We start from the raw sequence: 71,613 nt of genomic DNA, 5'->3' as shown, positions 1-71,613 counted from the left end.
TTATGACAAGGGACTGAAATCACTCCGGAGTAACAGTGAGCCTTTCAGGGAAGGGCAGCCCCCAGAGAAGGGGGTCAGATGGTGAAGCTGCACCAGGAAGCAGAGACAGCCATCTTACGGGAACCAGGGGCTCTAAAGGGACAATAGGGGCTACAACGTCCCTGAACCGCTTGGCAGAACCAGAACTGAGTTAATGATCAGCCAGACCACACTGGCTAGACCTCCCTTTTCCTCCTCATCTCTTTAACTGGCATACTAGGTCAAGTGGCTAAGCCTCGCTTGGTGGGAGTTCTGGAGCAAGGGCTTTTGTCCTAAAACTCCAGTAACAGTTTCGACAAAGACCTCAGTCCCATCACTGTGCTTGACACTGTCACTACCTCATCATGGTCTCGTTTCATTTTATGTGTGTGGGTGTTTTGCCTGCAGGTATGTCTACACCCCATGGGTCTACCTGGTGCCCACAGAGGCCTAGAGGGTGTCCAATGCCTGGGTTTAGAGCAACAGACATGTGGGTACTGGGAGTTGAAGTGGGCTCTCTGGAAAAGCGCCCGTGTTCTTAGCTGAGTCACCTCGCCAGCCCCAGGAATGAAGATGTCCCAAAGACTCACTTGTGTCCTTCCCGTTGGCTTTCCGAACACTGAGAGGATTCCTTACAAGAAGCTGGTATTGCCTCGGGCGCTTTATGTTGGGAGCAGAAAAAAGGCTGGAGCCCTAGGGCGAGCCTCAGGGGGAGCTTGTCTCCTGGAGAGAGACTTTTCTCGCAGCTCTGCCAGCTCGTGAGACTCCCTTGGTGGAGAGGCTGGAGCTGGGACAGTGATGGGGCCACTGAGGAGCCCTGAGCCTCCACCAGGGTGCTCAGTTATGCACATTTCCTGCCCTTTATTTAAACCTAAACTCCACATCAGCACCTGGAAGACAGACATGGCAGCCGTTAGACTTTCTTGTCCCTCAACGTGTCCAAATGGAATAAGTCTACTCTTCAGCTTTTCACTGCTTAGGCAGCATGGAAAGACAAGGGGAAAATCTGGGGACACGAGAAGGGGAAAAAGAGGCCCTCACTGGAAATACAAACGAAGCCTCTTGCCCCCAAAGCGGCAAGAACTGGGCCGGTGAGATGGCTGAGCGAGTAAGCGTACAGTGTTGCCAAGCTTACAAACTGGAGTTTGGTCCCCAGGACTCACATGGTGGAAGGCGAGAACCGGTTCCTGCCAACACAGAGCGGCACGCGTGCCAACACAGTACACATGCCGCACACAGTGGAAATCACACACACACACACACACACACACACACACACACAGAGAAGCAAGAATTTCAGCGTAAGTAACAATGAGGATAGGAGTCCAGGCGGCAGCGGAAGACGACCAGGCAATTTTAGAGGCAGAGCTCTTGAGAGCAAGCAAGTCTAACTTCTGTTCTTAGACAGAAGGCAGAAGTAGCCAGATTGACTCACCCATCTCCTAAATGACTTTAAGGTCTCAACTCTTGTGGCGGGTTGGCCCCCATAGACCCCTGTGTCTGAATGCTTGGGCCATAGGGAGTTGGCACTATTATGCTCTGTGGCCCTGTGGGAGGAAGTGTGTCACTGTTGGGGTGGAATGTCACATGCCTTCTGCTGCCCAAGGAGCAAGATGCAGACCTCTCAGCTCCTTCTCCAGCATCGTGTCTGCCTGCACGCGGCCATGCCTTCCGCCATGACGATGACGGACTAGACCTCTGCCACTGTGAGCCAGCCCCAGTGAAGTGTAGGAGTTGCTGTGACCAAATCTGGGACACCAGAGTTCCCGTCAGAGGCAGTCCCTGCCTGCCCCGCAAGCAAGGTGAATGATTGTCCATTGGCCAGATCTGAACGGGGGTGGGAGGGGGGGCTGGGGGGGAGGTGGGGGTGGGGTCTAGGTTTATTGTGTACATTGCCAGGGGAGGGGAATAGGGCAGAAGAGGGAGGGTGGGAACGGGAAGATACAAGCAAGGGGTTAACAATCAGGATGTAATCTGAATAAATTATAATAAATTAAAATTAAAACAATGAGTTGCTGTGGTTGTGATGTCTCTTCACAGCAATATAAACCCTAAGACAGGAATCTTACGGAGAAATAAGGGCTTGGTTGAGGCCCATTAAGGGCAAACCGCTTCCTTTAGGTCAAAAGATTGGGATCGACCTCAGGCCCAGGATGGAGACCCAGCATTCTGATCTGTTCTGGAGAAGAGAACATTTCATACTATTTTCTCCTCCTTTAAGAGTTAATCTGTCCTTTGACTTCCACAAGCACTCCCTACACATACACATTTATATCAATGACTGGATGCAACACACTCGGGAGGCAGAGGCAGGCGGATCTCTGTGAGTTTGAGGCCAGCCTTGTCTATAAACTGAGTCCAGGACGGCCAAGGCTGCACAGAGAAACCCTGTCTTGAAAAACAAAACAAAACAAACAAACAAATAAAGACTGCTATTTGCTGCCATTCTGTGTCCTGTGCTTGGATTTTTTTTTTTTAAATAAGAGTTGTCACTGTTGGAAATTCTTAAATAAAATTGATTTAAATAATATATGTCTATGTTTTGCAGCCCCAAATGCAAAGAATTCATAGCAGTTAATTCTCCCTTTTGAGATGAAACTTTCATAAAGTTTCTTGCCAGTAGTTTATTTTGCTTCAAATAAACTTATTTGAAAAGTTGTCTAAAAAAAAAAAAGGTGTTAATTTGGGACTAGTGAGGTGGCTCAGTGGGTAGAGCACTTGCCCCCCACAAACTTGACAACCTGAGTTGATCCCCACATAAAGGTGGAGGGAGAGAGAGAATTGACTCTACTGGATTTCCCTAGAACCAATTACAGGCGCTCTTTGCGCTCTCTCTCTCTCTCTCTCTCTCTCTCTCTCTCTCTCTCTCTCTCTCTCTCTCTGTGTGTGTGTGTGTCTCTCTCTCTCTCTCTCACACACACACACACTAACTAACTAACTAACTAACTAACTGAAGTTAATTCATCTGGGCCTGTCAATCATCCTGTCAGGAAACCATCCCTTAGGAAATCTGATGCTAAGGAGATGGGAGGCATATTTATTCCCTTAAAATGACGATGTACTTACTCTTCCCACAAGCCCCTGCGTGAACTCACAGAGCTTTCCCCATGCCTCACTGCGAAGCCTGTCCACTTTCCTGAGTTCTAACTCCAAAAAGCACACCTTTTCCTTCTTTCTCTTTCTCTTCCGGATTCTGGACGAAAGCTGGAGCATACTTTCCCCAAACTCCGGCTTTCTCGCTCTTCCTTTGAGAACTGCCCCTCCCTTCAGCCACGCAGCCCTGGCTGGCCAGCCTCTTGTGCAGAACATGCTGGCTTTTTCTCGGGCCCTAACTCAAAGGCACGGCTTGCTCGCTTTCTCCTGGAGGCTGCCAAGATTTACAGCTGCCCAGAACGCTAATCGGATGGTCTTTGCACTTCCTTTTGAATTTCTAAATTCTTTTAGTGCCACTAACAACCCCAAAGGAACCTTGACTTCCCCGACAACATTAACAGCCGTCACGCCCTTCTCCCTTACAGACTGTAAACCAGCAACTCTGTAGGAGTCTCACGGGAAACTCCGTTTACAGGCGAAGGACCCATCCAAACCCCTTGTGGAACCGTAGTGGCTTCGGGTTTCATTTTACCAGATTATAATTTCATCCCAGGCATCCCTAGGGCCCCTTTGATTATCCACTTAACGAGAGACTGAAAAAAAGGAGGGAAAAGCTTCCTCAGCAATCTTCCCAAACATAACTTGGGAGCCACCAAATCAGCTAACGCGCAGACAGTTAATTTTTAGTCTTTCTTGGAGAACCACACCGTGCTCTCAGGTCTATCTCCTTCCTTGAACCTTGAGTTTATGCCTGCAATAAAATAGTCTTAAACTACCAAACGCGGCTTAATTATACCAGCTACCCTTGAAGTTACTTTTAGTGTCGAAGCTGTGACAGTTGGCTTGGCTCCCCCAGCGGATAGGGGAACTCCTCAGCTTGCTGAGTCTTGCGGGCATTTCTCCTATTACAAAAATGCGGGAGGAGGACAAAACCCAGGAAACACAGAGCTATCTAAAGGGTCACGGGCTGCAGTCCTGTGACTGTAAACCCACCGGTGGGGAAGCACTCTGGCTGGTCCATCTTTTAGCCAATCAATAGCCGTTGATTCTCCCCTGGAGCCCATGATTTCCTTGGTCACAGATTTTTTATTATTTATTTATTTAGTCTAAGTTCTCAGGACAAGATGTGAATTTCTCCCCGTGGCCTTAAGTCCAATCAGAAAGCTGGTTCTATCCTCAATTGCTCGGACCACTGCTGCATTAGGTGGCACATCTTGCCTGGAACGTCCACCATGAAACACACAGGATCCATAGGCAGGAAGTGCTTTTGGGCTTAATTCTCCCCAGCGTCCTTAGTAGCGACTTCTGGCACCACAGGCGCTAGCTCAGAGGGAAGGGACACTTCGGGCCCATTCTTAGTGTTATTTCTCCAAGTCTGGCAGCTAACGCATGCAGGCTCTTCAGCAATAGGGTCTTACCATCAGATCTGGAATGCATACAACATGGCAATTCCATTATTTAGGGGCCCCTAAAGCCTCTGGAGCTAAAACTCCTAGGGAGATGTGGCATTTTTAGTAAGAACGACCCCCATAGGCTCATATGTTTGAATGTTTGTGCGTAGAAGGGTTAGGAGGCGTGGCCTTGTTGGAGGAGGTGTGGCCTTGTTGGAGGTGTCGCGTCACTGCGAGTGGGCTTTGAGGTTCCAGGCCCAGTCTTGCAGTACGGTAGCCCATGGATCTGGATGCAAGCTCTCAGCTACTGCTGTCGCACCATGCTCAGCTGTCATTCTCCACACCATGGTGGTCACAGGTTAATCCTCTGAGACTGTAATCAAGTCTCTAACTAAGTGCTTTCCTCTCTTAAGTTGCTTTGGTAACGGTGTTTCATCACAGCAGTAGAACAGTAGCTAAGACAGGATGGAAAGAAACGTTTTGTACGGAGGAGGGGAGGAGGCGCGGAACAGTGGCCAGGACGAAGCCAGGAAGGAGCCACCGTCTCAGAGTGAATACGGGGACTACAAAGACAATCCTGGTAAAACACTTGAAAGCTCATTGTCATCTGTTCCAAGCAAGGGTCTGGCGATCACACAACTTCACAACACAGGAGACACAAAGTCAAGCAGAAGTGAGGTCTAACACAACACGCAAAGCTTATGTCCGTTCCTGCCAGCTGTCCCCGCACAGGTCCATGGTGGATGGACAGGAGGCGTTAACCTAGTTAGCTCCCCACAGTGCTCAGTCACTGTCTCTGAGCCATTTCCCCTTCCATACCCCGAGCTTCTCCTTGGAGACTTCCTGCATTTTCCCCGCCCCTGGTGGTGCTGCTTCCCGAAGCTCAGCCCTGCCGGGGGCCAAGGCATGTCACTCTCCTCCGCTGCACCTACTGGCTCTCCGGGTCAGAGGGGCCCTGGGTTGGCACTGATGTCCTCTGGCACTGCCTCAGGCTGCACAGCTTGTGCCTCCAGGACTGCTGTGTGGTCACACCTCTTATCTGCTTCTGATCCCAGTGACCCCATATCCGCAGCCTCACGAGGAGCGTGTGGGAGATTCTCTCTTTGCTTATTTAAAACTTTTTCCTGGGGCTGGAGAGATGGCTCAGGGGTTAAGAGCACTGTCTGCTTTCCCAAAGGTGCTGAGTTCAATTCCCAGCAACCACATGGTGGCTCACAGCCATCTGAATTGAGATCTGGTGCCCTCTTCTGGCCTGCAGGTGTATGCGTAGGTGGAGCATGGTATGCATAATAGTAAATTAAACAAAATAAAACAAACAAACAAACAAAAACCCCAAAACAAACAAACCCAAAACTTTTTCCCTAATTGCAGCAATTCCAGTGTTGAATATTCCTTAGTTACCATGGTCTCTTGCACAGGACCACTGTGAAGATCCCCAGCTGCATGAAGGCTCATGGGTTTTCCCTTTCTTAGTATCAAAAGTCAGAATTCTTGGGTCTCTTTTGCTGCTTCTAGGTCACTCCCTTCCTCATCAACACCCAGCTTCTCTCATGGGTTGCAGGTTTCGGGAGTCTCAGGAGGGACTCTGGATTGCTGGTCTAATATGGGTCTTCTCCCACATTTGGCTTTGCCAAAACAATGGCAGCCCAATGCCTCCGTTTCTCCTCTTTAATCCCATTTACTGCTTGAGTTGGAGGCCAATATATTGAAGACACCGGCCTCATATCCCTTTTGTTGCAAATTCCTTCTTTACACCCTCCAGGCTGCTCCCCCCTGCCCCCCATCCCTCTGCCCCCCATGCCCCCTGGCCCCCATGCCCTTGCCCCCCATCCCCCTGCCCCCCATCCCCCTGCCCCCCATGCCCCTGCCCCCCATGCCCCTGCCCCCCATCCCCCTGCCCCCCATCCCCCTGCCCCCCATCCCCCTGCCCCCCATCCCCCTGCCCCCCATCCCCCTGCCCCCCATGCCCCTGCCCCCCATCCCCCTGCCCCCCATCCCCCTGCCCCCCATCCCCCTGCCCCCCATCCCCCTGCCCCCCATCCCCCTGCCCCCCATCCCTCTGCCCCCCATGCCCCTGCCCCCCATCCCCCTGCCCCCCATCCCCCTGCCCCCCATCCCCCTGCCCCCCATCCCCCTGCCCCCCATCCCTCTGCCCCCCATCCCCCTGCCCCCCATCCCCCTGCCCCCCATCCCCCTGCCCCCCATCCCCCTGCCCCCCATCCCCCTGGCCCCCATCCCCCTGCCCCCCATCCCCCTGCCCCCCATGCCCCTGCCCCCCATCCCCCTGCCCCCCATCCCCCTGCCCCCCATCCCCCTGCCCCCCATCCCCCTGCCCCCCATCCCTCTGCCCCCCATCCCCCTGCCCCCCATCCCCCTGCCCCCCATCCCCCTGCCCCCCATCCCCCTGCCCCCCATCCCCCTGCCCCCCATCCCCCTGCCCCCCATCCCCCTGCCCCCCATCCCCCTGCCCCCCATCCCCCTGCCCCCCATCCCCCTGCCCCCCATCCCCCTGCCCCCCATCCCCCTGCCCCCCATCCCCCTGCCCCCCATGCCCCCCAGCACAGATGTCTTCACACACATAGCAGTGGCCAGCTTGCTCTGCAGCTGCTCACTGACCCCTTCACCCATCTGCCATGCCGACGGCGCCTTGTAATGTCTGCTCTAGGCCTCCAGTGGTTCTCAAAGCGCCTCTACACACTAGGTGTCCCTCATCAAGCAGGCATGGAGGAAGACATGCCACCTGCAGGAAGACTGCCATGCCACCCCAAGGTGTCCCCCACAGACAGCCCCTGCCCAGGTGGCTTGACCTTAGTCTCATTGCTCTCTGTACTGTCCGCGTCTCTGCCAGTGCCCTCCCCCCCCCACAGGCTCCATAGGGACCGTCTGCCATGTCAAATTTCCTCCCTCCCCCTCCCCTCCCCCAGCATTGCTTCAGCTGTTTGTGTCACTCCTCACGTCAGAGACAGCACCATAGTTCTGTCGTGAGCAGAGAGTTCACACTCAGAATCCGGAACAGAGGAGGCAGGCCAAGAGCAAGTCGTACGTTTTAGCAAGAGAGGTTTATTAGCAATACAAAGGCAACTACAGCAAAAGGCAGCAGCTAAGGCTCCAAGGCCAAGCCACCAATACCATTCCATTATACTCTTAAAACTATCTTAATTCCAATAGGAGTAGCATTTAGCATCTTATAATATCAATGTTCTAGGAGCTTATGCCATTAGGGTATACGACCTGATATCGCGATGTTATGCCGAACAGGTTCGCTGCTGCGACTTGATTCAATTCTCGGGTTGTTATCTGACAGCATGTCTGTCTGCTCTGTCCGGGGAGAGCGCCCCGTCGGCTGGCAGCATTTCAGGTAGTCATGGTGACAGCGAGAGAGCTGGCTGCTTCTTCTCAGGGTTTTTATACTTAACTTAACCTTATACTCTCTAATTCACACATCTAGCTTTCTGCGTCACTCTTATCACCAACTTGCAGTCGTGGCTGCTCCTAGGTCAGAATTTACTACTAAGGTTTTATCTATCACTCACACATCTGGTCACACGTCAGCTTTTTGGACTGTCAGCTGCTTTCTACACTGGGCTTTGAAACAAGCCCTGACATGTTTATTACAAGTTCTCGCCAGAGATAGTCTTCTCAGCGTGAGATCACTGAGAGGGCTCCAGTTTCTTGGGGTGCATTGTTTCACAGAAAGGGGTGTCAACACAAACCCACAACTCTTTGGGTTTATTAAGACTATGTGTCTTAATTAAAAAAAAAATCCACTTCCTCTATACCTCTTCGTTACTTAAAACTGGTTACAAATGGTTGTATTGGGAGTAGGCCCCTGACATGTATCACTTAGCCACATATTATGGGATGTGATCAGACCAAGCGTGACAGATCTCAACCCGGGCAAATGGTTGTGATCAGACCGGTGGACGGTGAATCAGCGATGTCTTCAGAGACACAGGGTGGGGAGTTGTTCGAATCCAAATGACGTCATGCTGGGCGTGGCAATGCTTCTGTAGAGCGCTTGGAGGGCTGAGGCAGGAGGAGGACTGTGACTTTCAGGCCAGGCTGGGCTTCACAAGGGGTCCCTGTCTCAAGCCTGCACTGATGGAGTTGCTTGTGCCAGCCTTCTGCAGAGAGCAGCCTAGTCCTGCTTCCTGTGCTCCAGGTTACCCCACAGTGTACATGACTTGTTTTTACTGTTACTGCCCTGACAAACTCCATGTTACAAATGGCTTTTGACACCGTTTTTGAGGGTGGAGGATTATGCACTGCTGGGTAGACATATGAACATCGCCTTCTATCCAGCCCATTTCTGGTTGTGAAAAGGGGTACTAAGCTATAAGGTAGTCGTCAGGGTAGACATGTGGACACATTAGGATACTATCAGAGTAGCCAGGCTGTCTATTAGACAGGCCACCCTAGGGTGCAGATGCCATAAAGTGGTGAACACCTGCCTGTCCTCTGCAACGACAAGGCACCACAGAAACCTGTCACCTAATACGTGGTGTGTTCATTAAGGACAGACACATTAAGGACCGGTAGAGGCCTCCCGACTGTCCCTGGGACACCTTGGCTCAGTCCCCCACCACTGACATGGCCTACTGGACTGCTACGGCCCATCTACCTGTTTGGCCATCTGGACTTGGAGCCTCTGCTCCCTGCTCCAGCCGAGCTTGGTTCTCTCACTTGCCTACACCTTCACTCTCAACCCTGACTTCCCTGCAGCTGGGTCTCTGCGGGGCTTGTGGACAGCGCCTCTAGGGGAACTGGCACGGAGCTGCTGAGGCAGAGCAAGTTCAAACCCTGGATAGCTCACATTTGAGACTCAAAATCTCATCCTGAGAACAGAAGGTGTGGGACAAAGCTCTCTCACTATTTCCTGTGCCTGCCTCAGGAGCACGTGATACAGCCCCAAGGTTACAGGTGTTGACCACCCAAGGTTACAGGTGGCCCAGTCACATGAGCTTGTTTCCTGTTATCTTTCCCCACGCAAATACAGCACTGCCAGCATCGTTGTCCCAGCCAGTGACACATCTGCCCAAGGTTCCTAAGTGCCTGTTTCAAATAAAATAAAGGGGCCAACACCATCCACTTCTTCAATGGCACTAACTCCATTTTGTGCCTGGTCTCCACTATAGGATCAGGCCTGACCTAGACCTGACCAAGACAAGTCATCAGTTCCAGGAACACAGTGGCCACAGGTCCTAGATGACCTAAGTCTTGCTGGAATTCCCCTCTTTCCCCATAAAAAGGCCTGCAAGCCAGCACCCAGGGTCGCCATTTTGTAGAGCGGCTGACCCTTGCTGCAGGATTCTTCTTCTTGAAATAAAGACGCTTTTGCCGACTGCATGTGTGAGTGGTGGTCTCTGAGCCGCAATTTTGGACTTTATATTCTAGGGAAAGAAGGGCTCCCGTCCTCCCCAAGGAATTCACTAGACCCTCTGAAGCTTGCTCGACCACCGCGGGCTCAGTGCTCATCTGTAGGACAGTACTGGTAGCCGTGAGTTTCTGCCACTCACCACTGAGTCGTGGGCGGATGCTGCCATGTTTCACCGCTCTGCCCTACAGTGCCCATCTACGGGGCTGAGCTGCTGGCTGTTCGTGAAGCGGCTATCTCACTCTTCTGAGTCGGGCTGGGCTGTCAGTCCCACTCACCTGCTCTGACTGCTCATAATGGGGCTTTTCAAAAAGAGCTCTAACCTTTAATCCAAGCTCCCGGGAGGCAGAGGCAGGTGGAGCGCTGTGAGTCCGAGGCCAGTCTGATCTACAGACTGTGTGTGGGGGAAAGGAGTAATACTTGTGGAGAAAAGTCTTTTCTCCCACACTTCAGACTAAACAGGAAACTGTCACTGGTGGATCCAGTTCCGTGTGTTTCATCCATCCTTCCGCGTCATTCCTGGGAGAGGCAGAACCTCTGACTTCCGGCTTCACCCTTTTCCCGGGCAGGAGAAACGCAGGAGAAACGGGCCTCCATACCAACTGCTGTTTATCTGTGGCTGATTTCGGGTTCATCTGATCAATAAAGACTCACATTCCTGTCAGTCCGCTTCCAGAGCATGTTAAACTCTTTACCTTGCATTTGTTCTATAGATCACATGTGCATGCATAATGTACTTCCTGTGTGCTGTCATTGTGTGATACAGGAGTTAACAGCAGTTAAGGTTAGGATGAAAGAATTTACCTTGGCCAGGCTACCAAGGTAGGTGGTATTATCTGCCAAATTGCTGTCATTAGAACCACTATACCTTGTTAATTCATTGTTATTTAATAAGCCCTGACATTGTGGAAAACCACAAACACCTTCATCTATGTTTCTGGCACCTTCCAAAAGTGTGGAGAAATGGTTCTGACTAACTGATGGTCGCCCTAGCTCCTGCTTACATTGTGTTAAAGATACCCGTTTCAGACACAGACATACTATACCTTAAGAGTGAGGTGTAAAACAGAGTAGGGAAGATGTAATAAGTCTGTCAGGAATGAAGAGACACCACCTGAGGGGCTGAGAGTTGGCTCAGTGTGCGCACTGCTCCCCAAGAGGACCCTAGTTAGGTTGCCAGCAGCCACACTGGGCAAAGTCACAATGCTTCAGGGGACATAATGCCTGGCACTCAGGTGCGCACACACCCCGCCCTACACATACAGAATCAAGACCAACATAAATCGAGAGAGGGGACACTGAGTAGCTAAAGACACTAGGCCGGGAGAGGTGGCGCACACCTTTAATCCCAGCACTGGGGAGGCAGAAGCAGGTGGATCGCTGTGAGTTCGAAGACAGCTTAGTCTACATAGTGAGTCCTAGGATAGCCAGAGCTATGTAGTGAGACTTATCTAAAAAAACAAAAACAACAACAAAAAAATCAACCAAACAACAAAATGACACCCCGCTCTCACTAAAACAAGACACTCAAAATGAGTCACCATATATGGCTACATATTGGTTTCTTATTGTATCCTTCTGGCGCCAGGGGTCAGTATTTCTGGAGGTGCTGTCTCTGCTCTCACCCTATTTGCTTTGTAATGTGCTGAACTGAAAGGCATCCCTCTGCAGTGTCCATGCTGGCATCCCAGCAGCCTAGGCTTCCCTTATTTACGGCCCTCCAGTCAGGTACCACTGATTGTGGGTTTCTCTAGAGGAAGGAATTTCCGTCTGAGCCAGCTGGAGAACTGAAAGGAAATGGTTCTCTCCTTCCCCTGTGTGGGTTCTGGGGACTGAACTCCCATCTTTAGGCCCAACAACAAGAGTCTTTACGTGCTGAGTGATCTCACAGGCTCCAAAGCAGCTTCTAGCACACACGTAAGTGTGGTTTAATAGAAAGAGAGGCACTCAGAGGAACGTGGGGCAAACACCTAGGATTGTGGCCATGGGCTTTCTATAGCCATGTATAAGACTTTTATTGTGTTTTGAAATTATTCTCTTTGAAGAGCTGCTATAAAAATTAAATGAGATTGCAGGGCGGTTACTGTGTACGAACTTAGCTCATGAGCTTTTACCACAAGATGTTTTTACACTGGACGAGTTAGCAGGCACGTTCCTGAGATTTCCAGAAAGTATCTGGGAAAGGAGAAGACCATAGCCAAAGGTCAGATGGACCTCTGTCTTAAGGGGGAAGTCAGCTAGTTGGGCACCATTACACAAAGGGAACACACACTATCTCAAGAGGCAGGTGGACCTCGGTGAGTTCTGGGCCAGCTGGTCTACTTAGAAAGCTCCAGGCACCATCTCAGAAACAAACAAGCAAACAAAAGGTGACCAGAGAGATGGGTCAGCAGGTGAAGGTGCTTGCTCCTGACTCTGATGCCCTGAGTTCAATCTTTGGGACCCACACATGGAAGGGGAGAACCAACTTCCTCAAGCTGTCCTCTGACACGCACTGTCACGGCACTTACATGCTCCCTCCTACACATACACAAACAAAGGTCAGACCAAGAAGCAAATATGCTTTCTAGAACATTAACCTCCCAGTTTATTTTAGCACCTGAACACACACAGAGGGACAAATAAATAAACATTTACAAAGGAAAATTTGGATCCTGGACAACAAACAGAAGGTGACATAGAGATACAATGGGAAATCATGCAGTCTCTAAAAACCAAGGAAAGCGGGAGGCTTCCTGGTACAAGCCAGGAGAGACGGGAAAGTTCCCACCTAGACCCCGAGGAAGCAGCAAGGGTTTTGTTTCTTGTTTTTTGAGACAGGGTCTCTCTGTGTAGTCCTGGATGTTCTGGACTCACTCTGTAGACCAGGCTGGCCTTGAACTCACAGAGATCCACCTGCCTCTGCCTCGCTGAGTGCTGGGATTAAAGGTGTGCACTACCATATCTGGCTAAGAAGCAAGGTTTTGTTAATACTTTTAGGCTTCTGGCCTCTGGGCCTGTGACAGTGACGTTTTTGTTGGTTTAAACCACCTAGTTTGTAGTTATTCATTACAGTCCCAGAAAGCTAACAGCTTCCTCCAGTGACTGCAAATACAGTGTTGTAAGACACAATAGCACAGGCTGGAAAGACGAACGGTTTAATCTCTAGTACCCCAGACAGCAGATGTGTTCTCACAGGAATGAGCTGTGTTCCCTCATGCGGCCAGAGAGATGTTTGCTCAGGTACAGCAAACCCAGCTTTGTAACACAGCGCCTGCACTGCACACACTCCGCACACTTATCCCCGCCTGCCGATTTCTTGCATCTCCATGTTTGTAGTAAAAGTTTCAACAGTCCTTTCCCTGTTCACACACAGATGAGTGCCGAGACTCTCCGGGGAGTGCTTCTTTTATGACAAGGTCTGGAGGGTGGAGAGTGAGTCCCTGCAGCTGGATTTCGGAGGCTGTTCTGAAGGGGAAAGCAGGCTTTCCGCGGGGTAGTCAGCACTGTGACAGGCGTGGAGCGCAGTGCTGCTTCTGGAGGGCGGGGAGCCTCACGCGGAGCAGGCGGATCCCTCACAAGTTCTTTTATGTCAAACGCTTGTCGGGATCCAGCTTTATAAACAAGGCTGCGGAAAGGAAACACAGGCGACTGTGAGTCAGCGCTGTCTGTGTGACACGGGAGGACAGGGATTTCCTGTAGCGCGACCTTTCTATGCTCATTTCTCAGAAAACTGAAGGCTCAGCTTTTGGCTGTGAGTGGTGGCATATACGTTAATACCAGCACATGGGAGGCAGAGGCAGGGGGATCTCTGTGACTTCAAGGCCAGCCTGGTTTCTATAGTAAGTTCTAGGCCAGCCAGGGCTACATAGTGAGACCCTGTCTCAGATGACCTGCCCTTACCTCTACCAGTTCGGGATTCATCAATACTTCTATTAAGAGGCAGCCTCAGAAATGAGAAGTTTACAACAGAGCGAGCTGCTGCGGACAGGTTAGTCAGCGTCATGATAAGCGTTACCTGTTAACCTGTCAGCCTCGGCGCCTGAGGAGGGGCTTGCCTGTGTCAGATTGCTCTGTGAACATGTCTGTGGGAGCAGTCACCGCCATGCATGCTTTCTGCCCTCAGTTCTGCCTTCTCCTCACGGTGGACTGCTACTTGAGGTGTAAGCAGAAAGAAACCTTTTCTCTCAACTGAATTTAGTCTGGTGTTTGTCACAGCAACAGAAGCTGTACGCTGACTTGGGCTCAGGTCACTAATGCTCCCTTGTCCACCGTTCTTGTGAAATGCTCACACTTGGGGAAGTGAATCTCTTACACAGGGTATGAAAAGCATTACTCATATGATCTAATGTGACTGTATTACATTAACACTTCTGTTCATAAACTGATGCCATAAAGTAAGTAAAACCATCTTGCACACTGAAAGATGTATGTAGTTTCTACCTATCCAACATAGGCTTAACCTAAAATATCTATAAAGAATTCCTGTAAACTGGTGAAATGAGAAAAGAAAAAAGAAAAAGAAAAAAGAAAAAAAAGAAAGAAAGAAAGAAAAGATGAACCAACAGCAACGCCAGAGAACGGGAAACAAATACAATCTTTGAACAGATGAAGATATATTCAGCTCTACATGGTACCTAGGAAATGCAAAGCTACACGACATTAAGACTCCATTTTAGCCAGGTGTGGTGACACAGACCTTTAATCCCAGCATTTGGGAGGCAGAGGCAGGTGGATCTCTGCGGCTTGAGGCCAGCCTGGTCTGCATAGTGAGATCCTGTCTCAAAAAGAAAAAACAAACAAATCCATTTTATAGCCTTTTACTTGTGAAATTGAAGAATCTGACTGCCAGTTGCTGTGGAAGCCAGAGACAGGAGAAGGTCGTGCATTTGGGGGCAGCCTTGGAAACAAGGTGAGCTCTGTGCAGAGCTGAGCACTTACATGGCCTACACCCCGAAACTCTGCTTCCCAGCTGACGGCAAGCTCTTGCCATGCAGAGGACACGAACAAGGACACGCACAGCGGCAGGATCAGAGCCCTTAGAGCCCTCGGCAGACAAGGCCGCTGTGGCGCGGTGGCTCAGGCAGGGTGACTCAGCAGCCCAGTACTTGATGAATTTCAGCAACACACAGTTAAGTGAAAGCCAAACCAGAAAAGGCCACACAGCACAGCTTCTTCACAAAGTTAAAAAAATGAACAAGTGATGAATACACTCCTGAGATGCGTGCTCTGCCTTCTTCTCTTCTCTGAGGGGGAGTCTTACTGTACAGCGCATGCCGGCCGCACAGCCACCGTCCTCCTGCTGCAGCCTTCCAAATGCAGGGACATGGGTAGGAACCATTTTATTCAACCATTCCTCCCCCTCCTCTTTCTTTTTTGAGATTTATTTATTTTTATTTTATGTATATGATTGCTCTATCTGTATGTACACTCATGTGCCAAAAGAGGGCACCAGATCCCAGTATATAGATGGTTGTGATCCACCATGCGGGTGCTGGGAATTGAACTCGGGGCCTCTGGAAGCACACACAGTGCTCTTAACCTCTGAGCCATCCCTCCAGCCCCTCCTCCTCTTCTTCTTAAACAGGGACTCTCTTCACAGTGCTGGCTGTCCAAGTAGATTCACCCAGTAGATGAGGCTGGCCTCAAACTCACAGAGCCGCCTGCCTCTGTTGCCCAAGTGCTGGCATGGCACTCCCTCGTCTGGCATATTCCATCATTCTTAAGGAAAAATTAAAAACAAAAGCTAGAAGCTACAAAAAAATGCAAGCTACTAAATTCAAGGTCAGAGTTATCACTAACCAGGAAAAAAAATATGGGTTAGCAGTTATGTAGACATAAGAGTGTGATTAAGAGTCTGGCTCCTGTTTGATGGCAGGCCCTGGGGTATTAATTATTATTATATTAGTAGATGAATAAGTAAAAGATGAACTGATATATATATGTATATGTATGTATATACATATATATGTATGTGTATACACACACACAGTAAGGACCATGTTATAACTCAAAAAATAATGACTAATATAAACATGTATGTCTGAGGTGCACCAAAAAAAAGGAAAGTGTAATTAGTGCTGTGTAAGCTATCTGCTTGTCAAGCAGAGGCTTCCAGGACCTTGGCTTGCAAAGTCTCTGTCGGATGCATTGCTTAAAGTACAAGCAGGAGACAATTCCAGGTGAGAGCTCTGGCAAGCTGCCCACAGAGATGTCAGCAGGAGGGAGCCTGCATCTAAGTCAGGAGACTGACGCTGTTACTTCTTTCTCATTGTAATTAAGCTTTTGTGTTTATACCCAATATTGAATTCTATTTTTCTTAAATTGAACTTTTTGTTGCATATTTTCTCAGAGAACAACAGTGAGACTGGTACAGAGGCATCTCTCTCTAAACGACTAGAGAATAACTTAGCAAAGTGTGTATAAAACAATAACCCAAAAGTTACTGTGATACTATTTGAAAGGACAACAGATTGGGAAAACACACATGTCTAGTGTCTCTAGGTCCTGTGCAACTACAGGCTTAACCCTTACTTTTTCCATGCCTGTGACTGTGTGTCGGAGTGAGCCTGCTCCCATCACTGCTGCCGAGCCCAGGGACACCGTCCTTGGGCTTTGGCATCCTGTGGTGGGCTGCTCCCTTATGAATGCACCCTTCTCATCCTGCCCGGACTCTCACTGCTGGAACACTGCTGCTGCTCTTCCCTGGTGTGTGTGTGGTGTGTGTGCATGTGTTTGTGTGCATGTGCCTGTGTGTATGTGCATGTGCGTGTGTGTGTCTCCATGTCCCTGGGCTTACCTCATCTAAATCTACACAATGGCACTTCAAATTAAAAAAAAAAAAAAAAAAAAAAAAAGAAAAGGAAGGGAAGGGAAGGGGAGGAAAGGGAAGAAATTGTTTCTCTCTTTGCCTGTGGCACTAAGCAGTTGATGATACTTTTATGACATGCATTAGAGAAGACCTGTGTAGCTCCTTAGCCAGTGTTCTACTGGGGTGAGTCTATACTTTGCTCATTTGTTTTTTTCCAATTGAAAGTGAGGTTGGGAGGCACCAACTCTGTAACCATAGCAAGCGCCCATGTTTCCTATGAGATACAGTCCTGGAATTGGATCAAAGGTAACCTCATTTCCAATTTTGATGAATATTGGCAAATATGCCTTTCACTGGCAATCTGTAAGACTGCCTTTAGCCACAGGGCTGGGGTGTAGCTCAGGGGCGGAGTCTCATCTAGAGCCTAGCATGTACAAAGTCTTGGGGTTTGATCCAGCACAGAAACACATCCTACCCCCAAACCCAAACCCAACCCAACCAGCGTAGGCCAGGTGTGGCGGATGACTCGGGTATTCTGGAAGTAGAGGCCGGAGGCCCAGGAGTTCAGAGTTATCCTCTGATTCACAGCAATTCAAGGCCATCCCAGGCTACGGGAAACCTTGTCTCAAATAAACACTCAACTAAGCACCTGACATGCTTTGTGTGTGACATGAAATTCAAAATTTCTATGAGTTATAAAATGAAAACAAATATAACCCTAACCCAGCCCAACCTCCAAAAAAGACAATGGCAGCGTCTCACCTGTTGCCTCTGTGTATAAAGTCTTCTCATCAACACTTTGAATAGTACAGGAAACGTAAAGTTTCCTTCCTTCGATTTTTTGAAGTTGGCTGTTTAGTACCACAACAGAAGACAGGGGGATGGGTCTGCGGAAGGGAGAGTAAATCATTTAGTTAAGTTTGTAATAGTTTGTAATAGTGAGAGATCCTCAGGTGCACGGCAGGGGGGATATCCGCGCCCCAGGCCGGCGCCTGCTGACCACCTGAGCTGCAGCGGTCCCTAGGGGCTCTCACACCAGCAGTGTCTCCTGCTTCTTCTCTCCCGCACACTCCTGCCGGCAGCGAGGACTGACCATGCCATCCCTACAATCAGGAGGCAGGAGGATCTCTGTGAGTGCAAGGCCAGCCTGATCCACATACAGAATTCAGAATTCCAAGTCAGCCAGGGCTACACAGAGAGACCTTGTCTTAAAAACAACACAACCCTAATCACCCCCTCCCCCGTACTTCTGAATGTTTCCCATAGCCCTCAGTTTTTCATAGTAATTCAGTTTCATAAGCTGCCTTCAGCCTGAGGTACGTGAATGACCTCACTGGCTGCACCATAGTACTCTGCTTTCTGTTTTTTTTTTCTTTCTTTCTTGTTTTAAATTGAAAATTTCCTTTACTTACTTGCACTTTCTAGTGTTTCTGTATTAGTTGCCGCTCCTTGTAATCTCCTCCCTGAGGAAGGACACTGGACTTCTGTTTGCGTCTCCCCACTCTGCCTAAGTGTAGCAGTCTCTTGCTACCCTTCAGTATGCAGGCGTTAGCCCTGGGCCCGAGACCCAGGTTCTGCACATGCGCTGTGCTGCCGAGACCCAGGCTCTCCACACGCGCCATGTATTTTCTCACTGTCTTCTTCCCCCACTCTCTTCCTGCTCACTCTGACATTGCTTTCCTTCCTTCTGTGTGCTCCCGGGCGGTACCCTATCTTTCCATAATCTTTCTCAATTTTTGGCTCAATGGAAACAACCTGACGTTGCCCTCTGAACGTCAGTATGCTGGGAGCTCGGCTCCAGGCTGGGTGCACCGGAGACACCGCTGAGCCTCCCTCCCTCTGCTGTTGCTGTTGGGAGGTTTACTGCTAGGGGCAATGGTGTCTCTTGCTTCCAAGGCAGCTCTTACACCGGCCCTGGCTGGTGTTTGTAACAGCAGCTCTAGGTTAGCTGCGTAGGCCACTGCTCTTTACCCTGATTGGTACGCTGTACTTTCTGTGGATTTGTGTTGTTCCTTCACTCTAGACCAGAATATGTTCCTCCTCCCCCCGCCCCCCCCACAGGGTTTCTCTGTGTCGCCCTGTCTGTCTGGGAACTCACTCTGTAGACCAGACACACTGGCCTCAAGCTCAGAGAGCGGCCTGCCTCTGCCTCTGCCTCCTGAGTGCTGGGATCAAAGGCGTGCGCCACCACCTGGCTTGAATTTCCAGGCCGATTCAAAGGAAAGGTTTTGCGCTTCATGGTCATTGTGTCTGCAGGGGAATTTCTTTATTTCTACACTTCTTGTCACTTTCAGTGGCACTTACATAGCTCCTTTGTTTTTAAAATAATTACACCTTCACATCAAAATTCTATTAATTCCACAGTATATCTAATTAATAATCTTTAGTGTCTTTTTGCTTTTTTTGTGATTTTTTTCTTTTATTCATTTAAGCATCTTACATGGTAGTGAGTATATTATCCCATAAGGCTATGTATAATCTTTGAGGATCTAAATTTGTTATTTATTGTTTTTGCTGATACTCTTTAAAACTTTTAAAAATGTACTATTATCTTTTATTTCCTTGTATATGTCTATATAAGTGTATGCCATGTATGTAAGGGTGCCTGTGGAGGCCAAAAGAGGATGTCAGAGCCCCTAGAGATGAAGTTACTGGCAGTTGTGAGGCACCTCACACGGGGTGCATATAACAGCTGAGCTGGCTTCCCAGCGCAATACTCACTGTCTGTCTGTCTGTCTGTCTGTCTGTCTGCATATACTTGATGTAGGATCTGCTTGTTTTAAAGGAAGAATGCCCTTCAGTATTTTTAAAATTTTCCTCTTTTTAAAATTTTTATTTTTTTCTGAGACAGGGTTTCTCTGTGTAACAGTCCTGGAACTTGCTTTGTACACCAGGCTGGCCTCAAACTCACAGAGTCCACCTGCCTCCTCAGGGCTGGGATTAAAGCTGTGCACCACCACCTTCCAGCAAGTATTTCCTTTCTGCCACACAGAGTCAGGAAGTCCAATGGAGATCTTCTGGCCTGACATGCCATGAAGCAGTTGTAAGCTCAGATACTGCCCCTTTCAGCACTAGCTGTTTTGTCTATCTTAGTTTTTTGCTTGTTTGTTTTTTATTTTGGGTTTATTATGACAGTGTTCTGCCTGCATGTATACCTCTATGCCAGCAGAGGGCACCAGATCTCAACACAGACTCATCATGAGCCACCATGTGGTTGCTGGGAATTGAACTCAGGACCTCTGGAAGAACAAACAGTGCTCCTAATCTCTGAGCCATCTCTCCAGCCCTCATCTCAGTATATTTAAAGACAAGGAAATAGCTCAAATAGATTGGCTAGCTCGAAACTGAGATGGCTAAGGTGAAGTTTTTTTTCTTAAAAGTAAAAACGATGTAACCCTCATAAAATTTCAATGGCATTTAAAAAAAATTCTACAAATTAAAAAATTCAACTCTGTGTGTGTGTGTGTGTGTGTGTGTGTGTGTGAGAAAGAGAGAGAGAGAGAGAGAGAGAGAGAGAGAGAGAGAGAGAGAGAGAGATGTACAAGGCCAGAGAGACTAAAACATGGTACTGACATGAAAATGGACACACAAATCAATGGACCAGATCAAAGGGCTCAGAAACACACCAACACAGCCACAGTTCCTGTGTGGTGCACATGTCTGAGGGTCGGCATAGAGAGAATGGAGCTCCGTGTCCCGAGTCTTTCTTGGCCACTGTCTACTTTACTTTCTGAGCCAGGGCTTCCTATGAACCTAGAGCTCACTGACCTGACCTGCTTAGACTGAACGGTCAGCAAGCCCAGGCAGCCTCCCATCTCTGCCTCCCCAGCACTCGACTGCAGTCATGTGGCACCATGCCTAGCTTTCTGAAGTAGGTGCTGGGGTTCTGAACTCAGACCGTCACGCATGTATAGCTTGGACTTGACCACCTGAGCAATCTCCCAACCTCACAGTCAGCTGCTCCTTGTCAAGGTGTCAAGAATACGCAATGGGCAAGATACAGTCCATTGAACAAATGGAAAAGGTGGGTATTTCCATGCGAGAGAATGGATGTAGAGCCTCATCTGTGGAGCCTTAGCAGCTTAGGGCCCCTTCCTGATGGCTCTTAGATGGTACATTTCAATCCTGCATAAGTAGTTTTAATTTGAAGTCACCGTTACTGGCCACTAGAGAGGAAGAAGTTAAAACAGCATCACCCGCTTTTGTGTGAGGGGAGGTAAGGGGCAGAGGGAACTACGAAAGAAGGTGAGCGCTCTGCCCCTCTTCTAACTGGGCCTCTGGGTCTGGCAAACACAGCCTCTGGTTTTACAAATGAAGCTGTTCTGGAACACACTATCCGTAGCTGCGTCTGTGCTTCCACGGCCGATCTGAAAAGCGCTGTCACAGACCACATAGACCATAATTATAAAATGTTAACAGAAAAAGCTTCCTGGCCTGGGATACACTTTTCTATATGATGACCTTAATATACTACACCTAAGGATTAGCTACAGACAATGAACTTAAAATCTATGAAGCACGGCTTCCAAAACCCAGCACTCAAGGACTACAGCGCTGGTGACAGGTGGGCGGATGGGCAGTGGCTTCTGTGGTGGTGATGCCCCACAAGCCTCCCTTGGAGACGTCGCACCTCGAGGCCGTTGTTCTCACACGCTGCTCCGCCCTGCAGCTCATTCTCTAAGGCTGGAACCGTTCTGCTGTTTGGTGCAGGGCTGCAGCTGGGTGGTGAGGACCACGCTGCACTTTGCTTTTGATGGGTTTACACCTCTGATCTCTGCTTTATTCCTCTGTGTGAAGTTCTGAGAAATGGCTCTCTCTCTTAACATGGAGGCAATATCTGGGCTCTATCTGGATCTCAGATATGCTCAGCCAGTCGGGGTCCTGCTGCCGAGCCTGACGGGCTGTGTTTAATCTGTGAGATCAAATGGTCGTTGAGCTGACTTCCGTGCGCTGTCCTCTGACTTCTGTGTGTACAACATGGCATGTGCCCTTCAAGTTAGAGAAGAAGAAAAACTATTTCCCTAGGTGAGGCTTTACTCAAACACTGAGAGCAGGGCAGCGCTCGTCCTCCGCAGCACAGACTCCGGGCTGTCTGGAGGAAGGAGAGGTTCTGAAGCGCGAGCTTCTCCTCCCAGGATGTCTGCGTATGGTTTGGCCAAAGCTCCTCTCAACAGGAGTTTGAGAGCTCAGGCCTGGTGGCCTCCTCACTGTCTGCCCTGACTCGGGGTCTGCTGCTGCAGAATCTGACATAAGAACATAAGTTGTGTTGTCACAGACTTACTTTTTATAGTTGATGTTGAGGTTGGCAGTCATGGCAATCCCCTCAGAAATGGCACACGTGCCGGTAGTGACATCAACCATGGTTGCGATGGCACCTCCATGGACAAACCTAGTCATGACAGCAGAGGAGGAAATAGCCTCTCAAGACAGAAAGGACTCAAGTGTCTTTATACATTGACCCCCGTGTTTAGTATATTAATGTTAAATAATATCCGTAGCCTTAACTTTGTCCACATGGAAAGGACACTTGTAATAAAGTGGGGCTTAGTAGCAGTCATATCACAGCATCCAAGGGCGAAGTGAGAAACATTCTGCTTGTATACATGCATACTCCTTGCTTAAGTTTACAAAGTGGGCTGCGGCCATGGCTCAGCAGTAAAGAGCATGTACTCTTGCAGAGGACCCAAGTTCAGGTCTCAGCACTTTATGCACAACCACCTGCAACTAACTCCAGCTCCAGGAGGATCTGACGCCTCCAGATTCCTTGGGCACCTGCACTCACATGTGCACACACACAAAGTTTATAAAATAATAGTAAAAGAAATCTTTACAGCTCAGGAAGTGCAGATAAATGAAGGGAGGAAACCTTCAGGACCTTAGTATTACCATCAAGTCATGGCCAAAGCACCACAAACGTGTTCATCACACTCTGTTGCTCTATGTCCTGTAGTAATGTACCACACACACCATATGTCCTATAGTAATATACTATACATACCATAAGTCCTATAATAATATACTATATACACCATATGTCCTGTAGTAATATACTATACATACCATAAGTCCTATAATAATATACTATATACACCATATGTCCTGTAGTAATATACTATATATACCATAAGTCCTATAATAATATACTATATACACCATATGTCCTGTAGTAATATACTATACATACCATAAGTCCTATAATAATATACTATATACACCATGTCCTATAGTAATATACTATATATTATAAGTCCTATAATAATATACTATATACACCATATGTCCTATAGTAATATACTATATATACCATAAGTCCTATAATAATATACTATATACACCATATGTCCTGTAGTAATATACTACATGCATCATTTTATATTATGTTAACATTTTAAAATGTAACCATATAGCAATACATTTGTATCTACATTACTACTTGAATGCTGTCCTTAGCTATGTGAGCATAACCTTTAAGCCGCATGCTGCTGGGGCGTGGCTCTTACCCAGGCACTCCCTGCAGGTGAAGGCCTCCTTGGAAGATGCACACGATCCTCTTCTCAACGCTGTTATGGAACATGACATACTCAAAGCCCAGCCCTTCCTCCAAGCTTCTGGTGAACTGTTGGGCCTTCTTTAACTTAATTAACTGTTCTTCCTTCCTTAACCTGGGGTCTGCAAAGACACAGGGGTATGGGTACAAGAGGGAAAAAAACCCCAAAAAACAAAACACACACACACACACACAAACCAGACGTAAGAAAAATGCAGTGGTAGAACTAAGCACCTGTACCCTGACAAAATTATATGTGGGGGCTGGAGAGATGGCTGAGGTTAAGAGCACTGGCTGTTCTTCTAAAGGTCCCGAGTTTAATTCTCAGCAACCACATGGTGGCTTTCAACCAATTTTAATGAGATCTGGTGTCCTCTTCTACATGGGCAGAATACTGTATAAATAAATAAATCTTAAAAAAAAAAAAAAAGCAAAATTGTCACAACCCCTCCAGTGGAGTCTGTGTGACAAACATTACCACAGAACAGAGGTGACGACCCCTACCCAAGGGAGGGCTCCCTGCAGAGGGTCTGACATTCTTGCCAGGAGTGAACTAATCGCAGTTCTCTCTTCTCATTCACTGTTTGGGGACATCCTGACTGTCCTTCTGAATGTTTTCCTTTCCATCTTTGTTTTTATTTTCTTATCAGAGAAGTTTTCAGACATAACTGTTGCTAGGTGACCCTTTACTTGAAACTGCAGCCACGGGTCATTCAGTCAAGCCTACCGCCAAGTTCTGGTCCACTTGTTAATGAAAACATAGCTAAGAATTAATTACCAGTGAATAGTTCATATTATGACTTACAAATAAAGTTTTGAGTAAGACTCCAGATAGTGGCAGATGAGCTAAGAAAACAAACTGTCCTGACTCACAGATGTTTGGCATAATGAGAGAACATTGACCTTTGATAAAGAAAGCGCATGCACTGATACCAATCTAATGACTTATGAAAGATTGTCACTCTTGATTGATGACAACATCATTATACTACATCCTGTATTTTTGATTTTTATGGAAAAATAATGTAACCACATGTGTACACCCCCATTTTGAAATGTGTATATAAACCTGGCTTGTTTCTCTCCAAAATACACTCAGAATCAAACAGCATCTTTGCGTTTGTTGTGTCACTCGCCTGTCTTTGTCCACTGACACTTTGAGAACTCCTGACCCAAGGACCGATACCCGACTGAGATGGTCCGCGCACAAAATGTCGCAAATAAATAAATGATTTGACTTAAAAACAAAAGATTATATGTGGCTGGATAAGTGATTAACATGCCAAAGAGAGGAATGAGAAGGTGACAAGTAACAGTACAGTGGCTGCGGTGTAGCTTGCCTGGCGCGCACAAAGCTCTGGGTTCTCGAGCACCCAACGACATTGTGTGTGTCAGTGCACCTGGGAGGTAAAAACTGAAAGATCAGACATTCAAGGCCATCCTTGGCACCCTGCTGAGCTTGAGGCCAGTCTGAACTCTGTGAAACCCTGTCTCAAAGCAAAATAAAAACAACAGCAGCTGGTGGCACACACCTTTAATCCCAGCACTTGGGAGGCAGAGGCAGGTGGATCTCTGAGTTTGAGGCCAGCCTGGTCTACAGAGTGAATTCCAAGCAGCCATGGCTATAAGAGAAACCCTGTCTTGGAAACAAAACAGATCAAAACAAAACAAAAATCTCAATAACCTAGTAAAAACTGTTGTTTTAATTGAAAATCCCTGCTCTATTTTTACTAATAAAGACTCAGGAGCCAGATGCTGGGGTGAAAAATCTGCTAGCTCAGAGAGGTAGAGAAATCTCCCAGCTGGACTTCCTACTCAACTCACATCCCAGGGGAAAAGGCCCAGAACCCCAAGGACAAGGCTGCCAGCTCAAATCCCAAAAGCCAAGGAGCTGAGGAGCTCAAGAGCTAGAGAGCTAAGAGCCAAAGAGCTAAAGTCTCAAACACCCAAGAGCTGAAAATGCCAAAGACTAAAAGCCTCTTCTACTTCTCCACAGTGTCTTAAACATCCCTCAACTCAAAGTCCCCCCTACTCTTTAATCCCTGTCAGCTGGTTTCTTGCTCCGCCTCTTGACCTAGGGCTAACTTTAGTAAGTCCTGTGTACAGAGAGCTCTTGGATTAAAGGTGTGTGCTAGGGTTGAACCTCACCTTAATCACCTGTTTACAATAAACAGAACGTTCGTGCATTAAAGGTGTGTTAGGGTTCAACCACAATAAACAGGGATCTACAGTTCAATTTCAGGGATCACAATGGGATCAAAGACAGATTTTTACAGTTCACAATCTCATGGATCACAATGGGATCCTGTAACCAAGCCCCAACCAAGCAATAAACTAAACATAAACAAAACTTGAGGAGAATATAAGAGAACATAAGCTCTCTGGGGATAGCATAAAGATGTATTGAGTTAAAAAAAAACAGAGTACCTACACACACACACACACACACACACACACACACACACACACACACCACACACAGAGGAATTAGTGAATATGTATATAAATTCTAACAGTAACTGAGCAAAATAGTGAGGCACAAGCAGAAACTCTTCTTGGCGTAAGTCTAGTTTAAATGGATTTTAATGGGAATGAATAACTCAATACTAAGGAAATAGTTTTCCTGGCAGATGTAAATTCATCCTGCTGTCCTGAAGCAGAAACATATAAAATCACCACATTTGGGTTAGAACCATCGGGGCTCCTGAAATCAACTTAAGAGTGCAACATTTCTGGTCAGAGTATTAAATTGTGAGGAAACTCATAAAAATGAGAAAACCTAGTAAAACAAATTTGCTACAGAATTAGAGCTTCTGGCTCTACCCCTGGTTAACTGGGGCAGACACTGCTCTTTGACAAAATGTCCTGAGGTCTCACACTTGGACTAAAGCGCAAGACCTGTAATGCTGAAGGCAGTGGGGGGACAGCGGGGGGTTGGCACACGGAGGATAATGCTGAAGGCAGTGGGCGACAGCGGGGGTTGGCACACGGAGGATAATGCTGAAGGCAGTGGGGGGACAGCGGAGGTTGGCACACGGAGGATAATGCTGAAGGCAGTGGGGGGGACAGCGGGGGTTGGCACACGGAGGATAATGCTGAAGGCAGTGGGGGGACAGCGGGGGGTTGGCACACGGAGCACCTGGCTACTGGTGGAGGAGGGCTGGCGGAGGCACAAGGGCGAAGAGGGCCAGCTTTACACTATAAAATGAACAGTGGCCACCAAAACTGGCAGAGCAGTAATAGTTCCCATGCACAGACCATGTTGTAAGTTTGACCACGGAGACGCCAGGTTGCATCAGATTAAGGGCACTGAAAAAACAATAGCATTTTTATAGTGCCAGGGGTTAGGCCCAGGGCTCTGTGCACAAGAGCTAGCCTGGTGGCATGGGGTGGGGGCTGGTCTGTTGGGACAGGGTCCCACGGCGTAGCCCAGGATGGTCTCAGGCTCTCACTCTCCTGTCTGAGTCCCCGGAGTACTGAACCTTTAGGCATCCTTCACCATACTCAGCATTAAAATGTACTTTTAAGTAATTTAGCTGTTTGGGTGACTGTTCAGGAAGTAAACTGTCTCAGTCATTTTGTCATTTTGGAAGCTGCTAACCTGAACTCCGGGTTCACTCAAGTATTTAAGCTTTATCCCTTCTCAAGTTTCTGATGGGTTTGAAGACCAGATAGTTTAGTCTTTCAATTAAGATTAGTAGGTCAGGGGTTAAGATGTTTTTAGATCAAGATAGATGTTTTAATTAATAGAGATGAGATATGATAGATATTAATCTCCACTTAGAAATTTAGACCCAACAAGATAGGAAAGATGTTTACTTCAAGTTTGCCAAACAAACAGCCAAATCACTATGAATGTAACATTTATATAATTCCTGATTGTCTCATGGTTCTTCCTGCTGTATGTAGTTTATTTTACCCATGTGTAATAATATAAATGTATATATTAAAAAAGAAACATAATTTAAAAAAGTAATTTAACCATTAAAATTTAGTAATGTAAGTTACTTAAGAAAATTCTTTTTCCTTTGGTGAGATAGACTAACTCTCGGCTCTAAACAGAAACCTAAAAGTGACCAACTATTCCTGGTTAAAGCAATTTGACTTTTGTTTCATGTACTCCTGTAGTCATGAGGACACGGAGACTGACTTGTTTCATGTCCTCCTGTAGTCATGAGGACACGGAGACTGACTTGTTTCATGTCCTCCTGTAGTCATGAGGACACGGAGACTGACTTTTGTTTCATGTCCTCCTGTAGTCATGAGGACACGGAGACTGACTTGTTTCATGTCCTCCTGTAGTCATGAGGACACGGAGCCAGGGAAAGCTAAAGTACTGTGCCCAAACTCACACTTTGCTTTCTATGCTCTGTAGAACCATGGCCTCTGCATCAGCTCCTGCCTCCCGCTTCCTGCCCTGTTTGAGTCCCTGCTGCCCTTCACTGATGAAAGTCAGTATGTAAGTGTAAGCCAAATAAACTCTTGCCTCCCCACTTGCTTTTGGTCATGGTTTTTCCTCACTCCAACCAAGACCAGCGATTCAGTATTCTAATCATCTCAGGGAGACGGAGCCAGACTCTGAGATAAAGAGAAGAGAACTTGGTGATGCCAGCTTCAAGAGGCAAGGTAGGAATTGTGAGTGCTGCAGTTACGAAGAAAAAAGCTTCCTTTGTAGGAGTGTCACAGCTCTGGTAAGGGAGGGAAGGTTTCCCCAACACAAATGTCAGCTCTGCTCTGAGAGGTGGCCTGGCAATTGGAGCCAAGGAATAAATACCACAATGTCACACCATACAACAAACCTCACACAAGAGATTTATTGGAAGGGAAAAAACCCAGGAGGGGTGGCTGCTTCTGGGTGAGAAGCAACAGGGAACTGAACAGAAGGCAGGGTTTTTATAGGGTTTCCTGAGGGTGGGGGTGGGGGTGGGATCTCAAGTCCTGAGCTCAGGGATTGGTGGGTTTCTGTTTCTTGGCCCTGGTTTTGGGCTTGGGGGTCAAGTCAGGGTCAAGGTGTTTTTCCTTTGGCCCTACAGGGATCATCTCATTTTTGATATTGTTTTATGCTGTCCCATAATCCACAAAATTTAGTAAGATTTCTGGTCTATAGACCTGGGGACTGAGCTGGGTGCCATGGTGCACACCTGTAATCTCATCACTCAGGGAGGCAGAGGCAGATGGATCACTGTGAGTTCGAGGCCAGCCTGGTCTACAAGTCAAGTCCAGGACAGCCAAGGCTACATAGAGAAACCCTGTCTCAAACAAAACAAAACAAAACAAAACAAAACACCAGCCAACCAACCAACCAACAACCGAAAAACTGGGGTCTAGCTGGGTGGTGGTGGCGCGCGTCTGTAATCCCAGCACTCAGGAGGCAGAGGCAGGCGGATCTCTGCGAGCTCAGAGGCCAGCCTGGTCTACAGAGTGCGTCCAGGACAGCCACAACTATACACTGAGAAACTCTGTCTCAGAACTCTGCCCCCAACCACCCTGAGATCTATCAGAACTCCCTGTGTTGTTGCTTTTTTCTTTCTTTCCTTCCTCCCTCATCTCCTTTCCACTTTCTCTACCCTTGTTCTTCCTTGCTCTGCTTCTCACCTCCTCCTTCTCTTCTTCCCCGCTCTGAAAAGGGGTCCTGCTGTGTAGCCCACAGTTTTGAACTTGCTGTGTGGCCCTGGCCGGCCTTGAGCTCCCATGACTTCCTGCCCCAGCCTGCTGAGAGGGGTTTATACGTGGAAGAACTAGCATGTGTGGCTCTTCCTTCTCATTAAGGAATGATCAGTGCTTCAGTCTACTGCACTCCACACTGATACGCAATATTAACCGTGGGAACCAGTTTATGGGCTGTTCTTACCAACAAAGCGGGTGTGGAAGTCTTGAAGGACTTGAGAAGGGTTTTGTCTGTACGAAGGCAGACGGGTCCAGGAGCCGTCCTCACATTTCTTCATGAACTGGTCAAAAAGGAGTTTTAGGTCCTTATTCCAGCTGGGGTTAGGGAGAGCATAGTCCTTCTGAGTGACCTTCTCAGAAGAAAACAGCCTCTAAAAGAAAGAGACAAGAGAAAGAGGAACAGGAGGTATGCTCGCTTTCAGATTTTCTGTGAGCTGCTAAGACCACCACGCTGCTTTCCTTACTGCTAGGAAAGGATCATTCCAGAATGGTTGAGAACTTCACAGCTTGCTTGCCCTCCACCCCTTCACAGAGCTGGTGGATGACAAACGGTATCAACTGCGTGGCATTCCACTTCTAGTCACCATTAGCAATCCACTCTGACCAGTGTACCGGGCCACTGGACCACCCCCCTGACACCAAAATACCACGGATGGAGCACTCAGCGTCTGCTGATGCCTGTGCTGGCTCCAATCCTGGTCAAATAGGAGGAAGAGAGGGAGCCTGTCCCCGGGCGGCTCCGGGGATGAAGGGTAAAACCTGCAGTAAGCCTGATGACTCGGCTGCATGCTTGGAACATGTATGTAGCTGTCCACAAGGCTCCACTCACAAATACAGAAGTGCAAACAAAACAAAGCATCACCAAAGACCCCCGTTGGGGATAAAAAGGACGTCCTGACTTTGTGGTACTAGAGAAGCGAGGAAACAAACAGAAATAACATTTTGCCTGTATCGCCTGCAGGATAAGTAATCTCATTTTCTATGCTGCTTTGATCAGCTTATCACCTCAGCACCTAGTTTAGATAACCTGGGAAATGGCAGAAAAACACCCATTATTTTTCCCTCTAAATACGGCTGTTGTAAAATCTTGCCGGGTTTCCTCCAAGCTCTTCATTCACTGCACTGCACCTGATTTATACCGCTGAGGCCGTTCACTTTACATTTTTCTGGCAGCAAAAACCTTCCTGCATAGTTCTAAATTAGTCAAGTTCATTCAGCAGCTTTTTCTCTTTTTATACTGCTCATTCTCTTTTAAGTTGCCATTCTTTTTTTTTTTTTTAACAGAAAAAAGTTTTAAAGAGGTGGAAAGATTGTAAAGCACTTTGTCATGAGGCTGTGTTTCCTACTGTTATAATCTATACCAGTCAAGTCCCAGAAACATGCCTGCCTAAATGGGAGCTGAACAAGGACAGCACCAACGAACACGCTAAATAAGCCACATGGCGAGCAGCCCGAGAAGCCACAACCCTACACAGACAGCTACAGGGCAAAGCTGGAGGGGAGGGAGAGGACCTGGGCAAAGCTGGAGGGGAGGGAGAGGACCTGGGCAAAGCTGGAGGGGGGAGGGAGAGGACCTGGGCAAAGCTGGAGGGGAGGGAGAGGTACCCTCCCCAGGGACCAGCATGCCCACTAGTTCTCTAGTCCCAAACAGTCAGCGCTGAAAAATTCATGCAGGAAACAACTGGACTCAACAGGCTGTATTTGGAATGCATGTAAACATAAACAAAGCATGGTAAAAGAGGTCATGAATTTAAAGGAGAACAAGGTATATGAGAAGGCTTAGAGGATAAAAGGGAAGGGAGAAATGTAATTAAAATACAATCTCAAAAATAACAAAGTGTTTTTTTTTTAAATTTTGTTTTTGAGACAGGGTGTTGTAGCCCAAGCTAACCTTTGTGATGATCCTGCCTCCCAAATGCTGGGATACAGGCATGCACAATGGTGTCCAGCCTGAAATTGTCTGTCTGTCTGTCTGTCTCTGAGAGTGGGGCTCACTATGAAGCCCTGGATGGCCTTGAACTCAGAGCTCTGCATGCCTCTGCCTCCCTAGTGCTAGGATTAAAAGGTGTGGGCCACCATGCCAGCTCTTTGCAGGAACCAGCTCTCTTCTTCCATCACTGGGTGGTGGTGAGGGTGTCCCAGGATCAGACTTCAGGATTGACAGCAGGGACCTTCACCCAGCTTGCATTCTGTAAGCACATAAAAGCTCCCCATCCCCACCCCACGCCCATCTCTCTCACCATATGTAACCTTGCCTGGCTTGGCATGTTGAGGAATTTTAATTCAGAACATGGCTGCTCTGGCAAGAGATCACATTCAAACACCTAGGTCTGTGTGCTCTGGCTGGGATACAGACAACATCTTCCCCCCCCCCCCCCTCCCCAGACAACATCTTTAATCCCAGGAGACAGAGGCAAGCAGATCCCTGAGTTCAAGGTCAGCCTAGGACAGAGCAAGCTTCAGGTAAAGAGAAGCCTAGGTCTAGGCATGGTAGTGCACGCCTAGAACCCCAGCACTCAGGAGACAGAGGCCTGCAGATCTCTGAGGCCTAGTCACTTCTGTTCAGGCAGTCCAGGTTGAGTGAGGGAGTCGAGAGGCAGTGCAGTGGGCTGACGGCGTGGCAGTTCAGTTTGCGGAATTCAGAGGCAGTTTTACCCAGAGAGTTTTACAGAGACAGGTTGAAGAGAGACCAAGATAGACACAGGTGAAGACGGAACGAGCCAGAAGATTAGAACAGATTTTTAGAGTTAATTTGAGGTCAAACAGAACTAACTACTCAGTGAGAAGCTGAGAGAAGCCAGATGCAATCAGTCGGCAATCAGAGGAGTCTGAGTCACAACAGTTAAGTTGGAGCAGCCAGCTGGAGCTCAGGAAGAACTCTAGATAGGGTGAACTGATTCAGCAGCGAGTCTCAGAGGCTGGAAAATGAAAACATTCTAGGCTAGGTTAGACTGTACGGAGTCTAGAAGCTTCCAGGACTAGGCCTAGGTTAGTGGACAAGACAGGAAGCCTGGGAGACAACAATAAAAGTTACCGTAACACTGGTACTCAATATGTCCCAGGCTGGCTTTGAACTCAGAGATCCACCTACTTCTGCCTTTCAAGTTGGCACTAAAGGCTTGCGCCACCATAGCTGGCCTTGTTGGAGGAGGTGTATCACTGGGGGAGGGCTCTGGGGTTTTTAAGGCTCACACCATTCCCAGTTAGCTCTCTTTGCCTTCTGCCAGTAGGTAAGGGTGTAAGCGCTCAGCTCCTACCTCAGTGCCACGTCGGCCCTGTTACCAGGCTGCACATCACCATGGCCATGGACTCACCCTCTAAGACAGAAGGCCCCAGGAGACTCCTTCTTCTATACGTTGCCTTGGTTACGGTGTCTTCACAGCAACAGGAAAGTAAGACAGGCAGGAAGAATTCTTAGCCACTAAGTTATATCCCCAGGACCCAGTAATAACCATGTTTGTTTGTTTGGAGACAGGCTCTCACTATGTAGCCCTGGCTGTCCTGGAACTCACTATGTAGCTCATATTGGCCTCAAATTCACAGAGGTCAGCCTGCCTCTGCCTCTGGGATTAAAGGTGTGGCCTCCCCTCCCTCCCACCACCAGGGACTTGCATTGCCCTGACTGGGAATTGAACCCCAGCCATAGCAGGGAAAAGCTGAATCCTACCCTCTAGACCACTGGGGATGCTGGCTCATATTTATGAATCTGGGTTCATGTAATCCTCAGGGCTCTTCTTTTTCAATATTTATTATTAGTGTATGTGTGTGTGTGTGTGTGTGTGTGTGTGTGTATGTGTACATACATGGCATGGCACTCATGTGGAGATCATAGGACAACTTTGTGGAGTCAATTCTCTCCTTCCATTTTTACATGGGTTCCTGGGATTGAACTCAGGCTGTCAGGTTGCAGGGCAAATATCTGGCAAGCCATCTTGTTGGTCCCACTCAGACCTCTCCAACAGGAGGAAACCCCCGCTTGGATCAGTTAAATACTCTTTTATGGGCTAATGAAACACAGCTAATTGAAGACTTTTAGCAATCAGAATGACTCCCTGGGCTCTCCTACCTTATTTATTTATTTGTCTGTTTTTTATCTGAGGCAGGTCTCACTTTGTAGCTGTCCTGGAGCTTACGTGCTCTGCCTACTTCTGCTTCCTGACTGCAGGAGCCAAAGGCGTGCTCCACCACACCCAGTCTGATTTTAACTTTTAAAGTAAAATCCCCCAAAATGTTCTAAGTTCTATTATGTACCCTGTTTTTATACTGGGGACAGGAAAGACAAAAAGACAGACCTAGGCCCTACCTTTAAGTGTTAGTAACCACAGATATGGGAAATATTAGACATAAATATAGATACAAGTGGTTTCAGAGAATACTTAAACAAACGCCCTGGGTAACAGCTCAGCTCTCAGCCCTCACAGATGGAAGGTGCAGAAAAAACAGGCACAGCAAGACATGGCTCACAAAACACAAGAGGGATTCCACCACAGGCCTTAAATTTAACCTTCTAGGCCAGTGGCTTAAAAAATTAGTGTGAAAGGTGACTTTAGGTAGCACAAGGACAAAGACAGATGTATGTTTTAAATATTATAAATAACGTAATATATAACGGCAACAATAATAAATTATATATTTATATAACACAGAAGTGCATGAGTAGCACACCACACTTGTTATGTCACAGATGTTTTCACTTAGGATGAAACTACTTAAAGAGCCAATATGGGACTGGAGAGATGGCTCAGTGGTTAAGAGCACTGCCTTTTCTTTTAGAGGATACAGGTTCAATTCCCAGCACCCATATGACCTCACAACTGTCCAAAACTCCAGTCCCAGGGGACCCAACACCCTCTTCTGGCCTCTACAGGAACTGCCACACACTGTACTCAGACACACAAAATGCAACACAGTAAAAACAAATTTAAAAAATAAGTAAGGTTCTTTTAGTTTCCTTTTCTAGACAGGGTTTCTCTGTGCAGCTTTGGCTGTCCTGGAACTTGCTCTGTAGACCAGGCTGGCCTCAAACTCAGAGATCCACCTGCCTCTGTCTCCCACGTGCTAGGATAAAAGGCGTGGGCCTGGTGCTCTCCCGCTCCCTCACCTTGTCCCTCTCCCACCTCTCTCGCGTTATAAAGCACAGTCATGTAAGAATCACGAAGGTGAAACTTGAGAGTTGGACCGCCTTTTTCCATAACGAGCCTTCAGCAAAGTAACAAACAACATGCGTTTTCAAGGAAAGCTTTATCAAGTGCGGAGGATGAATTAAAAGGGTGAGAGAAAAGGAAAGCAGCCAAAGAGACTGTTAAAAGCTCTGGGTTGGATACGCCCAGAGCTGAACTAGGGATAGAGGAGCAAGAAGAAAAGGTTTAAGTGATGCTCACTACTTGAACCTAGGGAAATGGGGAATTAGTAAATTCAGGAAAGAGAAACCAGCAGAGTCTTGGCAAGGCTAGAAGGAAAGCGTAGATCAGAGAGAGTGGGAGTGGAGGCATGCTGAGTCACCTCAGATGGGCACCCCAGTGGTGCGGGAAATAAAAACACCTTTCAGTTCAAAGAGGCAAGACGTAAGGGCTACCTGCAGTAAATGCGCCTGTAAATCCGCGGCACGGACGACGAAGGCGGGGTGAATCAGGACCTGGTTCTCAGTAGAGAAAAGGTCATGCTTGATCACTAGTTACACATTTATGAAAGCTGGACTTGTAAGAAAAGTTAGGACTTTTATGCCTCCTTCTGTGCTGTTCCTGAACCGAAATCGGCACAACAAAGCCTGGGAATACTAAGGCTTAAATATTTTCAGCATAGACTTCCAGGCACCAACATATAATTAAAGAAACTAATTTATATATTGTTGTAAGATTAGCACAAGGCATTTTCTTTTCTGAGGCAAGACGGTGCCTGACTGACGATAATAAATCCACATTGATTGTTATTTTAAAGTGTGTGTGTCCATCACTGAGGGCCTCCAGCCCTCATTTATTGCCTAGCAGGAAGCTGCAACAACGTGAGAGAGATGCCACAGTGCCCTAATAGGCAAAGTTCTCCCTCAGTTCAACACAGCGCTGTTCCCTGTTGCTCTTCAGTTATTTATTACAACACACAGTATACAGACATTCGAATTTGGCAAATTAACCCCATTCTCCCAAACTAGACTGCAAACTCCTTGGGGTGAGGTGGGGATGGGGGTGGGGGAGGGAAACTGGGTTTAAAAAATTTTTTTTCCCCTTACCTAACTCTAATATATGTTACTTATCATTAGTGGCCCATTATACCTGGACTACAGCTGGAGCTCAACAAGTACTCACTACATCAATGAAACAAAGCCGGGGTCTAAAAAGGGCAGGCGATACTGAAGATTTACATCCCAGCTATGCTAAATAGTGCTTCCCCCTTGCATCACCCCATTTAATCTTATAACCACCTCTAAGCTGATGAAAATGGGCTAGAGAGGGCGTTATTGATTATCTGACAATCAAGAAACCTCCCACCTCTTCCCAAATTGGTTATAACGAATGAGAGGCCATCAGGATTAGAGGATAACTGCTCCTCTCCAGGGGTCTGCAATGGGTCGTTCACGGGTTTTCTCGGTGACCTTGCTTGCTTAACCTTTCTTATTATATTAATAATAGTAGGAGCAGTAGTGGCGGCCCCATCCCTGCGGACCGATCTCAGCCTCGAGTCACGTTCCCTTCCGGTTCCTCCCTAATTCGCATCTCGGGGCTGAAAAGACCCCGCGCCCGGTTAGAGCCGGGGGCCAGGTGTTAACTTAGCCTGGATCGGGCTGTCTCCCTCCTGGCCACACCGACGCGGCTTCCCCGGGACTCACCCTAGCCGCGCCGGGCCGCCTCGCAGGCGGAGCCCCAAGAGCGCGCAGGCGCACGGCGCAGCTTCTCAGCATCGCTCCGGCCGAGGGCAGGAAGCCGCTGTCTCCTCCTCTCACCCAGAAAGATCCGCTCCACCCGGGCCGGCCGGCTCGCGGCTATTAACTGTGGAGGCGGGCGGAGGGCGGGGCCGCGCGCGGCCGGTGCTGCCTGCGCCTCCCCGGGGCCCGGCGGGCGGAGTCCTCGCCTCCCACTTTTTGGTTCCGGGAGGTTTTGCGCCCGGCTCCCAGGCGCGACGACGGCGGTCGCCCTCCCCCGCGCGAGCGGCGAGACAGCTGACACACTAAGGTCCTTTGTCCCCCCCCCCCCCCGCCCCCCAGGCGGTTAGCTGTCCATCCTGCGGAAGAGTCAGCGCCCCCGGCGCGCCGGAAGGAGCACAGACGAGACGTGGACAGCCCTTGGGAGCCGGTTGATGGAGTCGCTGTGTGACACATTTAAAATTCTGTCGTTCCTTTCTGTTTAACACGCACACTCTTTCCGTTGCTCCCTCTATGTGTGTCTGTGTCCTGAAAAATGTATGTCAACTTTTATTCTGGCAAGAACCGTCTCAATCAAAGAGATTGCTCCTGGACGGGCTCGATAGGGCTAGCCTGAACTGTCTAATGGGAGCCTGTTGGTTTAAAGGATATCCACTGATGCACTGACTTGTTCCTTCTGCTCTTGGGGATTGCTATACAGTGTGATTTCAGTGTCCTATAAAGGGACACAGAAGCAAGGGGAGCAGTTCAGCAAGGCAGTCCCTCTCCACCCCCGCAAAGGTGCACCAAGACCTAACTCAAGTTATAGACAGATGGGACTGCCCACTTTCCCACCAGCATTGCCTGGAGTCTGCCATGATTGGCTAGTTTTAAAATAATAATTATAAGCCGGGAGTGGTGGCGCATGCCTTTAATCCCAGCACTTGGGAGGCAGTGGCAGGTGGATCTCTTGAGTTCGAGGCTGGCTTGGTTTACGAATGTGAGTCCAGGACAGCTAGGGCTACACAGAGAGACCCTGTCTTGGGCCGGGGGTTGGGTGAGGGGGGCAGAAGAAAGATTAAGTTAAATAGAGCTATTATATAACACCATGGCAAGTGTAATTAATATAAGTGTATTTTCTGCTTGACAATCACAGATAGGGTGCTGTCACTACAAAAAGTCGTAAGTGTAGCTTATTCTAACCACTGCACTGTGGACGTTTTGACCTCATGTTGTATTGAGTGTAGATAATTTCATTTGGTTTTTCTTTTTTGTTTGGTTTTGGTTGTTTTGAGACAGGGTTTCCCTGTGGAGCCCTGGCTGTCCTAGACTCACTTTGTAGACTAAGCTGACCTTGAACTCACAAAGATCTTCCTGTCCCTGCCTCCCAAGTGCTGGGATTAAAGCCGTGCACTGCCACCGCAGGCTGATAATTTTATTTGTTCATAAAAAGTAATTTGACAGTCCTTTCATACATCTCCTCTGTCTGTGTGGCCACCAAAGTGAGTTACTGATGCTGCCCCTTCCCTGCTTGCTTCGGCACTTCCCTTGCATGTAGTCTCACCAGACATCTCTCAGGAAGGATGTCCCGTTGGATTGTTATGCATGGGACAAGGCACCAGCGTGAGGCTCTGGGTCAGGGTTAGGCAAATCTTCCCTTGGGATGATGGGCGAGGCGGGCAGTTGAAGAGGTATTTGGGTGGAGGAGATGCATAGGCATCTGGTTTCTCTTGACACACATGCTTCAGGTGCCCTGGATGTGACGTAGGCACCAGTCTAGCAATAGACAGTCAAGTCAATGACACTGTGTTCCAAATCCCTCACGGCTGAGGAATGGGCAAGGAGAAGGGGAGTTGTAACTGCGTCTTACCTTCCAGACCATGTTAATAGTAATGGAATGTGAGACCTGATAAGATGCCTTCCTTAGTGGATGTGAGTGTCTGTTGCCAAGCCTAATGACCTGAGTTTAATCCCTGGGATCTACATGGTGGAAAAAGAGAACCACTCTCAAAGTTGTCCTCTGATCTCCACATATGTGCTGTGACACAAACATGTGCACACACACACACACACACACATTCAGATACACAATATAAATCAATAAGAGCTTTATAAAAAAAATAGAATGATGGCTTGACAGTGGGGAATTGAAAGAGGGCCCAAGCACCGACCAAACTAATTCTATTTTGTTTCACATTCTACATTATTGCCTTCCTTTTGAGCTCTGATTTCTCCCAGGCCTTTCTTCCCCATAGTTATCTCAGACCCCAGGAACTACATACCTAATTGCTGAACAAAAACAAAGGGCAGAAATTCCTCCTTAGGCAGCAGAGACTCTCTTGGTGCCAACAAAGCTCTACAATCCTCCGAGGATCTGCTGATCCTCAGACAATGGGCCAAGATAATGACAGGATGGACTCCAGCTGGGCCCAGAGTCCGTCCTGCTCTGCAGAACTCCCCGGCCCTTGGCCTTGTTTCTCTAGTCTACATCATGCTGAGTCTGCTGTAGGCGCTTTGAAGATGGATCTTGTTATGGTTCTTCCTGGTGTGATCATGTTACTGATAGAGCCCTTCTCCTCCTCTCTACCCTCGAAAGCAGTTACAGCCTGAAGAAGCGAGGAAGAAACATTTGGAGAGAGGGCTGGGGTCATTCTCTCTAGACTTTCTGTAACTTACCAAGTCTCACTGGGGTCATTCTCTCTAGACTTTCTGTAACTTACCAAGTCTCACGGTTTTAAGTCCCAGCTTTTAATCACAACTCAAAGTTCTCTTCATTAGTCACGAGGTTAATTATGTGAGGTGTCCATTGCTAGCCCCATTTTATAGCTGAACCACCAAGGGAAAATTACACGTTCTCATGCTGTCATCAAACGCAGGATTTCATGGGCATTTTTAAAGCATCCTTATAACATTTCCTTAAGTTATTTTTATTACTGAATGTAGGCGTATTACTCAGTGTTCTATTGCTGTGAAGAGGTGCTATGACCATTACAACTCATACAAAAGAAAAGCATTTAAGTGGGACACACTCGTGTCTTCAGAGATCTAGCGCCCTGTCAGCACGGTGGGAAGCATGGCAGCATTCAGAGTTCTACATCTGGATCTTTAGGCAGTAGGAAGAGAGAGCAACGCTGGGCCTGGCTTGAGCGTTTGAAACCGCAAAGCCCGCTTCCCCCCCCCCCCAGTGATCCACTTCCTCCAACAAAGGCCACACCCACTCCAATAAGGCCAATCCTCTTAATCCCAATTAGGTAGTGCCACTCCCTAAGGAACAGGCATTCAAATATATGAGCCTCTGGGGACCATTCTTTAATTGCGAACAGTGCTTTTGTTGAATTTAGAGTTAAAGAGCGCTATAGGGTTTGTTGTGTAGACACCGAATTAACAGACAAATGAAACTGCTTCATGAAGGTTCTGTCAATGAATGAAGTGTCAGGAATAGATAAGTAGCATTCTTTACAGAATTTTTACTTCAGAAACCTTGGTTTGGTCGGGCATGGTAGTGAACGCCTTTGATTCTAGCCTCAAGAAGTGGAAGTACACTGGTCTCTGTGCGTTCAAGGTTCCCTTGGTCTACATGGTAATTTCCAGGCCATCTAGGGATACATACTGAAACCCTATCTACAAAAAAAAAAAAAAAGGAAATAAATAATTTAAAATTACAGTCTTATTTACTGTTGGTATGACTGCAAATTGGCACAGCCATTCCTGAAATCAGTGGGTGAATTCTCAAAAAGCTAAAAACAAACATATCACCCAGCTCAATCACTCCTTGGCATATGTATGCCCAAAGGACTTGACAGTCTACTTTATAGATATTTGTTCAGACATGAACAGTATTGCTTTAATCACAATATCTAGGAAATGCAAACAATCTAAATGTCCTTCCATTGATGCACTCATAACGGATAGTGGAAATGTGATACCCAAAACACAATGGAGTACTATACAGCTGTAAAGAAAAAAATGAAACCATGAAAGACGCAGGTAGAAAATATTGTATTAAGCAAGTATCTTAGTCACTGTTCTTTTGACATGAGGAATCAACCTTCTTCTTATAAAAGGGCAGCTCCTATAAAAAAAAAGCATTTAACGGTGACCTGCTTACAGTTTCCATTGCCATCATGGCGGGAGGCACGGTGGCCTGCATAGTAGTCATGGTGCTGGAGGAAGTAGCTAAGAGTGCTCCGTCTAGCTGGGTGTGGTGGCGCACGCCTTTAATCCCAGCACTCGGAAGGCAGAGGCAGGCGGATCTCTGTGAGTTCGAGACCAGCCTGGGCTACAAAGTGAGTCCAGGACAGCCAAGGCTACACAGAGAAACCCTGTCTCGAAAACAAACAAACAAAAACAAAAAACCAAACCAACCAAACAAAAAAGCGCTACATCCTGATTTCCAGGCAACAGGAAGAGAGAAAGATAATCTAGGCTTGGCTTGGGATTTTGAAACCTCAAAGCCCAACCCCAAAGACACACTTGGTCTAACAAGGCCACATCTCTTAATCCTTCTATCCTTTGTGGAAGTTCTAGTCCCCGGTGACCAAGCATTCAAATGTTCAAACCTAGAGGGAACCTTCTTCCTCCAACAGCTTCAGCAGATGACCCAGGCCAACACCGACAAGCGGTGTATGCTCTCTCTCATCGGAGGTTCCTGGTCCCCAACGTCCAGATATGACTGTGCAACCTGGAGTAGCTACAGAAACCAGGAAACAAAGGGATCCATAGTGGTGGGATTCAAGAGAGGAAAATAGCGAGATAGAGAAGTTGATGTTAGTTTTAAACTATGTTATTTCGGGTACTTACTGCCTCTACCCCTCCCCTCCACCTCAGTCCCTTTGGACACTTCAATACTAGCTATGAGAGAAAGGTTAGCGAAGAGACGGAGGGTGGACCTCTTCACTTCTCCCAGCTGTTGAAGGCTGATTGAAGTCTCCCTCTCTCTCTCTCTCTCTCTCTCTCTCTCTCTCTCTCTCTGTCTCTCTCTCTCTCTCCCTCCCTCTCTCTCTCTCTCTCTCTCTCTCTCTCTCTCTGCACCATCCTCCAAGCATTCCTCAAAGCCTTTTCTCCGTCTGTCTCCTCCAAGCCACCACCTTTTCTCTCTTTCGCTTTTCTCTCCAAACTGCCATATAGAGATGGTATGAAAGGAGAAATGTGGGCCTTTATTTGGGGGAGGGAGGCTCATACTGAAGGAGAGGGAAAGAAGAGGGATAGATAATGCTAAGGATGTTTGAGACAGCTATAGGAGCCATGATTTCACATCTAGCTAAAATTATATGTAATACACAAAGTGCATGTGTATTCACATGCATGTAGTTCAAATGAAGTTTTGGCATTTGGAGTAATAGACCATCTCACGAAGCTCCAATGTCAGGCCTGAGAGACCACCTTGCAAGTTCCTTCTTGGTCAGGGCAGTCCACAGAGACTCTCCAAACAATTCAGGTTATTGCTGATTGCCTTGGTTGCCTCCCAGAAGTTGAAGGTGAGTTTGTTTCTATTGCTCGGGACACTTTGCACACAGGGTTTGGAGGAGTTATTTGCATCCAGGGCTGTTCTGTGGGAAGGCATTCTCTCCAGGCAGCCATTGGCCAGCTTAATTTGCACACATTGTGCTGAGCGGGTCTTTGAGTCTCTGTCTGGCAACATGCTGGAGGTAGTTTGAAGGGTAAACTTCATTCAAAGGGGAGAGCCAGGACTTGCTTTCTCTTTTTTTTCTTTTTATTAATTCATTCATATTACATCTCAATAGTTATCCCATCCCTTGTATCCTCCCATTCCTCCCTCCTCCCTCTTTCCCCTTACTCCCCTACCCTATGACTGTGACTGAGGGGGACCTCCTCCCCCTGTATATGCTCATAGGGTATCAAGTCTTTCTTGGTAGCCTGCTGTCCTTCCTCTCAGTGCCACCAGGTCTCCCCATCCAGGGGACATGGTCAAATAAGGGGCACCAGAGTTCATGTGAAGGTCATTCCCTGCTCTCCACTCAACTGTGGAGAATGAAGGACTTGTTTTCTCTTGACTCGCTCAGACACAGTAACCAATATTCTTTAGAGTTTAAGAGTTTCTGTTCCCTCTTCTGTGAGACTGGAAACTTGGGTCTCTCTGAAACTCTCTACCCATATTTTAACAGTAGCATCAGAGAAGACATGCTAGGAGCCTAGTGATCCTTAAAGCACTCCAGTTTTTTTTTTCTCTATTGAATTTTGCGTCAATACATAACCAGTTTTAGCCATTATACACAATGTTAGAAGAGCTCGGGACATTTTATACACTCTTGTTTAGAAAAAGTGTGTTTTGCTTACTGTAGTCAATTTTCCATAAATGAAGAGATCTTGTCAATTTCTGCAGAGCTATTGTTTGTCCTTGTAACGGTAATACAAAAATTCCTGCCATTGCTCTCGAGTCACCCCGGTGCAGCTTAGGCGAGTTGGATGTGGTCTGGGCCCGCCCTGCTCTGTACTACTACTTGGCTTTTCTGTCAAGATGCCTGAGGAAGAGCACCATGGAGAGGAAGAGGTGGAGACCTTTGCCTCTCAGGCAGAAATCGCTCAGCTCATGTCCCTCATCATCAATACTTTCTACTCAAACAAGGACATTTTTCTCTGTGAATTGATGCTTCTGATGCCTTGGACAAGACTCAGTATCAGAGCCTGACAGACCCTTCCAAGTTGGACAGCGGCAAGGAGCTGAAAATTGACATCATCCCTAACCCTCAGGAGTGCACGCTGACTTTGGTGGACACAAGCATGGGCATGGCCAAGGCTGACCTCATAAATTGTTTGGGAACCATTGCAAGTCTGGCACAAAAGCCTTCATGGAGGCTCTCCAGGCTGGTGTGGCCAGCTCCACGATTGGGCAGTTTGGTGTTGGATTCTTCTCTGCTTATCTAGTGGCAGAGAAAGTGATTGCGATCACAAAGCACAGTGAGGATGAGCAGTACACCTGGGTGTCTTCTGCTGGTGGCTCCTTCACAGTCTGTGCAGACCATGGTGAGCCCATTGGTTGGGGTTCCAAGGTGATCCTTCACCTCAAAGAAGACCAGACAGAGTACTTAGAAGAGAGGAGAATCAAGGACGTGGTGAAGAAACACTCCCTGTTCACAGCTCTTACACCATCCTCTATTTGGAGAAAGGAGGAGAGAAGGAGATCAGTGATGATGAGGCAGAGGAAGATAAAGGTGAGAAAGAGGAGGAAGATAAGGATGATGAGGAGAAGCTGTGGGATCAGATGAGGAGGATGACAGTGGCAAAAACAAGAAGAAGAAGAAGAAGAAGAAGAAGAAGAAGAAGAAGAAGAAGAAGAAGAAGAAGAAGAAAAACAGGAAATACATTGATCATGAAGAGCTGAGTAAGATGAAGCCTATTTGGACCAGAAATCCTGATGACATCACTCAGGAGGAATATGGTGAATTCTCTAAGAGCCTCGCCAGTGCCTGGAAGACCACATGGCAGTCAAGCTCCTCTCTGTAGAAGGACAATTGGAATTCAGGGCGCTGCTCTTCGTTTCTCTGGGAGCTCCCTGTTGTGGCGCCCGCACCACCGCGGTACTGAGTTGAGGGCGAGGGACTTCGGATTTAACTCATGCGCACACACACACACACACACACACACACACACACACACACACACACAATAACACAGCAGGTCCTTCGTGCTAAGAGAGCAGCAGCTGCAGCAGCAGCCGCGGCAGCGGTTTATTATTCTCCTCCTCAGAGTTCTAAAGAGCCTTCTTATGGGCCGCAAAACAGGAATCCTCCTCCCAGGTGAAATCCCTCAAGAGGTGATTGCACACAGGAGGACAAGTCTCGAGGAAGGGAGGGGTGCGTTCTCAGAGCAGTAAACACGACTAGCTAACCAAGATAAACACAGACATGGAAGCTGCTAGAAACAGGACATGAAACAGCAGGACAGGCAGGCAGCCCAGTCGGGCCTGGTTCTTACACCTTTGACCTTTTCGAGAACAACAAGAAGAACATCAAACTGTACATCTGTCATGTGTTCATCAATGGACAGCTGCGATGAGCTGGTACCTAAGTACGTCAACTTTATCCGTGGTGCGGTTGACTCTGAGGACCTGGCTCTTGACATCTCCCGGGAAACGCTCCAGCAGAGCAAGATCCCGAAAGTCATCTGCATAAACATTGTCAAGAAGTGCCTTGAACTCTTCTCTGAGTTGGCTGAAGACAAAGAGAACCACAAGAAAGTTTATGAGGCATTCTCCAAGAGTTTAAAGCTTGGAGTCCATGAAGATTCCACTAACCGTCGCCGCCTCTCTGCAGCCCTCTGCTGTCACACCTCTCAGTCTGGAGATGAGATGATGACTTCCCGGTCAGAGAACATGTCTCACATGAAGGAGACACAGAAGTCTATGGGCTGTACCACTGGTGAGAGCAAAGAGCCGGTGGCCAATGCTGCCTTTCTGGAGCATGTGCAGAAATGCGGCTTTGAGGTGGTGTACATGACTGAGCCCATTGACGAGTACTGCACACAGCAGCTCAAGGAGTCTGACGGAAAGAGCGTGGCCTCGGTGACTTCCAGAGGACGAGGAAGAGAAGAAGAAAATGGAGGAGAGCAAGGCAAAATTTGATAACCTCTGCAAGCTTATGAAAGAGATCTGGGATAAGAAGGCTGAAAAGGTGACAATCTCCGATAGGCTTGTCTCTTCACCCTGCTGCCTTGTGACAAGACCTATGGCTGGACAGCCAACATGGAGCAGATCATGAAGGCCCAGGCAGTGAGAGACAACTCTACAATGGGCACATGATGGCCAAAAAACACCTAGAGATCAATCCTGACCACCCCGTTGTGGAGACCCTGCGGCAGAAGGCTGAGGCGGACAAAAATGACAAAGCTGTCAAGGACCTGGTGGGGCTGCTGTTTGAAACTGATCTGCTCTCCTCTGGTTTCCCACTTGAGGATCCCCAAACCCACTCCAACCACATCTACGGTATGATTAAGCTAGGTGTGGGCATTGATGAAGATGAGGTGACAGCAGAGGAGCCCAGTGCTGCTGCTCCTGATGAGATCCCCCGACTTGAGGGTGATGAGGATGCCCCACCCCCTGCAGCCCATGCCCTCTGTATAGTTCTCCTATGGCTCCACCCCAGCCTTGGCCCACCTGGCTCTCTGTTCATGTCAAGAAGAATCTGTTCTATCCTGTCCTGGTGCCTTAAGGCAGGAAAAATCCCCTCCCACAGAATAGCAGGATTGGGCATTGTGTATTGTGTGTGTGTGTTTTTAAAAATTTTGTTCTTTAAACTATGCAAAATAAAAGATACATATATATATTCCTGCCATTAACACCATCAAGGAAGAGTGTTTTCCTTACCTTTTGGGTGTGTCAGTGTTCACAACATGGAGGGCAGCAGAGCCAGGAACCTCTGAAACTGGCTTTTTTTCCCCTGCCTTTTAGTCCATCCAGACTCATAGTCCCTGAGATGGCCCTGCCCATTTTCAGTGGTGATCTCCTCCCATCTCCTATAATCCTCCTTGGAAACACTCTCTCTCAGATTCACCTAAGGATGCAGCTCATGAATATCCTAAATGCTTCCAAATTCAATTACTTTGATTGACAAGATTCAGCTTCTCCGTACCTCCTAATTTACTTCATTCACCTCCTGTGGTGAGCTCTGTCTTCTTCAAGCTGAGGACTCTTTCGTTTACTCTGCTGTGCCTTCGAAGTGGAGATTATTCTGGGTTGGAAGGGCTTCAGACAACCTTGCACAACATCCTGATACACACCGAGAAGCAGCACAATTGCCCTGTGCTCTGTGGACTCATCACGTCTGGGATTCTAGGCTGATAATGGCCTCCGATGTGCTGAGTCGCATCCTGACAAATGTGACCGTTTACCAGCTTGTGGGGAGGTGCACCGGAGGCAACAGCAGACTCTTGCACTCTTTCATTGCCCACTTTTGTGCCCTTGGGTGTATCTCTGACATTCCAGTCCTTAAAACCAGATTGTTTCAACCCAATCCTTCATTTTTATTTTTATTTTTATTTTGTTTCGGGGCCATTACCGTCTAGACACAAAGGAAAAGTCTCAGAATCTGTTGACCATTTTGATGGACATGGTCTCACCAAGTTTTAGTTTAACAGGATAAGGCAGAAGGAACACAAATTACCTTGGTGCTTTTTCACATCGTGCAACGTACAGGACAAAGAGACTCAGGAGGGCTCTCACGGAGCCATCAGCAGTTACTGGAGGCTGTTGCCTTATTCGACCTCTAGATGGCGCTACGCTGCCTGGCTGGGGCTCTCAGGGCCGACTCAGGAAAGCCTCTTCTGTCATCATCGCTCTCTGCTGCTTTGCGGTTTTTCTTCTCCATTCATAAGGACTCCTATGAGGCTATTGTCCACCCAGATCACACAACATGACCTTCTGGTCTCAAGGCCTTAGCACTCCAGAAGTAGAAACAGGAAGGTAGGAGTTCAATACCACCCTGGGCTTCACAGTGAGTGAGAAGACAGCATGGAATGTAGGAAAACGCCCTTCAAATAAGCCAACGACTAAATAAGCAGAGAAGAAAATAAGTGATAGAGAAAGAAGAAGAAAACCATTAAAAGATGTCTACTTCCATCCCTTAGAAATGTGCGATAAGTTCAGATGTCAGAGGCTACGATGCCTCTGGGGTCCTTCCTAGACAAGATAATTTGGAGTTAAGCATTTGCTTTCCATTTGTTTCTATTTCTTTCTCCACGGCAGTAATTGTTTAGAATTTCTGAAAGATTAAATGAATGCTTAGGAATTGTTGCCTGTAGATAGAGGGGCTCATCTGTGCTGTCTCCCACAAGAAGAAATCATGTAGAAACCCCAGGACTATATGGGCTGCAAACTTTATATCATAATCAATAATAAAACACTTTTCTTTTTGCTTCTATTTTCTAAATCTTAATTGGTTTTAACTGCACCTGTTGGAAACAAATGATGCCAGTGCCCCACAAAGAGACTTACAGACATAGCAAAAGTAAGGAGGGAAAGCAATTTCTTTCTGTAAGATGGGTGTGATTTCACCCAAACATAATACAACTTGAAATCAGATATGAGGAGAAATCCTGTAGTCGTTTTATTGCTCAGGATTGTTTTAGCTATCATTTTTGTTGTTGTGTTTTGTTGGGTTTCCATGTGAAATTGAGAACTGTCTTTGAAGATCTGTGAAGAGTTGTGGTGCCATTTTGGTGGGGATTGCATCCAGTGTGTAGATTGTTTTTAGTAAGGTGGTCATTTTTACTAGGTTAATCCTCCTGATCTGTGAGCACTGAGGATATTTCCATCTTCTTATATCTTCTTCAACTTCTTTCTTCAAAGACTTGAATTTTTATCTTATAGTCCTTTGATTGCTTGGCTAAAGTTAGCTCAAGAAATTTATATTCCTTGAGAGTATTGTGAAAGGTGGGTTTCTGGATTTCTTTCTAATTCTGTTTATCATTTTTATATGGGACTTCTGTGAGTCCTTTGTATCCAGGTACTTGATGAAAGTGATTATTAGCTATAGAAGATCCCAGGTGGAATTTTTAGGTTCACAGATCTACCGTCATATCATCTGCAAAGAAGAATATTTTGACTTCTTCTTTCCAATCTGTGTGCCCTTTATCTCCTTCAGTTGTCTCATTGCTCTTTTGAAGAAGACATCAAATACTATATTCTGTGGGTAGAGAGAGAGTCGACAACCTTGTGTTGTTCCTGATTTTAGTGGAGTTGGTTTGAGTGTCTCCCCATGTAGGTTGATGCTGGCTGTGGGCTTGCTGGATCCTGCCTTTATTATGCTCAGTTGTTGTGTCTCTAATATCTCCAGGATGTTTCTCATGAATTGTGTTAGATTTTGTCAAAGGCCTTTTCTACATCTAATGAGATGATCACGTGCTTTTATCTTTCAATTTGGTTATACAGTAGAATCAATGTATTGATTTTTGCATGTTGAACCATCTTGCATCATTGGCATGAGGATGAACATGGTGGATGAGCTTTGATGTGACTTAGGGTTTGGATTTTGAGTATTTTATTGAGTACTTCTGAATAATTTTTCATAAAGGAAATTGGTCTATAATTCTCTTTCTTTGTTGGGTCTTTATGTAGTTTGGGTATCAGGGTAACAGTAGCGTCATGAACAGATTGGGCAATGAGCCTTCTGTTGCTATTTAGTGGAATTATTTGAGGAGTTTTGGAGCTAACTGTTCTTTGGAAGTCTTGGCGAATTCTGTTCTAAAATGGTCTGGCCCTGGTTCTTTTTGTGTGAGGTACCTTATATTTTCTTTTTCTTTATTCTTCTCTCAAGCAGTACATCCCGACTGCAGCCTCCCCTCCCTACGCTCCTCCAATATCTGCCCCCTCTACTTCCCCTCTCCTCTAAACCTACTGTTCCTACTTTTCTTCCAAACAAAGTATGCCTGCCGGGGATATCAACTGATGGCACCATGACAAGATGCACTAAGAGTAGGCATAACCCATCACACCAGGGCTGGGTGAGGTAACACAGGAGTAGGCAGAGGGTCTCAGGAGCAGCCAGAAGAATCAGAGATGTCCTACTCCCACTGCTAGCAGTCACGTAGAAGGGGATGGTTTGGAATGGTAAGATCTGTGGGACCTCAGCATCTGTGAGGAGTGGGGCAGTGAAGTCCCCCACAGGGTGTCTGCTGTAGAGCCAGAGATGGTACTGAGGGATTGCCCTTGGAGGAGCTGAGGGAGAAGAGATATTCAGCCCACATACTGCTTGGTCTTCTGGCAGCCATGGCCTGGGGGTTAGCACTGGGTGCCTGCTGGAGTCTGGGGGCGGGGGTGGGGGATCTGGGATGAAGAGAAGAGTGGGAGGATATTAGATGGGGATGTTCTGTGGGATCCACGTGAGCCATGGGCAGGCATGGAGGTGGCTGCTGCTGTCTCAGGCTGAACTGCACTGCACCAGTGTCTTGGGATGCAAATGTGGATCTGACCTCAGGTCACTCAGCCAAGCCAAGGTGAGTACTGAGTCCAAACAGACTCAGGCTCCAAAGCAAAGCTAGCCATACACCAGGCAGTGAGCAGCACCCATGCCTTGTGTTTCAGATGGAACTCTGGGCCACAAGGTGATAGTGTCTGGGTCCAGAGGAGTCTACAGATGCTAGTCCAGCTTGCTATACCCAACAAAACCTTCAGGAACCATAGATGAAGAAATCAAGATATTCCATGACAAAATGAAATTCAAACAGTACCTACCCACAAATCCATCCATACAGAAGTCACTAGAAAGCAAACTCCAACCCAAAGAGGCTAACTACACACCAGGATAACACAGGAAATAACTTCACTTTACCAAAACAAAAACTAGACAAACACACTACCACAACCAACATCAAAATGAAGGACCTAACAGTCACTGGGCATTAATTTCTCAACATCAATGGTCTCAATTCTTCAATAAAAAGACACAGACTCACAGAATGGATGCATAAACAAGACAACATTCTGCTGCATTCAAGAATCACATCTCAGCATCAAGGATAGACATTACCTCAGAGGAAAAGTCTGGAAAAAGGGCTTCCAAGCAATTAGACAAAGGAAGCAAACTGGAGTAGCCATTCTAATATTAATCAAACAGACTTTCAAACAAAATTAATAAAAAAAAATTGAGCAAGGACGCTTCAGACTCAACAGAGGAAAATTCATCCAAGACAATAGGATAATTCAGAACAGCTATGCTCCAAATAAAAGGGCACCATAATTGGAAAAGATACAGTAATAAAGCTTAAACTATGCATTGATCACCACACATTAATATGTGGGAGGCTTCAATATCCCCCTTAACCAAAGGGTAGGTCTAGGAAACAGGAGCTAAACCAAGAGATAATGACAGTAACCGATGTCGTGAATCAAATGGACCTAAGAGATATCTATATAATTCACCCAAACACCAATGATTACACATTCTTCTCAGCAGCTCATGGAAACTTCTCCAAAAATTCACTATATAGTATGTCACAAAGTGAGCCACACCAGACACAAGAAAATTGAAATAACACTTTGTATCCTATCAGACTACCATGGAATAAAGCTGGACCTCAACAACAACAAGAGAAGTAACAAAAATCCTACACTACTTGGAAACTGAACAACTCTCTACTCAACGACAGCTGGGTCAGAGAAGAAATGAAGAAAGAAATTAGGGACTTCCTAAAATTCAGTGAAAGCAAAGGTAAACCATACACAAACATGTGGGACACATTGAAAGCAGTGCTTAGAGGGAAATTCATAGCACTAAGTGCCTTCACAAAGAGATTGGAAAAATCTCAAACGGGCAACTTAATGACCCATGTGGAAGCCCTAGAGGAAAAAAAAAAAAGAAGCAGGACCACCCAGGAGGAGTAAATGGCTGGAAATAATTAAACTCAGGGCTGAAGTCAATACATTCGAAAGAAAGAGAACATGTCAAAGAATCAACAACATCAAGAGCTGGTTCTTTGAGAAATCACCAAGATAGAAAAAACCTTAGCCAAACTAACTTAAAGGCAGAGAGACACTATCCAAATCAACAAAACCAGAAACGAAAAGGGAGACATAACAACAGACACTGGAGAAATAAAAAAAATCATTAGGTCCAACCACAGAAGCCCATATGACACAGAATGTGAAAATCTAGAAGATATGGACACTTTTCCTTTTTTTAAAAAAATTTTTTATTAATTTAATCTTGTTACATATGGACACTTTTCTTGATAGATTCTGCTTTCTAATGTTGAACCAAGATCAGGTAAAGAAATGACATAGTCCTATTTCTCCTACAGAAGAAGAAGCAGTCATCAAAAGTCTCCCAACTAAAAACAAGCCCAGGGTCAGATGGTTTCATTGCAGAATTCTACCAGAACTTCAAAAAAGAGCTAGCTCCGATGCTCTTGAAAGTACTCGACAAAATAGAAATGGGAGGAACATGGCAGGGATAATTGTAACACAATCACAAGAGGATAGTAACTGTGTGGAATTCACACCATCCCTTCACTTATGGACCTTTAGCTACAGGAAGAAGATACACATGGGATGGCCCTTCTTGCTAAACCTTCAGTCCATCTGGAATGAACTCAAACCCCAGGATGGAGGGCCTGCCTGTAAGAAAGATATTGCTTCAGTTCAAGTAGGCAGATCCATATGGTATCCTGATTTGGAAGTCCAACAACACAAAGTTGACACTAGATCTCAAAACAGGGAGCCACACCCCTTTAATCCAGGTCTTGATCCTGGCAACCACACCTTTAATTAGGCCACACCTTCCCTGTAGGACTATATAAGGGCATGGAAGAAGGAAGGTTGAGATTTTTGCCACTTGGCCCCTCTTGGCTAGCAAGTGCAGTCCATCACCGGCATTACAGCTTGCTTCTGCGGGTTTGCATTGTATACTGAAGACGAGCAGAGACATCGCCTCCTGGACTGAACAGCTGACAGGCCTCTTGGCATCTCTGTGCACAGCCAGTGGTCAGTGGATTAGCTTGACTGCAGCCTGTAAGTCAATCTCCTTAATGCCCTTGATCTAGCTTCCTTCATTCTCTAAGTTCTGTTACTCTGAAATTTTCATGATGTCCTTGTTTTTGACAGCTGAAATAGAATTCCATGGTGTATATGGACCACAGTTTCTCTATCCATTCTTTGGTTGAGGGAAATCTGGATTGTCCAATTTCTGGCCATTACCAATAACATTGTAGAACAAATGTCCTTGTTGTATGGTAGAGCATCTTTGGTGTATATGCCCAGGAGTGGTATACTTGGGTATTGAGGGAGTGCTGTTCCCAAGTTGCAGAGAAAGTGCCAGAATGATTTAAAAAATGGTTGTACCCGTTTGCACTCTCACTAGCAATGAAGGAGTGTTCCCCTTTCTCCACATCCTTATGGGCATGTGCTCTGTCTTGAGTGTTTGGTCTTAGCCATTCTGATAGGGGTAAGATGAAATCCCTGAGAGGTATTGATTGTATTTTCCTGATGGCTATGGATGTTGAGCCTTTCGTTAAGTGCTTCTTAGAAATTTTATATTTTTTCCTGCAGAGTTTTCTGTTCAGCTCTGTACCCAATATTTTAATGGGATTATTTGCTTTGTTGGTGTTTAATTTCTTGAGTTCCTTATTTGGACTGCATATTAGCCCTCTGTTGGATGTTGAGTTGGTGAAGATCTTTTTTCAGACAGTAGGCCGTAGTTTTGTTTTTTGGCAGTGGCCTCTGTCTCATAGGAACTTTTCAATTTAATGATGTCTCACTTATTAATTGTTGCTCTTAGAGTCTGAGCTGTTGGTGTCTCTTCAGGAAGTTGTCTCCTGTGCCAAAGAGTTCAAGGATCTTCCACACTATCTTTTCTACTAGACTTAGTGGTCCTCGTTTTATGTTAATGTCTTTTGTCGTCTTGGACTTGAGTTTTGTGCATTGTAATAACTATGGATCTAGGATGTTCTCATTGAAAATCCCAGATCACTTTATTTTTCCACTAGAGACACAGGAGACAGATACTGTGGTGAAAAACCTGCTAGCTCAGAGAGGCAGAGAAAACACCCAGCTGACCTCCCTGCTCAGCTCGCCTCCTGATGGAAAAGGTCCCAAAGTCTCATTAGCTCAGCTGACTGCCCAGGAAGAAAATACCTAAAAACCCAAGTCCAAAAGCTTCCAAAGGCCAAGCACCAAAGGTCAAGGAGCTCAAGCTAAAATCCCAAGATCCTGTTATCCTGAAAGCTATCCTAATTGTTCCTCTGCTCAAAGCCTCGCCTACATTTAATCCCTGTCAGCTGCTTGATTGCTCCACCCAATGACCTAGGGTTAACTTTACTAAATCCTGTGTTTTTATAGTTCACAATGTCAGGGGTCACAATGGGATCAAAGGCAGTATAAACAGTTCACAATCTCAAGGACCAAAATGGGATCTCAGACAGGATTTTCTAGTTCACCATCTCATGGATCACGTTGAATCCAACATCATGGAACATATATGTTTGCATTTTTTGACATGTAGACAGGCACTAGAGCAGCACAATTCATTGAAGGTGCTTTCTTTTTTCTATTGTATGGTTTGCCTTCTTCCTCAAAAATTATATGTGTGAGTGTATTTGTGGATCTTTGATTGGATTCCATTGATTGCCCTGTCTGTGTTTATGCCAGTACCATGCACTTTTTATCACTGTTGCTCTATAGTACATCTTGAGATCAGGGACAGCCATCCCTCCAGAAGATGTTTTTATGGTCAGGATTGTCTTAGCTATTCTGGGTTTTTGTTTTCCCAAATGAAGTTGAGAGCTGTTTTTAAAGGTCTGTAAAGAATTGTGTTGGCATTTAATGGGCACGGCATTGAATCTGTGGGTGGCTGTGGTAGATGGCCATTGTTTCTTGGTTAATCCTACCTATCCTCAACCATGGAAGATCTTTCCATCTTCTCATATCTTCTTCAGTCTCTTTGATTTTTTTTTCATACAAGACATTTAGTTCCTTTGTTACAGTTACATCAAGATTCTTTATGGTTTTTGTGGCTATTGCACAGAGTGTTGTTTCCCTGGCTCTACCCATCAGGAGATCAAAGCAGAAGCTCAGTCTCACAGCCCAACTTAGGGCAGAGTGCAGGGAGTGCTATGGAGGAGTTGGGGACAGAAGGACCCATATGGGACAGGATCTCTATAAAAGACTAACAGAGCCAAGAAATCTGGGCCCATGGTCCCTGCAGATTCCTGTGCACCAAAGAAGGGCATGCATGGGGAAAAGCCTGACACCCCACTCAGAGGTAACCTATTGGCATCTCCATCTCACTATGGGGCCCATAATAATTAGAGCAGGGACTGTTCCTGCCATGGACTCTGTTGGCTGCAGTTAGATGACTTTCCCGTGGCCGTGTGCTTTACCATGCCAGAGAGGAAGAGGATATAGGCAGACCTGAGGAGACTTGATAGCCTGGGGTCAGTTGGTATGGGAGAAAGGCTTTCCCGTCTCTGAGGACTTGGGTAGGAAATTTGAGGGGCAAGGGCGTTAGGTTGGGGCCTGGAAAAAATGAGAGAGGGGGCTACAATTGGGATGTCAAATGAAAAAAAATTAAATATACTTAAATTTTAAAAAAATGTATAAAATGTTTCAAACACTTTAAAAGTTGTGTACAGTAGGCAAAACTAGTTACCAACTGATCTAATTCAATATAGAGAAAGATATGGAGTGATGTAAGAGTCACTAGGGCCTGGACTGTCTTCTGTGAAATTTATACTGACACTAAACTTCTGAAAAGTATTTGTTCTTATGTCCTACAGGAAGAAGAGAAACCATATCTTGATTCTTCATTTTGGATCGAAGTTAAACTTCAAACTGCTTCCATTAGAAATGTCAGGGGACGAGGCAGGCAAGACCCGGGGCTCCACACATATTGCTGTACAGGAGATTTCCTACAGGTGGACCATCAGCAACTTCTCCTTTTGCCTGGAGGGGATGCGGGACCCCATTTTCAGTGGGACTTTCTCATCAGGAGCCAATGACAACCGGAAATGGTGCTTGAGAGTTCACCCCAAAGGCATTGACATAGAAAGCAAAGATTACGTGTCAGTTTACCTGGTGTTGCTCAGGAGTCCGAAGAACCCAGTTTGGGCAAAGTTCCAGGTTTGGATTATAAATGCGGAAGGAGACAAAACTCTAGGACTGAAGAGCCAGCGAGCCTTTAAGTTCCTTCCTGGTATGGACTGGGGATTCAAAATGTTCATCCTTCAAGGTTTCCTCTTGTCCGCGGCAGAACGCCTTCTCCCTGAGGACCATCTCACCCTGCTCTGCAAGGTGACCATGGTCCAGGACACCTATAGCATTTCTGAAGAGGACTCCACACCTGCGATAAAGGTTCCAAGGTGCACATTTACAGATGACCTAGGGGAGCTGTGGGAGACTTCCCACTTCACAGACTGCTGCCTGTTGGCAGGTGGTCACGAATTCCGGGCTCACAAGGCCATCTTAGCCGCTCGCTCTCCAGTGTTCAGCATAATGTTTGAACACAACATGAAAGAGAAGCCAAAGGACCGAGTTGAGATCCAGGACATGGAGCCTCAAGTCTTCAAGGAGATGATGGGATTCATTTACACAGGGAAGGCGCCAAACCTCCACAGCTTGGCCCCTGCTGTGCTGGCAGCTGCTGACAGGTTTGGCCTGGAGCAGTTGAAGGCCATGTGTGAGGACGCCCTCTGCAGGGACCTCTCAGTGGACAATGCTGCTCACACTCTCTTCCTGGCTGACCTCCACAGTGCACAACAGCTGAAAATGGAGACCCTGGATTTCATTACAAGTCATGCTTCCGAGGTCTCTGAGACCTCAGGGTGGAAGGAAATGGTGGAAGCCCATCCCCACTTGCTGGCTGAAGCATTCCATTCCCTGGCTTCTGCACAGGGTCCTTGGCTGGAGCCCCCTCTCAAACGGCTGAAGCAATCCTTGCACCTGGATAGTTGTGACTAACCTTGTCTTCCACAAGGCCAGACCACCGTGCTGTGACCAGTGACCTCCAGGTACACCAAGGCATTGCTGCTGCATTTACAGTGGATCTGGGGAAAGACAGCCTGGTGGCTCAGGATTTCAAACATCTGGAATAAGTTGGAGTGGTTGCCATGTTGGCAATCTTGGAGTCAGGTGTGGTCTACCTAACATCTGCCTTCTTGCTGTACTTTTTTCGTGTTTGTCGCCTGAGTTGGAGACTGAGAGTCAGAGTAGGTGCTTGCAACTAATGCCCCAAAATGATATTTTGGGGAGAGGGAACTTATTTCTTTCAACTGAGAAAAACACATGACCAAAGGATCAGGTCAGAGGAGAAAACAAGTATTTACATTTAATCATAAGGGTAGAAAAAGAGAAAGCAACCTTCTCCCCCCACCCCCTCTCCCATAACTAGTTTGTGGGGACTGGGGACATAACTCAGTTGGCAAATCAACCTGGACTGTTCCCAGCACACACAGGAGTTTTCATCCATCTGTGACTGGACATCCAGGGATCTGAGACACTTCCTGGAGTGGATGGGCACATACATTTCTGTAGGCAGAGACTTGCAATATAATGTGAACTGAATAAAAATGATGAAATCTCTTGTGGTTTTCCATCGTGTTTATGTTCAGTGACACCACGTTTAGTCCATCCAGCTCTGCTCTGCTGTGAATGACTGTATTAGACTCTTGTCTGCAATCCTAGCATAGTTTTATTAATAGTGCCAGGGGTTGGGTGTCCCTTATGGGATGGGTCTCAGGTTAGACGTCAATGGATGGCCAGTGCCTCCATCTCTGCTCCATCTCGAGCCCCGCGTTTTTTTTAGGGGAGACAAATATAGGTCCAAACTGTTATGAACCAATTTGATTCAAATAGTTTTAAATGGTAAAGTTAGTTTATGGGTATGATAAATACTTTTGTGGACCTCCAGATGCCTCACTAAGGATAGCCTTGTAGTGGATTTGTGGCTGCAGATAAGCCTCCACTCCAGATGGCACCTTGAATCCTGGTATTTCACCATAAGTAGAGGCAAGTTTGTTTAAACTTTACATAAACCTAAGTAGGAATGAAGCTACCTAGAGATGTCTGAATTTACTCTGTTTCTTAGAATGAAAGACAGACAAAATTGTTGTCCTGAACTCACTATGAACTAAGAGATAGCTGGATAATGTATAGTTAGGTCAGCGCTAATTGGTAAGTCGTACATTGTTGTAACCTTTAGGCCTTGTCACTCTGAACTCACTGTGACCTTATGATATAAATACTTAGATAAGAAATGTTTAGATTCAAAACATGTAACCTGTAGTATTTTAGAATTCATCTGTTTTCATGATTAATTGCCTTTCTTCGACTATGAGGTAAAACCCTTTTCTCGGACATATAAGTATGGTCATCTACAATAAACGGTGCTAAAATTGGGAGGCTTAACTTCAGTTGAAGTTAAGATGCCTGACTTCATCCACGTTTTCTCTTGAAAGTGTGTGTGTAAGTGGTTTGTTTTCTATCTCTTTCTTATTTCTTATTTCCCTGTATATTTACAAATAAGTTAGCAGACTCAGGGCATTAGCACTCTATGGCTAATAAGCCCAAATTTACATTAGCTAACTGGAGATCTCCACCGGGAGGCCTATCTATAGATCAAAGAGCCTCCTTTTATGACCCTCCTGATGTCTCTAGCCAGAAGCCACTTTTATAGCCCAGCCATAGGAAAACTGTGGTCAGCTTAAAATCTCCTCCTCAGTCTCAGTACAGCCAGTCCTTAGAGAAGAAACCTTGGGCTCCTTTTCTTCTTCCCTCTTTCAATCCTGATCAGTTGCCTGAGCCATCAGCTCTGACCACCCAAGAGATAAAGTGAACTGGAAGGGCATATGCATCCAGCCCCAGAGACCTGACCCTGGACCTCTTCAGAGCAGCAGCTTCGAGTTAACAGCAGAAAATCTTTTTTGTATAAAAGACATAAAAGCATTTATGAGACAAGGTGCACAGATGAAGGTTAGCAGTAGGATATACAAAAAAAGTGACAGTGGGAACTAAAGATGTCAACCACGGGGACCGACTGAACAATCCTTCACACCAGCTGTTTGATTCTTCTCTTTTGTGTTCCTTCCTAAGGAGGTTGATTTTAACTTTTACCAAGGGGTTTCTAATTACATCTTAATGACTGGCATAGAGGCAGCTTTGTTGCCCTAAGGCATTGTTAGTCCATCCTCCTTGAGGAACAGCAAGTGTAAAGCCCGCATGTTCTGCAGAACTCTTTCATCTAAAGAATCTACTTGATGTTCTAGAAAAAATGATGGCTGGATTTATTTGGTCCAAGTACACAGACACACACAGACACACAAAACAAACAAACACACAGACACAGACACAGACACAGACACAGACACACACACACACACACACACACACACACACACACACACACACACACTCCACAACACATTACAGAACAGCCAGGGCTTTGTGTCCGCACTATAGCCCAGCTAGCCTATCATTGTAGTCCTAGAATATTCCATCACAGCTGAAGCAGAAGCTCTGAGCCCCTGCTCAGGGGTTCTGCTCAGTCCAATCATGACACGTTTCCCCAAAGAACCCGGTTGTGCTGTGTTTTGGGAAGCCCCTAAGTTGACTCTCAATTTCCAACCTATGAGACAAAAATGAAACAATTTCAGCAAGAAGGCACATGTTAGGTAGAACACACCAGGCTCCAGGGCTGCCCACTTGGAGATCATTCCAATTTCTTCCAGATGTTTGAAATCCGGAGCCACCAGGCAGACTTTCCCCAGACTCAGTGGAAATGCAGCGGCAATGCTCGGGTCTACCTGGGAGTCACTGGTAACAACACAAGTGGTTGCTTCTAGAAGAAAGATGTAGGTCACAGCTAAGTAGGTGCTGAGATTGCTTCAGGTGCTTGAGATGAGGCTCCAGGAGAGGACTCTGTGAGGAAAGCAGGTGGCTAAGATGGCCTTGTGAGACATGAATTCCTGGCCATTTACCAACAGTCTGTAGTGTGTGAAGCAGGAAGTCTCCCACAGCTCCCCTAGGTCATCTGTCAATGTGTACCTTGGAACCTTGGTTGTAGATGTCATGTTCTCTCCAGAAATGCTGTGGGAGTCTTGAGCCATATCTACCACGCATAGGAGGGTGAGGTGGTCCTCAGGGAGAAGGCGATCTGCCTTGGACAAGAGGAGATATCTTTGGATGGACATTTTGAAATCTCAGGTGTTGCCCTGCAGGAACCTAAAGACAGTTCTGCTTCTCAGTCCTGGGCATTTCTCTGCTTAGGGACATGTGATCCAAAAGTGGAACTACACTCAAGCTGGGCCCTTAGGACATCCGAGTCACACGAGGTAGACTGATGGGCAGTCTTTGCTTTTTTCATCAATCCCATTGGGGATGTCCTCTCAAACAAGGTATCAGTTCATGAGTGGCTCCCGGTGAGAAAGTCCCACTTCAAATGGCTTCCTGCAATCCCTCCAGGCAAAAAGAAAAGTTTCTGACAGCCCAAGTGTAGGAAAATTTCTGGACAGTGATCTCTCTGGGGCCAGAGCTCTTGGCTGCTTGGTTTCTTGACATTTCTATCGGTGGTACTTTGAAGTTTAAATCTAGATATGATTTCTCTTTAACTTGTAGGACACAATTACAGGTCCTTTTCAGAATTTTAGTGTCTGCTCTATGCTCTGCTTCCACACTGAGAATAGGGAGGTGGGTCTCTCTGTGATTGTCTTTTTTATTTATTCATTTTTATTCACTTTACATCCAGATTGTGGCATACTCCTTTGTCTTCTCCTGGTCTCCCTCTCCCTACCTCCCTTTCTTCCCCTTCACCCACCCCGAATCTTTAGAAAGGGGGAGCCCTCCTTTCATGCCATATGACCCCAGCCTACCATGTCTCATCTGGACAGTCTGTATTCTCTTTTTTAAAAAACTTTTATTTTATTAATTTATTCATATTACATCTCAGTGGTTATCCCATACCTTGTATCCTCCCATTTCTCCCTCCCTCCCATTTTCCTTTTACTCCCCTACCCTATGACTGTGACTGAGGGGGACTTCATCCCCCTTTATATGCTCATAGGGTATCAATTCTCTTCTTGGTAGTCTGCTATTTTTCCTCTGAGTGCCACCAGGTCTCGCCATCCAGGGGACATGGACAAAATGAGGCACCAGAGTACGTGTGAAAGTCAGACCCCACTCTCCACTCAACTGTGGAGAATGTCCTGTCCATTGGCTAAATCTGGTTATGGGTTTGAAGTTTATGGCCTGTATTGTCCTTGGCTGGTGCCTTAGTTTGAGCAGGACCCCTCGGCCAAAATCTGCCTATCTTAATGTTCTTCCCGAAGGTTTCTAGGACCCTCTGGATCCTTCTACTTTGCCATTTTCCCATGCTTCTCTCATCTAGAATCCCAATAGGATGTCTTCCCCTCTGTCCCAGTTTCTTGGTAAGTGAAGACTTTCAAGACCCAGCTATTCCACTCCTTGGAATATACCCAGAAGATGCTCCAGCACAAAACAAGAAACCTTGTTCAATCATGTTCATAGCAGCCTTATTCATAGTAGCCAGATCATGGAAACAGCCTAAGTGTCCCTCAGTAAAAGAATGGATAAAGAAACTGTGGTACATTTACACTATGGAATACTACTCAGCAATTAAAAACAAGGATGTCCCCAAATTTGTGGACAAATGGATTGATTTACAGATGATCATAATGAGTGAGTTAACCCAGAAGCAGAAAGAATCAAATGGTATATACTCTCTTATATCTGCATACTAGCCCAAGGGGCATTTCCCAGGAACAAGTATTTCTAACCTTAGGGTAGATAGTACTCTACAATCATTCACAAGAGAGCAGAGCTGGAAGGACTAAATTTGACTTCTCTGAACATAAATGCTTCAGGAACCCACAAGAGATTTCATGATTTTTATTCAGTTCACATTTCATATGTAAGGCTCTGTCTACAGAGATGTATGTGCCCATGCACACCAGGAAGTGTCTCAGATCCCTGGATGTCCAGTCACAAATGGATGAAAATCCCTGTGTGTGCAGGGAACAGTCCATGTGTCCTCTGCAAGAGCACCATTGCTTTTGCCACCTGAGTTATCTCTCCAGTCCCCACACACTGAGTTATGGGAGGTGGGGACAAGTCTTTGTCTTTTGCTACCCCTTTGAGTAGATGTTAATGTTTGTTTTCTCCTTTGACCCGACACCTTGGTCATGTGTTCTGCTCAGTGGAATCAAAACAGGTCCCCCGACACCTCCTAAAACCATCTCTCTGTATTGTGTTTCCTGCAAGCACCTAAGTTGACTCAGTCTTCAAGTCAGGGGACAAAATGAAACAATTCCAGCAAGAAGGCAGATGTTAGGTAGAGCACAGCAGAGCCCAGGGCTACCCACATGGCAATCATTTCTACTTCTTCCAGATGTTTGAAATACTGAGCCACCAGGCTGTCTTTCCCCAGATCCACTGTAAATGCACCAGCAATGCCTTGGTGTACCTGGAGGTCACTGGTCACAGCACTGTCTACCCTTGAGGAAGACAGGGCTAGGTCACATCTAACCAGGAGCTAGGATCTCTTCAGGCGTTTGAGAGGGGGCTCCAGCCAAGGACCCTGTGCAGAAGCCAGGGAATGGAATGCTTCAGCCAGCAAGTGGGGATGGGCTTCCCCCATTTCCTTCCACCCTGAGGTCTCAGAGACCTCGGAAGCATGACCTGTAATGAAACCCAGGGCCTGCATTTTCAGCTCTTGTGCACTGTGGAGGTCAGCCAGGAAGAGAGTGTGAGCAGCATTGTCCACTGAGAGGTCCCTGCAGAGGGCGTCCTCACACATGGCCTTCAACTGCTCCAGGCCATACCTGTCAGCAGCTGCCAGCACATCAGGGGCCAAGCTGTGGAGGTTTGGGGCCTTCCCCGTGTAAATGAATCCCATCATCTCCTTGAAGACTTGAGGCTCCATGTCCTGGATCTCAATTCGGTCCTTTTGCTTCTCCTTCATGTCATGTTCAAACATGGCTCTGAAAACTGGAGAGCGAGCCCCTAAGATGGCCTTGTGAGCCCGGAATTCATGACCAGCTACCAACAGGCTGCAGTCTGTGAGGCGGGAAGTCTCCCACAGCTCCCCTAGGTCAGCAGTCAATGTGCACCTTGGAACCTTTATCGCAGGTGTCCAGTCTTCTTCAGAAATGCTATAGGTGTCTTGGACCATGGTCACATTGCAGAGCAGGGTGAGGTTGTTCTCTGGGAGAAGGTCTTCTGCCAGGGCCAAAAGGAAATCTTGAAGGATGAACATTTTGCATCCCCAGTTGTCGCCAGGAAGGAACTTGAAGACTTGTGGGCTACTCTTTCCCAGAGTTTTGTCTCCTTCCGCATTTATAATCCAAAACTGGAACTTTGCCCAAACTGGGGTCTTCAGACTCCTGAGCAGCACCAGGTAAACTGACACGTAATCTTTGCTTTCTATGTCAATGCCTTTGGGGTGAACTCTCAAACACCATTTCAGGTTGTCATTGGCTCCTGATGAGAAAGTCCCACTGAAAATGGGGTCTGGCATTCCCTCCAGGCAATAGGAGAAGTTGTGGATGGTCCACCTGTAGGAAATCTCCTGTACAGCAATATGTGTGTAGCCCCGGGTCTCGACTGCCTGGTCCCCTGACATTTCTACTGGAGACAGTTTGAGGTTCAATTTCTATCCAAAGCGAAGAATTAAGATATGGTTTCTCTTCTTCCTGTAGGACATAAGAACAAAAACTTTTCAGAATTTTAGTGTCTCACCTCCACTCTGTTCCCCACTTGCTGAGACTGGAAAGTTGTGTGTCTCTGTAATTATCTACCCAGATTTCAATATTAATTTCAGACAAGACCGTCAGGGCCCCTAGTGACTCTTACATTACTCCATTTCTTTCTCTGTACTGAATTAGATCAATTGGTAACTAGTTTTGCCTATAATACACAACTTTTTAAGTGTTTGGGAAATTTTTATACATTCTGTTAAAAAATTTATGTATATTTAAATATTTTTCACTTGATAACTCAATTGTAGCCCCCTCCCTCATTTACTCCAGGCATCATCTTTGCCCCTCGATTTCCCTATCCAAGTCCTCAGAGAGGGGGAGCCCTTCTCCCCTACCAACTGACCCCAGCCTATCAGGTCTCCTCAGGTCTACCTACATCCTCTTCCTCTGCAGCATGGTAAAGCACCCGGCCACAGGAAAGTCACCTAAGTGCAGGCAACAGAGTCCATGGCAGGAACAGCCCCAGCTCTACTTATTATGGGCCCCATATTGAGATGGAGATGCCAATAGGCTACCTCTGAGTGGGGTGCCTGGCTTTTCTCCATGCATGGTCCTTCTTTGGTGCACAGGAATCTGCAGGGACCATGGGCCCAGATTTCTTGACTCTGTTAGTCTTTTATAGAGGTCCTGTCCCATATGGGTCCTTCTATCCCCAACTCCTCCGTAGCACTCCCTGTACTCTGCCCTAAGTTGGGCTGTGAGACTGAGCTTCTGCTTTGATCTCCTGATGGGTAGAGCCAGGGAAACAATGCTCTGCACAATAGCCACAAAAACCATAAAGAATCTTGATTTAACTCTTACCAAGGAACTAAAAGACTTGTATGAAAAAAAAAACCCATAAATCTCTGAAGAAAGAGACTGAAGAAGATATGAGAAGATGGAAAGATCTTCCATGGTTGAATATACGTAGGATTAACCAAGAAACAATGGCCATCTTACCAGACCAACCCACATATTTAATGCAGTTCCCATTAAATGCCAACACAATTCTTTCCAGCTCCTGAAAAACCAGCTCCTAATTTCATTTGGGACAACAAAAATCCAGAATAGCTAAGACAATCCTGAACATGAAAACGTCTTCTGGAGGGATTGTTGTCCCTGACCTCAAGATGTACTATAGAGCAACAGTGATAAAAAGTGCATGGTACTGGCATAAACACAGACAAGTGGATCAATGGAATCCAATCAAAGATCCAGAAATACACTTACACATGTAATTTTTGAGGAAGAAGGCAAACCATACAATAGAAAAAAGAAAGCACCTTCAATGAATTGTGCTGCTCTAGTGCCTGTCTACATGTCAAAAAATGCAAACAGTTATATTCCATGATATTGGATTCAATGTGATCCCTGAGATGGTGAACTAGAAAATCCTGTCTGAGATCCCATTTTGGTCCCTGAGATTGTGAACTGTTTATACTGCCTTTGATCCCATTGTGACCCCTGAGATTGTGAACTATAAAAACACAGGATTTAATAAAGTGAACCCTAGGTCAATGGCTGGAGCAAGCAAGCAGGTGACAGGGATTTAATGTAGGCAAGGCTTTGAGTAGAGGAACACTTAAGATAACTTTCAGGATAACAGGATCTTGGGAATTTAGCTGGAGCCCCTTGGCCTCTGGAAGCTTTTGGACTTGGGTTTTTAGGTATTTTCTTCCTGGGCAGTCAGCTGAGCTAATGAGACTTTGGGACCTTTTCCATTAGGAGGTGAGGTGAGCAGGAAGGTCAGCTGACTGCTTTCTCTGCCTCTCTGAGCTAGCAGGTTTTTTACCACAGCATCTGTCTCCTGTGTCTTTATTGGTAAATTAGAGTGATCTGGGAATTTCAATGAAACCATCCTAGGTACATATTTATTACAATGCACAAAACTCAAGTCCAAGAGGACAAAAGACATTAACATAAAACGAGGAACACTAAATCTATTAGAAGAGATGGTGTGGAAGATCCTTGAACTCTTTGGCACAGGAGACAACTTCCTGAAGAGACACCAACAGCTCAGACTCTAAGAGCAACAATTAATAAGTGAGACATCATTAAATTGAAAAGTTCCTATGAGACAGAGACAACTGCCCCCCCCCCAAAAAAAAACTATAGCTTACTGTCTGAGAAAAGATCTTTACATACTCTACATCCAACAGAGGGCTAATATGCAGTCCATATAAGGAACTCAAGAAATTAAACACCAACAAAGCAAATAATCCCAGTAAAATATTGGGTAAAGGGCTGAACAGAAAACTCTCAATGAAAAAATATAAAATTTCTAAGAAGCACTTAACGAAAGGCTCAACATCCATAGCCATCAGGAAAATACAATCAATACCTCTCAGGGATTCCATCTTACATCTATCAGAATGGCTAAGACCAAAAAATCAAGACAGAGCACATGCTAGTAAGGATGCGGAGAACGGGGAACTCTCCTTCATTGCTAGTGAGTGTAAACAGGGACAACCATTTTGAAAATCATTCTGGCACTTTCTCTGCAACTTGGGAACAGCACTCCCTCAATACCCAAGTATACCACTCCTGGGCATATACACCAAAGATGCTCTACCATACAACAAGGACATTTGTTCTACAATGTTACTGGTAATGGCCAGAAATTGGACAATCCAGATTTCCCTCAACCAAAGAATGGATAGAGAAACTGTGGTCCATATACACCATGGAATTCTATTTCAGCTGTCAAAAACAAGGACATCATGAAAATTTCAGAGTAACAGAACTTAGAGAATGAAGGAAGCTAGATCAAGGGCATTAAGGAGAATGACTTACAGGCTGCAGTCAAGCTAATCCACTGACCGCTGGCTGTGCACAGAGATGCCAAGAGGCCTGTCAGCTGTTCAGTCCAGGAGGTGATGTCTCTGCTGGTCTTCAGTATACACTGCAATTCTGTAGACGCAGGCTGTAATGCCGGTGATGGACTGCACTTGCTAGCCAAGAGGGGCCAAGTGGCAAAAATCTCAAGCGTCCCTCTTCCATGCCCTTATATAGTCTTGCAGGGAAGGTGTGGCCTAATTAAAGGTGTGGTTGCCAGGCTCAAGACCTGGATTAAAAGGGTGTGGCTCCTTGTTTTGAGATATAGTGTCAACTTTGTGTCTTTGGACCTTCAAATCAGGATTCCATATGGATCTGCCTACTTGAACTGAAGCAAAATCTTTCTCACAGGCAGGCCCTCCATTCTGGGGTTTGAGTTCACTCCAGATGGACTCAAGGTTTAGCAAGAAGGGCCATCCCATGTGTATCTTCTTCCTGTAGCTAAGTCCATATGTGAAGGGATTATGTGAATTTCTACAAGCTACTCTTTCCTCTTGTGATTGTATTACAATTATCCCTGCCATGAGCTTGAAAATGGAAGGAATGTTTTACTCATCTGTCAGGGGTCTGACTGTCACATCAGGTGGGCAGGTGGAAGAGCTCACATATGGTGTCTCACAAGCAGAGCCAGAGACCTCTGAATGTGCTGTCTTCTTGGCTGTCTTTTTCCAATGCAGACTCATGGTCCCTGCATGGGTCTATGCACCTTTACTCATGGTCTTTCCTCTCTGCCTCAGATAATCATCCTTGGAATAACTATATCATCCCCATGTATGCAATAAGTGTGATATTCTAAATATCCTGGTTGGCTGAAGCTGAAGAGACCATGATAAAAACTGTCAGACTCCATTTTTTAGAAACATCCTTAAACCATCCCAAAGACCACAAACCCTGGAAAAATTCCTTGCTGGAGGGTCAAACCGATCTACACTGAGCTGCAGTCTATTTGTACTTTTATTATGTTTGATTCCATGATGTCATAACTGCCCCTTTGACATCTACATACTGCGTTACACTTTGCATGTACACCAAACACTGCCATGCACACTTTCAAGACCATCCAGATCTGTCTGTCAGCAAAATACCTTGAGTCTGAGCTGACCACCATGGTTCACCATCCTCAGCAGCCTATAAACTAATTGCGGTTTTCTTCCTTTACATATGCAATACAAATTTCCCTCAAGGATCATTGAGATCCTGGACTTGCCCCCTGCCTGAGGTCTGCAGCAGACTACCTGTGGTGGACTTCACTGCCCCACTCCTCACAGCTGCTGAGGGTCCCACAGATCTTACCATTCCAAACCATCCCCTTCTACATGACTGCTAGCCTTGGGAGTGGGACATCTCTGATTCTTCTGGCTGCTCTTGAGACCCTCTGCCTACTCCTGTGTTACCTCACCCAGTCCTGGTGTGATGGGTTAAGCCTACTCTTAGTGCATTTTGTCATGCTGTGATCAGTTGGTATCCCTGGGAGGCATACTTTGTTTGGAAGAAAAGTAGGAACAGTAGGTTTAGAGGAGAGGGGAAGTAGAGGGGGCAGAATCTGGAGAATCTGAGGGAGGGGATGCTGCAGTCGGAGTGTACTGCTTGAGAGAAGAATAAAGAAAAAGAAAAAGTAAGTTACCTCACACAAAAAGACCAGGCCAGACCGTTTTAGCACAGAATTCGCCAAGACTTGCAAAGAACAGTTAGCACCAATACTCCTCAAATAATTCCACTAAATAGCAACAGAAGGGCCATTGCCCAATCTGTTCCTGACGCCATTGTTACCCTGATACCCAATCAACATAAAGACCCAACAAAGAAAGAGAATTATAGACCAATTTTCTTTATGAAAAATTATTCAGAAGTACTCAATAAAATACTCAAAATCCAAACCCTAAATCACATCAAAGCTCATCCACCATGTTCACTTAGGCCTCATGGCAATGATGCAAGGTGGTTCAACATGCAAAAATCAATTGATTCTACTGTATAATCAAATTGAAAGATGAAAGCACACATCACCTCATTCGATGTAGAAAAGGCCTTTGACAAAATCCAACACCATTCATGAGAAACATCTTGGAGATATTAGAGACACAACAACTAAGCATAATAAAGCAGGATCCAGCAAGCCCACAGCCAGCATCAACCTACATGGGGAGACACTCAAACCAACCCCACTAAAATCAGGAACAACACAAGGTTGTCGACTCTCTCTCTACCCATAGAATACAGTACTTGACGTCTTCGAAAGAGCAATGAGAACTGAAGGAGATAAAGGGCACACAGATGGGAAAGAAGAAGTCAAAATATTCTTCTTTGCAGATGATATGACGGTAGATCTGTGAACCTAAAAATTCCACCTGGGATCTTCTACAGCTAATAATCACTTTCATCAAGTACATGGATACCGAAGTACTCTCAAAAGTCAGCAGAGCTCCCATATAAAAATGATAAACAGAATTAGAAAGAAATCCAGAAACCCACCTTTCACAATACTCTCAAGGAATATAAATTTCTTGAGCTAAATTTAGCCAAGAAATCAAAGGACTATAATATAAAAATTCAAGTCTTTGAAGAAAGAAGTTGAAGAAGATATAAGAAGATGGAAATATCCCCAATGCTCACAGATCAGGAGGATTAACCTAGTAAAAATGACCACCTTACTAAAAACAATCTACACACTGGATGCAACCCCACCAAAATGGCACCACAACTCTTCACAGATCTTCAAAGACAGTTCTCAATTTCATATGGAAACCCAACAAAACACAACAACAAAAATGATAGCTAAAACAATCCTGAGCAATAAAACTACTCCGGGATTTCTCCTCATTTCTGATTTCAAGTTGTCTTATAGGGTTACAGTAATGAAAACTGTATGGTATTGGCCTAAAGCAGACATATTGATCAATGGAATGGAACTGAAGACTGAGATATAAACCTAAATACCTATCTATGGACACCTGATTTTTCATAAATAGGCTAGAAATACATACTGGAAAAAGAGACAGAATATTTCACAAACGGTGCCAGTTTAACTTGCCTTCCTTTTTTTATGTACTGGAAAAAGGACAGACTATTTCACCAACGGTGCCATCTAACTTGTCTTCTTCCTCCTGAGCCTCCTGAGCCTAGAGGTAAAACAACAACAACAACAACAACAACAAAAACAATAACATCAAAACAACAACAATAACAAAGACAAAAAACAAAAAACAACAACAACAAAAAACCTTAAGCCTTAGTCATAATTGGAGGGTTCTGCAGCAGGGAGGTAGAAATACTTCAGCCCGGGGAAAGTGTGTAGGGGATGTGTGCACACTGCAGGTGTCTGCGCCTCTGCTTCCATTGGTTCATGCTGCAATGCTTCAACTGTGACTTAAACAGCAGGCCATTTACACAGTCTGTGTGTGTGTGTGTGTGTGTGTGTGTGTGTGTGTGTGTGTGTGAGAGAGAGAGAGAGAGAGAGAGAGAGAGAGAGAGAGAGAGAGAACACAAAACAATCAGGGCTTGGAGTAGAAAAAAGAGAAATAGGAAAGGGGAATCTTTTGTTTCATTTCTCTGACTGCTTACAGTATTCACAGAGATCCCAAATAATATTAGAACCTAAGATACCATTTTGAACTGATTATCTGACGGGAATTCTGGCCAAGTTCAATCACAAAAGTGAATAAATTTAGGGCCAATCAATGTTCTTTAAACAAGCCCCAACTGTTTGATTTACCAATGAAGACTCAGGAGCCAGATGCTGCGGTGAAAGCCTGCTAGCTCAGAGAGGCAGAGAAAGCACTCAGCTAACCTTCCTACTCAACTCATGTCCCAGAGGAAAAAGCCAAAAGCTAAAAGTCAAAATCCCCCAAAGCTCTTCTTTAGCACTCTGTCTTAAATACTCCTGAACTCAGTGCCCCTCCTTTGTGTTTAATCCCTATCAGCTGGTGCTGCTCCACATCTTGACCTAGGGTTAACTTGACTTAATCCTGTTACAGAAAGCAATTGGAGCCAGGCATGGTGGTGCAAGCCTTTTGTTTTGTTTTGTTTTTGTTTGTTTGTTTTTGAGACAGGGTTTCTCTGTGTATCCCTGGCTGTCCTGGACTCTCTTTGTAGAGCAGGCTGGCCTCAAACTCACAGCAAACCGCCTGCCTTTGCCTCCCTAGTGCTGGGATTAAAGGCTTGCACCACCAAGCCTGGTTTGGCACACGCCTTTAATCCCAGCACTTGGGAGGCAGAGGCAGGCAGATCACTGTGAGTTTGAGGCCAGCCTAGTCTACAAAGTGCCAGGACAGCCAAGGCCACACAGAAAAACCCTGTCTCAAAAAACAAAAAACATCAACCAAAACAAAACAAAAAACCCAGGAGGACCTAGAAAAGCTGTGATAGTACAGGCAGCTCTGGAGGGAGGGCAGGAGGGTGGGAGACATAGGGACAGGGAGGAGAGGGAGGGAAGGGAAATGGACAGGGAGGAGAGGAGAGGGGAAGTTCCAGTCTAATATAAAGAATGTTAATTAACTAATTAATAATAAAAATAAGGAGACTCTACAATTGATTAAATCACTTTTATTCACTTTCTATTTCATTTGCACTCTCTGTCTACAGAGATGTATGTGCCCATGCACACCAGGAAATGTCTCAGATCCCTGGATGTCCAGTCACTGATGGATGAAAACTCCTGTGTGTGCTGGGAACAGTCCACGTGTCCTCTGCAAGAGCACCATTGCTTTTGCCAACTGAGTTATCTCTACAGTCCCCACACACTGAGTTATGGTGGGAAAAAAGTCATTGCCTTTTTCTACCCATCTGAGTAAATGTTAATGTTTGTTTTCTCCTTGGTCCTGACCCCTTGGTCATGTGTTCTGCTCAGTGGAATCAAAACAGGTTCCTCAACACCTTCTAAAAACAATCTCTGTGCTGTGTTTCCTGCAAGCACCTAAATTGACTCTCAGTCCTCAAGCCAGGAGAAAACAAAACAAAACAATTCCAGCAAGAAGGCAGATGTTAGGTAGAGCACAGCAGAGTCCAGGGCTGCCCACTTGGAGACCCTTCCAACTTCTTCCAGATTTTTGAAATCCTGAGCCACCAGGCTGTCTTTCCCCAGATTCATTGTAAGTTGCTACCAACACCGGCTGTTGCTTCTAGAAGACAGGTGTAGGTGACAACTAAACAGGTGCTGGAATCACTCCAGGCTTTGTGGGGGGCCTCAGGGAAAAGATTGAAATGAAGCCAGGATCTGGAATGCTTCAGCCAGCAAGTGGGGATGGGCTTCCACCATTTCCTTCCACCCTGAGGTCTCAGAGACCTCAGAAGCATGAACTGTAATGAAATCCAGGGCCTGCCTTTTCAGCTCTTGTGCACTGTGGAGGTCAGCCAGGAAGAGAGTGTGAGCAGCATTGTCCACTGAGAGGTCCCTGCAGAGGGCGTCCTCACACATGACTTTCAATTGCTCCAGGCCATACCTGTCAGCAGCTGCCAGCACAGCAGGGGCCAAGCTGTGGAGGTTTGGGGCCTTCCCCGTGTAAATGAATCCCATCATCTCCTTGAAGACTTGAGGCTCCATGTCCTGGATCTCAATTTGGTCCTTTGGCTTCTCCTTCATGTCGTGTTCAAACATGGCGCTGAAAACCGGAGAGCGAGCGGCTAAGATGGCCTTGTGAGCCCGGAATTCGTGACCACCTACCCACAGGCTGCAGTCTGTGAAGAGGGAAGTCTCCCACAGCTCCCCTAGGTCAGCAGTCAATGTGCACCTTGGAACCTTTATTGAAGATGCGGTGTCCTGTCCGGAGATGGTGTAGGCGTCTCCGACCACACTCACCTTGCAGAAGAGAGTGAGCCTGTCGTCCGGGAGTAGCCAATGGGTATGGGACAAGAGGAAATCTCGAAGGATGAACTTTTTGAATCCCCTGTATTGACACGGCAGGAACTTTAAGATCCCTGTGCTCCTCACATCTTGGGATCTCTCTCCTTGAGCATTTATGATATAAATTCGGAAGCTTGCCCAAACTGGGCTCTTCGAACAGCGCCATTGCAGGTAAACTGACAGGTAATCTCGGCTTTCTTCATCAATCCCATCAGGGTAGAGTCTCAAACACCATTTCGGGCTGTCACTGGCTCCTGATGAAAAAGGTGGGCTTTCCATGGCTCCCCACATTCCCCCCATGCAAAAAGAGAAGTTGCTGATGGTCCACTTGTAGGAGAATTTCTGGACACTGATCCGTGTGGCGCCCGAGCTCTCGGTGGCCAGGTTCCCTGACATTTCTGCTGGCGACAAAAGAATCAAGATTTGCTTCCTCTTCAACCTGTAGGATACAATGATACATGCTTTTTAGATTTTTTTACCTTCTGTTCCCTGCTCTGTTTCCTCTTCTTTGAGACTGGAAACTTCGGCCTCTGAGATTTTCTATCTAGATTTCAGTATTAATTTCAGACAAGGCAGTCCAAGCCCGAAGTGACCCTTACATTATTCCATTTCTTTCTCTGTACTGAATTAGATCAGTTGGTAAGTTTGGCATATAATACACAACTTTTTAAGTGTTTGGAACATTTTATACATTCTGTTAAAAAATGTATGTATTTTTAAATTTTTTTCACTTGATATCCCAATTGTAGCCCCCTCCCTCATTTACTCCAGGCACCACCCTAACACCTTTGCCCCTTGATATCCCTACCAAAGTCCTCAGAGAGGAGAAGCCCTTCTCCCTTCCCAACTGACCACAGCCTATCAGGTCTCCTCAGGTCTGCCTACATCCTCTCCTTCTGCAGCATGGTAAAGCACCGGGCCACTGGAAAGTCATCTAAGTGCAGGCAAAAGAGTCCATGGCAGGAACAGCCCCAGCTCTACTTATTGTGGGCTGCATATTGAGATGGAGATGCCAATAGGCTACCTCTGAGGGG

The 71,613-nt window shown here is 46.4% G+C and overlaps 3 protein-coding genes and 1 pseudogene across 4 annotated transcripts; 2 read left to right on the top strand and 2 right to left on the bottom strand.

Annotated features, from left to right (window-relative positions):
• Nucleotides 1-12,436: 12,436 nt before the first annotated feature.
• On the bottom strand, nt 12,437-35,947 carry THEM4 (thioesterase superfamily member 4). Its single transcript, XM_084769183.1, has 6 exons — nt 35,704-35,947; nt 29,065-29,251; nt 23,167-23,335; nt 21,948-22,055; nt 17,429-17,553; nt 12,437-13,483 (listed from the first exon to the last, which is right to left on the bottom strand). The coding sequence occupies exons 1-6, from the start codon at nt 35,773-35,775 to the stop codon at nt 13,443-13,445; spliced, it is 702 nt and encodes a 233-aa protein (XP_084625309.1). The 5' UTR covers nt 35,776-35,947; the 3' UTR covers nt 12,437-13,442.
• A 6,191-nt stretch (nt 35,948-42,138) lies between these two features.
• On the top strand, nt 42,139-45,138 carry LOC311589815 (heat shock protein HSP 90-beta-like; annotated as a pseudogene). Its single transcript has 3 exons — nt 42,139-43,233; nt 43,634-44,788; nt 45,122-45,138. The product of its transcript is annotated as a heat shock protein HSP 90-beta-like (transcript).
• Nucleotides 45,139-54,007: 8,869 nt separating this feature from the next.
• On the top strand, nt 54,008-55,117 carry LOC311589814 (speckle-type POZ protein-like; the record flags this gene model as incomplete). Its single annotated transcript, XM_084768471.1, has 1 exon — nt 54,008-55,117. One exon carries the CDS (start codon nt 54,008-54,010, stop codon nt 55,115-55,117), a length of 1,110 nt encoding a protein of 369 aa, XP_084624597.1.
• Nucleotides 55,118-60,701: 5,584 nt separating this feature from the next.
• LOC311589813 (speckle-type POZ protein-like) lies at nt 60,702-70,975 on the bottom strand (the record flags this gene model as incomplete). Its single annotated transcript, XM_084768470.1, has 2 exons — nt 60,702-60,990; nt 70,179-70,975. 2 exons carry the CDS (start codon nt 70,973-70,975, stop codon nt 60,702-60,704), a joined length of 1,086 nt encoding a protein of 361 aa, XP_084624596.1.
• Nucleotides 70,976-71,613: the final 638 nt, after the last annotated feature.

Source organism: Acomys minous, assembly GCF_964271855.1.
Source record: "Acomys minous genome assembly, chromosome: 19".
Classification (NCBI taxonomy): Eukaryota; Metazoa; Chordata; class Mammalia; order Rodentia; family Muridae; genus Acomys; species Acomys minous.
This window is presented reverse-complemented; position numbering and strand designations above follow the sequence as displayed.

Bases quoted from the DNA above. Each gene is read 5' to 3' on its own strand.
- THEM4 (XM_084769183.1), bottom strand. From the start codon at position 35,775: ATGCTGAGAAGCTGCGCCGTGCGCCTGCGCGCTCTTGGGGCTCCGCCT. The intron at 17,554-21,947 runs GTAAGTCTGTGA...TCCCTTCCGCAG, and splicing joins CTCAACATCAACTATAAAAA to ACCCATCCCCCTGTCTTCTG. The intron at 13,484-17,428 runs GTGAGACGCTGC...TCCTTTCCGCAG, and splicing joins TTTATACACAGAGGCAACAG to CCTTGTTTATAAAGCTGGAT.